Source organism: Solanum dulcamara, chromosome 1, assembly GCF_947179165.1.
Source record: "Solanum dulcamara chromosome 1, daSolDulc1.2, whole genome shotgun sequence".
Taxonomy (NCBI): domain Eukaryota; kingdom Viridiplantae; phylum Streptophyta; class Magnoliopsida; order Solanales; family Solanaceae; genus Solanum; species Solanum dulcamara.
Window position 1 is genome coordinate 55,822,550 of NC_077237.1, and position 72,089 is coordinate 55,894,638.

At 37.0% G+C, this 72,089-nt stretch overlaps 2 long non-coding RNA genes across 3 annotated transcripts; one reads left to right on the top strand and one right to left on the bottom strand.

Moving 5' to 3' along the window:
- The first annotated feature begins 14,732 nt into the window (after positions 1 to 14,732).
- Positions 14,733 to 21,411, top strand: LOC129888171 (uncharacterized). 2 transcript variants are annotated; one of them, XR_008766603.1, is made up of 2 exons: positions 14,733 to 14,946; positions 20,818 to 21,411. It is a non-coding gene; the product is annotated as an uncharacterized LOC129888171 (long non-coding RNA). The 2 variants fall into 2 exon arrangements; XR_008766597.1 differs by lacking the exon at positions 14,733 to 14,946 and adding an exon at positions 19,457 to 19,652.
- LOC129888160 (uncharacterized) lies at positions 15,713 to 18,693 on the bottom strand. Its single transcript, XR_008766588.1, has 3 exons — positions 18,604 to 18,693; positions 16,956 to 17,082; positions 15,713 to 16,860 (listed from the first exon to the last, which is right to left on the bottom strand). It is a non-coding gene; the product is annotated as an uncharacterized LOC129888160 (long non-coding RNA).
- Positions 21,412 to 72,089: the final 50,678 nt, after the last annotated feature.

A 72,089-nucleotide genomic window follows, 5' to 3' on the forward strand; every position in this document is an offset into this window, starting at 1 on the left:
TCCTTGAAAATTTCTGTGGCTAAGAATCATATCATTAAGGGTAAAAGGAAATTTTAAAGTTAAATTGTTTCTAATTATAGTAAGGAGACATTCTTTTTGGGATGTACTAGAAAGGAAAGAGTGCCACATTAAATGGGATAGAGGGAGTGTGTGTATATATATGTATATATATAGACACACTCATTTTTATTCATCCCAAAAGGAAAACACGTATTTTCTCTCTAGAAATCATTCATTCTTAAAGGATTAAGAGGTGGGATCTTCTTCAAGGTAAAATCTAGGAAATCCCGCATTAGTTCTCTAACATTTGCATCACGTAGTCTTAAAATTATTGTAAATCAGAAGTTGTGGTCTAAAGAAATGTTTAGACGGGGTTCTAAATTTGAAATATTCATGTAAGGTTCCTCTTCTTTGTTTCTTCTCGAGTTACACGAATATTTGATTTTTTTTTCTTAATTTTGACTCACTAGACAATATTAGGAAGTTGTTACTCTGCATAAAGTAATTTTATGAGTTTTCTAGTTCATTTGGGAAAGGGTTGTGTTACTCTCTAGAGGTGCTTGTGTCATTACATCGAAGAACAATATTGAAGTTCTCAATCATGTAGAGAACTTGTTGGATTATATTACCCTAGAAGGATGATGATAATATAAAGGCTATACCCTTTTAGTTTCGGCATGAATTCCTTATTACGTCAATATTTATTGAAAAAATCTTAAGGGGCTTTATTGTTTCTGATTCTCTCTCCACCAATTTCTTTCTTCCCCGATAACGGCTACCTCTCTCTCGCATCCACCGCACTTACGCCGAAGGCCACCAAGGACCATCCTAGGTATCTCTCTTATCCCCTCTCTTTCTCTGCCTCTTGTCCTCTCTCCTCCCTCTTCTTCTCTCTCTTCCCTTCTTCCTTGTTCGACGCAACCCTAGGCAACAAACAGGAAAGAGATGGTGGCATCACTGGCTATCTCGTCGATGACCACCCACACCAGAAAAAAAGCGACCAAGCATCACCAAACTTCTTCTCATCTTCAACAGCTTGCCATCTCGACCAACTCTTTGTCGTGCAATTTTCGGTAAAACAGGTTGTCCAGATTCCAGCAGCTCCAAGAAGATTCTGGTGACGTCCAAGTTCTACGTTTCCTTTCCTTCTCCAAGTTGATCCCTTGTGCCCCAACTACTATTCAGGCCTTTGATCAATTTGCTTCTATTGTTCGTGCTTTTGTTTTAGTCTTACCTTTATTGTTTTGCCTTTTCTTTCCTCTTTCATCACTTGTTGACTAGTGTTCTTGATTTCGCATACTTTCTCAATAGTTAGTGAGTGTTGTCTCTAGTCTACATTCTATATTGTCATTTATTATCTTGTTGCTTGTACTCTCTTGATTTATTTGTTATCAATTTATCACTTTGAAGTTTATATTTTTTTAGTGGCGTTAAAAACTGATGGTGGATTAGGGTCATGTCCGCGATTGAGGTGGAAGGCAAGGGGAAATAGTGGTAAGAGGGGGATGGGTTTTCTTAAGTTGAGAGTAGGATCTTGGAACATAGAGTCAATTACGGGGAAGTCCATAGAGCTAGTGAAGAGTCTTGAGAGGAGAAAGATTAATATAGCTTGTGTTCAGGAGACTAGATAGGTAGGTACCAAAGCTCGAAATGTGGATGGGTTTAAATTATGGTACTCAAGAAGCTCAAGAGATAGAAATGGAGTAGGTATTCTAGTTGACACGGATCTAAGAGAGTGTGTGGTGGAGAAAAATAGGATCAGTGATAGGATAATGACTATTAAGTTGGTTATAGGCAGGCTTATTGTGAATGTTGTGAGTGTGTATGTACCTCATGTGAGCCTAGATGAGGAAGTCAAAAGGCTCTTTTGGGAAGATTTGGATAAGGTAGTGAGAGGTATTGTCACGCCCCGGGAGGGTACCCTAGACGTAACCGGCACCCAAAGGCCATTTCTGACCTCCGACCAAACCACCTGGTCCAGTCACACATTCATTCAATCACATTCTCTTAGCGGAAACTCAATTAATGAGATACTATTCACAATATGGGGCCGAAGGCCAAACATTCATTAACTCAACAAACAAATATAATAAGACTCCTCAAAATAACCATTCAACCTCCCCACACTCCAGTCTATGAAGCCTCTATCAAAGTCTAAAAGGTGCCAATGACAAGTCCATGGCTACCAACAATCAAAATAAGGGAAATGACAACAAAACTGTACAAGAAGGCTCAACATCCTCCGGGAACTAGGAGGACTCACCAACTAGCGGAAAGTGTATGTGGATCTTCAATGGAGCGCCGGTTGATGATCTCTAGTACCTGTCTCTGCATCATGAAATGATGCAGGCCAACTGGCGTCAGTACATGGAATATATGAGTATGTAAAATGGCCGAATACAACGAATATCAAGGAAGAATCAGTCAATTCGGAATCTCAACTCATATATATATATATATAAACAGGACAACTCACTCAAATGTCCTAAGTCTAAACAAGAATATGATTTAGAGGGGACCAATCACATATCATTCAACTCAGTCTGACTCAGAGTACTATCAAGACCTATTTGGGAGTTTCTCTTATCCGAAAACCATCACTTATGAGCCAGTGACAATACAACAAGCCGACGTTGTTACTGCATCCATTCATACTTTGCCAAGGCATGAATGAGTCAACCAATCATGGATCCAATCCAACCAAGTCCTATAATGTCAGGACAAATATCTCGGGGAAACATCCGACTTTAACGGTTCAATCCCCCCTACATTTGGCGACGTAGTTATTGGGTTTGAGAATGGACTATACTCTTGCCCAATTCGGTGCTTGATACTCCTCCTAAGACTCAATGCTCATAAACTCCATCCAATCAACTCAATCAATCACATCGATAAGTCTCATCACAACCTTGTCAACTCATCAACTCTATCATGATCAAATCTCTCTCAATCATACTATCCGATCAATCTCAATCATATCTTTCAAGGAAATTTAAATGCACATTTATAGCAACATATAGACATAACCAATCATTTCCTCCATTCATTGAGAAATCCTTGAGACTCATCACAACTTCAAGACTTTAAATCGACACTTTATAATAGGCAACATTTTTAAGAAGATAGCATCTTTTATCATAATCTACATAATTAAAAAGATCAATAAAATATATTTAACAACTCATCTTCATCAACTCATACTCACATAAAGGCCCATTTTAGGAACTTTTTAGCTCAACAACATCAACACATATAGAGTCAAATAAATAGGGGACAGAGCTCATACAAACATAACCATACTAAGAAACTCCATTTTTCATGAACATCTAACCTCAAAGCAAGAGTAGGGCACATGGGTGGACTCAACCCATGTTTTGGATAGCCTTACAAACCTTAGAATAGACTCTTGAAGAAACCTTGTTGTTGGGTCTTCAATAGAAAGCTTGAAGTCTTGAAGCTCTTGGAATAATCTCTTGTTGGAAATGGAGAAGAAGAAGAAGAAAGAGAGAGAGAGAAGCTCCTAGGGCTTTTAGAGAGAGAGTGGGGCTGCAAAAATGTGTTCCCAAAAGACCAAGGGTAATACATATATAATTTGGGACAATTCCCAAATTGGCCCTTCTCAAAGTTTTAAAAAATAGGCAAAACTGCACCTGGCGCGATAGTGGCGCATCGCGCCATTGCAGCGCCAGGCTGATTACGCCTAAAACCTGCACATCTGGTAGTGGCGCGCCGCGCCAAGGACCAAACTACTGAGGCATGTTTCTGGCGCGATAGTGGCGCATCGCGCCCTTATAGCGCCAAGGCCAATATTTTCTGGGTTATGGAAATTGGCTTGAAAAAACCTGCACACCTTTAAGTGGCGCAACGCGGCAGAGCCCAAACTACTGAGGCATATTTCTAGCGCGATAGTGGCGCGTCGCGCCACTGCGGCGCCAAGCCCAGTTTTCCAGCAATTACTACCCAGGCTGGAAACTCTGCTGTAGTAGTTCATCTTAGGATCGTCAAATCTTTCGACTCCGAACTCCAAAATTTACATTCTTGGTGGCGTTGGAAAGAAGACTCAACGACCATTAATTTAATAGGTCGTGGGCCACCCAGATCGTCATATATCAAAAGGTAGGGTCGTTAGAAGTCAACCCCTCATGCGAACTCTTCTTCAAACTTAGCCACGATGAATCTTTTTGGTCTTAGCTCGGTCCTAGGGGTCCTCCGTGACCCCAAATCACCTCCAACACTCCTCAATTACTTGGGGACTCATCTTAACTCAAGCACACACTTCTAAATAATTGGGTTCGACCCTGCATGAATATAAGAAGGGTCTGAATCCTAGGGAAGAATTTTGAGGGGCGTTATATTATCTCTCCCTTGGGATCATTCATCCTCGAATGACGAGTAACCAAGAATGGACTTGAGGCGCAAATCAAAATCAAGAATTCAGTCATTCAATCAATCAAATTCTTAAACAATTATCAATCAAGACTCAAAATGCACAAATGAATTCAAGTCAAGGAAATGGACATTACCTTCAACATTCCCCTCGGTAGGCATGAATAGATGTGGATATTTAGATTTTATGGCTTCCTCCACTTCCCATGTGGCTTCCTTAACAAGTTGGTTTCTCCAAAGGACTTTGACTGAGGCGATTTCTTTGGTCCTCAATTTGCGAATTTAGCGATCAAGAATTTGGACCGGAACCTCTTCATAGGATAAGCTATCCTTAACTTCAATACTATCAATGTGGACTACCAACGAAGGATTGCCTAAGCACTTCTTCAATATCGAAATGTGGAATACCAGATGAATAGAAGCTAACTCCGAGGGTAACTCCAACTCATAAGCAACACTCCTAATCCCCCTCAAAATTTGGTAAGGACCAATATACCGAGGACTAAGCTTCCCCTTCCTTCCAAACCTCATGACACCCTTCATGGGTGATACTTTCAAATACACCCAATCATCCACCTCGAACTCTAAGTCTCTCCTCCTCACGTCGGTGTAAGATATTTGGCGGCTTTGGGCTGTCTTTATCCTATATTGAATAATTCTCACTTTCTCCATGGCTTGGTGAACAAGGTCAGGCCCAATCAACTCGGCTTCACCAACTTCAAACCACCCAATGGGCGATCAACACCTCCTTCCATACAAGGCTTCATAAGGAGCCATTTGAATGCTTGCATGATAGCTATTGTTATATGCAAACTCTATGAGAGGTAAGTGATCATCCCAATTTCCCTTGAAGTCAAGCACACATGCCCTCAACATATCTTCTAATGTCTGGATGGTGCGCTCTGCTTGGCCATCTTTCTGGGGATGAAAGGTCGTACTCAAGTTCACCTTCGAACCTAATCCCTTCTGAAAGGATTTCCAAAATTAGGAAGTGAATTGGGCTCCTCTATTTGAGATGATAGACAAAGGGAACCCATGCAACCTGACGATCTCCTGAATGTACAACTTTGCGTAATCTTCTGCGGTGTCAGTAGTCTTAACTGCCAAGAAGTGAGCTGATTTCGTCATTCTATCCACAATCACCCAAATGGAATCATGTTGCTTTCGGGACTTCGGCAAGCCTGTAATAAAGTCCATATTGATCATCTCCCACTTCCATTCTGGAATTTCTATGTTTTGGGCTAAACCACATGGCCTTTGATGCTCAACCTTCACCTGTTGGCAATTCGGGCACTTGGAAACAAATTCCGCAATATCCCTCTTCATCCCACTCCACCAATAGATTTCCCTCAAGTCATGGTACATTTTTGTGGATCCTGGATGAATAGAGTATCTGGAACTATGCGCTTCGACCATAATCCTCTCTCGAACATCATCGACATCAGGTATACACAATCTACTTTGGTACCTCAACACACTATCTCCCCCTTTGGTGAAAACCATCACCCCTTGTTTGTGAACAACTCCTTCAACCGGAGGAGGATGGGATCCTGATCTTGTTTCTCTTTTACCTCTGCTACAAGTGAGGATGTAGCCCCATCTCGAACCTTTACTCCACCTTCATTATTATCTTCGAGTCGAACTCCCAATCGGGCTAATCTATGTACCTCATTCGCCAATTCCCTCCTTCTCTTCTCCACATGGGCAGTGCTACCCATGGACAACCTGCTAAGAGCATCAGCAACAACATTAGCTTTACCTGGATGGTAGAGGATGCTCATGTCGTAGTCCTTGAGTAACTCAAGCCATCGCCTTTGCCTCAGGTTGAGTTCCTTCTGGCTGAAGACATATTGTAAGCTCTTGTGATCGGTGAATACATCAACATGCACTCCATATAAGTAGTGGCGCCAGATTTTAAGCGGAAACACCACAGCTACCAGCTCAAGCTCATGAGTTGGGTAATTTCGCTCATGAACCTTAAGCTGTCTCGAAGCATAGGCTATCATCTTCCCCCTTTGCATCAACACACATCCTAAGCCAATTCTGGATGCATCACAGTAGACCACGAAGCCCTCTATTCCATCGGGCAATGCTAGAATAGGAGCAGTGGTTAGCTTGGCCTTCAATTTCTGGAAACTCTCCTCATAAGCATCGGACCATTAGAACTTAGCCTTCTTTTGAGTCAGCTCAGTCAATGGTGATGATATGGATGAGAATCCCTCTACAAACCTTCAATAATAGCCGGCCAAACCCAAGAAGCTTTTTATCTCCATCAGGGATGTGGGTCTGGGCCATATCTTTACCGCTTTATTCTTCTGAGCGTCAACCTGAATGCCATCTCCAGATATAATATGGACTAAGAAGGCCACTGATGCAAGCCAAAATTCACATTTAGAGAACTTCATATACAATACCTGGTCTCTCAAGGTTTGTAAAACGACTCTAAGATTCTAGGCGTGCTCCTCTTCATTCTTGGAGTAGACCAGAATATCATCTATGAATATAATCACAAACATATCAAGATACGGTTTAAACACCCAGTTCATGAGATCCATGAAAGTTGCGGGGGCATTTGTCAACCTAAAGGACATGACCAAAAATTCAAAGTGGCCATAATGAGTCCGAAAAGCAGTCTTTGGAATATCATATTCCCTCACCTTCAACTGATGGTAGCCGGATCTTAAGTCTATCTTTGAGAAACATGTGGCACCCTAAAGTTGATCAAATAAATCATCTATTTTGGGGAGACGGTATTTGTTCTTTACGGTGACCTTGTTTAGCTGCCTGTAGTCAATACACATTCTAAGGGACCCATCCTTCTTTCGCACGAATAGGACCGGAGCAGCCCATAGAGAGACACTCCGCCTAATGAATCCCTTATCTAACAAGTCCTTCAACTGTTCTTTCAACTCCTTCAACTCGGCTGGAGCCATTCTATATGGAGGAATTGAGATAGGCTAGGTATCAGGAAGAATATCAATCCCAAAGTCAATCTCCCTATCAGGAGGGACTCCAGGCAAATCTTCAGGTAAGACATCCAGAAACTCACTGACAATCAGAACCGACTCAAGGGATGGAGACTCAATATTGCCATATTTCACTCGGAAAATGTGATAGATACACCCTTTTGAGATTAGCTTCCTGGCCCTAAGGTAAGAAATAAACTTACCCTTAGGCATAATGGGACTACCCCTCCACTCTATGACAGCTTCGTTCGGGAATTTGAACTTAACCACCCGAGTCCTACAATCAATAGAGGCATAACAAACATAAAGCCAGTCCATGCTAAGGATCACATCGAAATCAACCATGTCCAACTCAACCAAGTCAGCCAAGGTATCTTTGTGATGAATTGACACAGTGCAATCTCTATAGACTCTCTCAGCTAGGACAGAATCACCCACAAGAGTGGTTACACTGAAAGGCTCAAGAAGACATTCAGGAATTTTATTGAATTTACTAGCCAAGTAAGGAGTTACAAAGGATAGGGTGGCACCCGGATCCATCAATACATAACAATCAAGAGAAGAGACTCAAATCATACCCGTCAGGATGTTTGGAGAGTCCTCTTGATCTTGGCGACTACCCAGGGCATATAAACTGTTCGTACCTCCCCTCGTGCCTGAAGTAGTGCCCCTCTGCTCACCCCTAGTCGGTGGTGCGGTAGTAGAGAACTGGGCCCTGTCTCCCCATGCTGGACACTCTCTCTAAAAATGGTTCATTTGGCCGCATTTATAACAACCGGCCCTCCCCGCTCTGCACTCTCCCAAATGGAGTTTACCACACTTGACGCATGGTGGCTTCCCTTGCGAACCTTGACCCACGCTAGCTTGTGATTGAGAACCCTGGGGTCTGAAATTATGGCGATTCTGACCCTGCCGATCGTACCTGTTCTGCGGCATAGGTGCACTGGCGGTAGATGAGGCATAGTTGGAAGGCCTCTTTTGGGAGAAGGACCTGTTGCCCTTATTTTGCCTCTGTTCACTCTTATGGCCCGCTGATTTTACCTTCTTACTCAGGTACTCTTCTCTGTCTCTTCTTTTCTCATCCTCTACCTGTTGAGCATACACCATTAATCTGGAAATATCCATATCCGAGATCAACAATGCTGCTTTGCACTCCTTCTTCACATGCCTCCCTAATTCGGAGACGAACTTCCTCATCTTTGACCTCATATCTGGGATCATTTCTAGAGCATACCTGGACAGATGGATGAACTTCAGACCATACTCCTTAACTGTCATACCTTCTTATTTTAGATTTACAAACTCCTCCACTTTTGCTTCCCTCAATTCTCGGGGAAAGAAGTGGTCAAGAAAAGCTCCTTCAAATTCATCCCACAGAGCAGGTTCAGCATCCTCACCCCTGCCTTGCTCACATTGGTTATACCAGATGTTGGCCATATCCTTGAGTTGATAAGACACCAACTCAACCCCCTCAACCTCCGTAGCATGCATAGCTTTCTGAATTTTCCATATCTCATCAATAAAGTTTTGGGGGTCTTCATCAACCTTAGAACCCGTGAATGCAGGCGAATTCATCCTCAGAAAGTCTCTAATTCTGGTGGCAGCAGATGGCTCTTGAGAACTAGAGCTAAGAGTCGGTAAACTCTGGTTACCATTTCGGGCAGCCATTAGTTGAGTGAGCATTGCAATCGCCCCTCTAAATTCCGTCTCTGACGTGGGTGCAGGTGGAGTAGCAGACACTTGGGGCGCCTCCGCATACCTCGCAGGTCGGCCTCTAGCCCTTGTCGGGCGTACCTCAGACTGAGGCATCTCTATATTATCAACATTCCTTTGGCTAGCAGTACGTTTTGAAGGCATTATCTGTAACGTATAAATGCACGAATTAGAAGGGAAGTTTCATAGAGTTTAACTCCATCACACAAATTCAGAGTATGAAAGAGGGGATACAATTCTTAATGTCCTATAGCCCCTTGCTTATAAGTGTGTTGCATAACACACCCATAAACAAGACTCTATTAGATACGGCTTCATAGACTCCCTAGGACACTTGAACTCTGGGCTTTGATACCATGTTTGTCACGCCCCAGGAGGGTACCCTAGACGTAACCGGCACCCAAAGGCCATTTTTGACCTTAGAGTGAACCACCTGGTTCATTCACACATTCATTCAATCACATTCTCTTAGCGGAAACTCAATTAATGAGATACTATTCACAATATGGGGCCGAAGGCCAAACATTCATTAACTCAACAAATAAATATAATAAGACTCCTCAAAATAACCGTTCAACCTCCCCACACTCCAGTCTATGAAGCCTCTATCAAAGTCTAAAAGGTTCCAATGACAAGTCCATGGCTACCAACAATCAAAATAAGGGAAATGACAACAAAACTGTACAAGAAGGCTCAACATCCTCCGGGAACTAGGAAGACTCACCAACTAGCGGGAAGTGTATGTGGATCATCAATGGAGCGCCGGTTGATGATCTCTAGTACCTGTCTCTGCATCATGAAACGATGCAGGCCAACTGGCGTCAGTACATGGAATGTACGAGTATGTAAAATGGCCGAATACAACGAACATCAAGGAAGAATCAGTCAATTCGGAATCTCAACTCATATATATATATATATATATATATATATATATATATATATATATATATATATATATACAGGATAACTCACTCAAATGTCCTAAGTCTAAACAAGAATATGATTTAGATGGGACCAATCATATATCATTCAACTCAGTCTAACTCAGAGTACTATCAAGACCTAAAACATGATAATACAATGAACAAACTAAGACAAGATATAATTCTTTAAAACATCATTAGAAGCATAAAACATGGTCAATATATTATTCGTAAGAAAATCATAATCAAAATATGCAATGTGAGAAATACCATTAACCAACATAAACCATATGAGTTATAACATGAAGTCCGGTATCTTTCCCACACTGAAAAGAGGTTGTCCAACTTTCCAAGCAAGCATGAGCTATATGTGGATCATCTAGCTAGGGATAATTAAGGCAAATCCTACGGGTGCAAGCAGTTCTGGAACCTCGGGAATCATTACTAGTCCAACTCGATACTAGGTGATACTCTGTCACGCCCTGGGATGGTACCTTAGATGTAACCGCACCCGAAGGCCATTTCTGACCTCAGAGCGAACCACCTGGTCCATTCACACATTCATTCAATCACATTCTCTTAGCGGACTCTCAATTAATGAAATACTATTCACAATATGGAGGCCGAAGGCCAAACGTTCATCAGCTCAACAAACAAATATAATAAAACTCCTCAAAATAACTGTTCAACCTCCCCACACTCCAGTTTATGAAGCCTCTATCAAAGTCTAAAAGGTGCCAATGACAAGTCCATGGCTACCAAAAATCAAAATAAGAGAAATGACAATAAAACTATACAAGAAGGCTTAACATCCCCCGGGAACTAGGAGGACTCACCAACTAACAGGAAGTGTATGTGGATCTTCAACGGAGTGCCGGTTGATGATCTCTAGTACTTGTGTCTGCATCATGAAATGATGCAGGCCAACTGGCGTCAGTACATGGAATGTATGAGTATGTAAAATGGCCGAATACAACGAACATCAAGGAAGAATCAGTCAACTCGGAATCTCAACTCATTTATATATTCAATCAATCACATCGACAAGTCTCATCACAACCTTGTCAACTCATCAACTCTATCATGATCAAATCTCTCTCAATCATACTATCCGATCAATCTCAATCATATATTTCAAGGAAATTTAAATGCACATTTATAGCAACATATAGACATAACCAATCATTTCCTCCATTCATTGAGAAATCTTTGAGACTCATCACAACTTCAAGACTTTAAATCGACACTTTATAATAGGCAATATTTTTAAGAAGATAGCATCTTTTATCATAATCTACATAATTAAGAAGATCAATAAAATATATTTAACAACTCATCTTCATCAACTCATACTCATATAAAGGCCCATTTTAAGAACTTTTTAGCTCAACAACATCAACACATATAGAGTCAAATAAATAGGGGACAAAGCTCATACAAACATAACCATACCAAGAAACTTCCATTTTTCATGAACATCTAACCTTAAAGCAAGAGTAGGGCACATAGGTGGACTCAACCCATGTTTTGGATAGCCTTACATACCTTAGAATAGACTCTTGAAGAAACCTTGTTGTTGGGTCTTCAATGGAAAGCTTGAAGTCTTGAAGCTCTTGGAACAATCTCTTATTGGAAATGGAGAAGAAGAAGAAGAAGAAGAGAGAGAGAGAGAAGCTCCTAGGGCTTTTAGAAAGAGAGTGAGGCTGTAAAAATGTGTTTCCAAAAGACCAAGGGTAATACATATATAATTTGGGATAATTCCCAAATTACCCCTTCTCAAAGTTCTAAAAAATAGGCAAAAATGCACCTGGCACGATAGTGGCGCATCGCGCCATTGCAGCGCCAGGCTGATTACGCCTAAAACCTACACATCTCGTAGTGGCGCGCCGCACCAAGGACCAAACTACTGAGGCATGTTTCTGGCGTGATAGTGGCGCGTCGCGCCCTTATAGCGCCAAGGCTAATATTTTTTGGGTTATGGAAATTGGCTTAAAAAACCCTGTACACCTTTTAGTGGCGCGCCGCGCCAGAGCCCAAACTATTAAGGCATGTTTCTGGCGCAATAGTGGTGCATTGTGCCACTGCAGCGCCACGCCCAGTTTTCCAGCAATTGCAACCCAGGCCGGAAACTCTGTTGTACTAGTTCATCTTAGGATCGTCATATCTTTCGACTCTGAACTCCAAAATTTACATTCTTGGTGGCGTTGGAAAGAAGACTCGACGACCATTAATTTAATAGGTCATGGTCCACTCAGATCATCATATATCAAAAGGTAGGGTCGTTAGAAGTCAACCCCTTATGCGAACTCCTCTTCAAACTTAGCCACGATGAATCTTTTTGGTCTTAGCTCGGTCCTAGGGGTCCTCCGTGACCCCACATCACCTACAATACTCCTCAATTACTCAGGGAATCATCTTAACTCAAGCACACACTTCTAAATAATTGGGTTTGACCCTGCACGAATACAAGAACGGTCTAAATCCTAGGGAAGAATTTTGAGGGGCGTTACATGTATACCGATATTGAAAAGATTTTCATTGGTGGAGATTTCAATGGTCATATCAGAACAATGTCTAGTGGTTTTGATGATGTCCATAGAGACTTTGGTTTTGGGGAAATTAATGGTGGCAGGACATCTCTCCTGTAGTTTGCTAAAGCTTTTACTTTTAGCAGCATGGTAGTTAGGAAGCAGATTGATTACCTACTCTTTCGGAAGGGGGATAGAGGCCTTTATAAGGATTGTGAGGTTATTATAAGCAAAAATATTACTACTCAACATAGGCTCTTAGTGATGAATTTTGAGATTAAGAGGGATAGGAGAAGAAGATCCTGTATGATTGATCGGGGATTAGATTAGGAGGGGCTAACCCCTACCCTTTCTTAGGAGATGGGGGAGAAGCTAATTGGTATGGGGGCCTCGAGTAGTAGCGGGGATGTGAACAACATATAGGACACGACTGCTGATTGCATTATAAATGCAGTTACTGGTAATTGAGGTACTAGGGGTATCGAGAGAAATCTTTGGTGGTTGCCCAGGAGATTGGTGGTGGAATGGAGAAGTTCAAGACAAAGTGAAAGCTAATTAGAAGGTGGCCTATACAGAGTGGTTGGAGTGCATGGATAAGGCTGAGAAGTGTAGTCTTAAAGGTATTTATATGACGGCGAAGATGGAAGCAAAGTCGGTAGTCACGAGTTCTAAGATGACAACTTTTGAAGCCCTAGTTAGGAGGTACGAGCGGTTGGATTTGGGGGCTATGCGGAGGAGTAGGGGTAGATCGAAAAAGTATTAGGGAGAGGTGATTACACATGATATGACGCAACTTCGTATCACCGAGGAGATGACCTTAGATAGAAAGGAGTGGAGGTCGCGTATTAGGGTAGAAGGCTAGTAAAGGTAGAAGGCTAGCAGGGGTAGAATGTTGTATTGCCCTGTGGCGGTTTAGGGTTGGTCTTAGGTCTAGGCATGACAGTTTAGTTGTGTTGTTACTCCACTCTGACTGTCATTTTTTGATATTGGTTTCGTTTTTGTCTTGTAGAATTTGCAGCGCTTCTTGTTTTAGCCGATATAGTATGTATATATATATATTATTGTTCTCTCTTTCTCGAGACATGTACTTTTGAGCCGAGGGTCTTTCGAAAACAACTTCAATATCTCCATGAGGTAGTTCTAAGGTCTGCATACACTCTACCCTCCTCAGACCCTACTTGTGGGATTTCACTTGATATGTTGTTGTTGTACTCTATTCGTGATGGTTTCGGGTTAGTATACTCCTTGCTTGATGATGTCCTATTGATGTCAAGTTTCTATTATATATAATCCTTTCAAGTCTAATAAAAAGAGTTAATCCATAAAGAGGTGTATCGAGAGATTAATTGAGAGAAGTTACATCAAGAAAAGAATCGAGTTTCTATTTGCGTCTAATTCTTGATATCAAGTCAAAGAGTAGCATTAAGACTAATGTCGAGTTGAGTCCTTGTTTATTTTTGAGTCAGGAAAGTAATCAGAAGAGTCATCTCGAGAGAAATATTATGTTCTTACTCACATCTAAGTCTTGATGCGATCAAAAGAGTTAGACCAAGAAAAATGTCTAGTCTTTATTCGTGTCTAAGTCTGAAGGTAAAAAGTATATCGATACGTAACAAATGTCTATTTATAACCGTTCATCTATTTATAATAGTTTAGTTGAGGATTTAATATTTATAAATAAGAAGTCACCGAGTCGATGTAATATTCATAAATAAGAAGAAGTCACTGAGTCATTCCTATACATAATTTTATATGTATTATTTATGCATATGAGAAGCTAATACTCTATAACCATAAAGCCTTTGACAATGACCAATTGTTATATTATTCATCTGATCACTTGACGATGCTCGTAAGGTAAAGATACTTATATGACATTCTTGTGATCCCATGATAATTCTATGCTATTATATTACTTCTACGAACCTTGATGATGCTTAATTATTATACTCTTCATACGAGCCTTTGATGTTGCTCGTAAGGTAAGATATATTATTATGTTACTTCTATAAGCCCTGGACGATGTTAAGAAGATAAGGCGGAGGCTATTAAGTTATAAGTATGCATGTATTACGTGTGAATACGAGACCTACTAGAGTTTCTCTAGGTTGACTCTAGTTTTTATTAATTGTTGTTGTCTTTCATATGTTATTTATTCCTTACATACTAATATATTATTTCATACTAACATCTCCCTTTATTGGTGGCGCTACATTACATGACTACAAGTCCACATAAAGATCCGCCGTAGATGGTTAATCGCTAAGTTCAGCGGATTGGTTGATAGACTCCACTTCTTCCGAAACTATTGAGTCAGAGGCTTGTTATGAGTTATGTTATGCATAGTTAATGGGTATGTTTGGGTCTTGTTCCGATCTTATGTTAGATTTCACACTCCAAGAGGCTTGCAAACTTGTGTTGTATATGGTAAGTATTTCTCAAACAATGGCCTTGCCTAATTTAGTTGTACTTATATGTGTTGAGCTATTATCATCGTGTATTGTGGCCTTGTCGGCCCAATTAAAATCACAATTCTTCTTTGTTGATAGTGAATATATGACGGCCTTACCGCTCTAAGCATCAGCAGGACTCAGATTGTTAGTTTTCTGTTGGTTTGCTCGGTAAAAGTAAGGCACCGAGTGGCAGTCGCTCTACCTTAGGTTTGGTACTACTAAAAACTGCCAAAAAACGATGCAAAAAAGCGATGGACTGCGTCGCTTTTTTTGTCAAACTCGACGGAAAAGAAAAGCGATGTAGTCACTTCCGTCGCTTTTTTGCTCGATGCTTTTGAAGGAGCGATGGACAGAGTCGTAAAAAGCGATGGACTGAGTCGCTCCTAATTTTTTTAATTAAAAAATATATATAAAAAAAACGACGGACTCCGTCTTCTTTTTTTTAAAAAAAATATTTAATAAAAAGCGATGGACATTTAGTCTTCGTCCGTCGCTTTGTTTATCTGAAAATTTTGCAGAAGAGCGACGAACAGGGTCCTTTAGTCCGTCGCTTTTCTGGAAAAATATAAAAACAAAAATCAGAAAAGCGACGGACTAAAGGACTCTGTCCGTCGCTTTTCTGCAACACTTTTGACAGCAGAAATCTGCAGTTTTTGCTGCCCACCTACAATCAAAATTCAATTCAATTGTATTCAATTCAGCCCATTCAAACACAAATAACAACAAACAAAATCCGCAAAATACATAATAACAAATATAATTAAACACTTAAAATGAATAAAATCATAATTTAGAACGATTTAAAGTGTTTCAAAGTTAACAAAAAAAATTCAAAATGTTCATAAACTAACATAGGGAGCCCTAAGGCCTATTTTCCATATATTCATCACTATCATCGGAATCATCCGGAGTGGACGCTCTTGAATAACGGAGTGGAGGCTGAAGGGCGAGGTTGAACACTTGTTCTTTAATTTGCTCAACTTGTTCATTCATACTTTTTTGATCCTTGATTCTTCTTTTCTCTAATTCTGCCAATGCGCATGTAAGTTCTGCAATTTGCTGAGACATTGTAGCTATCTGAACTCCGTCAATGGCCTCAGCTTGACGCGACGATCCAATACCTTCTAAACCTGATTGGAGTCGTCGTACATTATTCCTAGAGCCCATTCCATATATTCGGCCCTTGTGGCTGCCTCCAAACACTTTTTCTGTTCAAATTTGAGTGGACTGTTTAGGCGTTAGCTGAATCGAATCTCCCATCTCACGTACGTGCCGCTCATAATCTTGCTGCATATTAGAAAATAAATGTTATAATCAAACTATATATATATATATATATATATATATTAAAAATAAAACTTAGAATCAAAATATATTATAATATATATTAAATAACTTGCATAGGCTCGTTCGGCCCTTTCCTCCACCCACTCATTCGGATCCGACTCATTAGTCTTTTTCTTCACATGGTTTTTTTTAAAGATTTCATGGCGATAGGGAGTGTGTCCCAATTCTTTTTCCTATAAATAAAAATACAATTAATGAAATAATATTTTATGAAATAATTTATTTCACAAAATGAATTTAAACTTAAAATTTAGAAATATTACCATCTCCCTCCGAATCGTACCAACACTCTTTGCACCTCCGGTGTGCAATGAGCCACCCTTTAGGCTGGCTCTTGCTTTTTTTCCTTGATCGGACAAGGCCTTAAATTCTTCGATATCCCAATACCGGCATAATTCTTCAAATATATGAGGCAGCATCCAACTCGAAGATGCTCAATCATCCCTAGCTTTCTTTAGCCAACTAGACAATCTGACGCTTGCTTTTTTTCAAAAGTGGTCGCAATGACCATATTGTACCTTGGCTCCCAGATACATAAAGTCTGAAAAAAATGAATAACGTGAAATAATTAGTTAAGTAAAGTATAGTAAAAATATTAAACGTAACTTAAAAAACTAGATTTAAACATATATATACCTTGAATTCATTAAACATTGCCTGACAAATACTGTTTGGAATCTCCCGACAAGAGTGATAGGGCTCAATATATAGCCTCCTAACACTCTCCTGAAGAGCCCTAGCAACATCCTTCGAAGGATGTCACCTACAAGACACATAATAAACATGTAATTATATCATCAATAAGTTATTAATCTAGCAAAAATAAATAAATAAATAAAATATTAAACTTATGAGGATCCATCAGGCTCAATCATGACTCTCCAAAAGTCTGTCCCTCTGCCCAGGAGCTAACCTAGACACATCATGTAATGCCTTTGTTCTAACAGCAGAATCTCTAAGTCTCATCAATAGAATCTCTAAGTCTCAAATTAGATATGTGAGGAGACTGAGATCCGGGAGATGGAGTAGAAATTAATTCAAGTAATAATTAATTTTAATTTCTAATTAATCAAGTTATAATTAATTCAAGTAAAAATTAAAGTTCAAACCTCATGACATTCAGGTTGAAGTTATAAATTAAAATATCCTAAAATTCAAGTATCTAAGTTATTCAAACTAGTTATAAAGTTTAAAGAGTTCAAAATTTATACAAACCTAAAAAATTTATAAGTTTAACTTCAAAAGTCCTAAAGTTCAACTTCATGACTTTAAATATCTAACTCTACTTAGCTTAATTAATTCTAAAGTCTAAAGATTTCAAATATTATACAAACCTAAACTTCAAAATTAGTATCAAAGTTATTCTAATTATAAGTTCTAAATTAAAGTCGTATATATAATTCAAGTATCCAATTTCCAATATTTTTCTAAGTTTCAAACTTCAAAATTTCCTATATTCATGTATCTAAGTTATTCTAAAGTTCAACATTAGCTTAATTAGTTCAAAATGAAGTTTAATCTCAACAAAATTTCTAAAGTAAACAAAAATTTCAACTTCAAAGTTCTAATTAAGTTCAACTTCTAAATTTAAGTATCCTAAAATTCAAGTATCTAAATTTTTCTAATTATAAGTTCTAAAATCCTAAAACTCAAGCCTCTAATTAAGTTCCAATATTTTTCTTTAAGTTTCAAACTTCAAAACTTCCCAAGTTACAATCCAATATACAAACAAACTACAACAAACTAAATGAAATAAACTAATTAAGTAACTACTAAATCACAAATTACTATCCAATTTACAATCTAATTCAAAAGACTCAAATCTAACTTAAAGCTTAAAATCAAAACTATAACTACATTCACTAAGTTTACAATCCAATATACAAATAAACTACAACAAACTAAATGGCATAAACCAATTAACTAACTAACATCACAAATTACTAAAAAAATTACAATCTAATTCAACAACTCAAATTTAACTTAAGCCCTACAATCAAAATTATAACTACATTCACTAATTTCACAATCCAATATACAAATGAACTACAACAAACTAAATGTAATCACCTAATTAACTAACTAACATCACAAATTACTAAAAAATTTACAATCTAATTCAACAACCCAAATCTAAATTAAGCCCTAAAATCAAAACTATAACTACATTCACTAATTTTACAATCCAATATACAAATGAACTATAACAAACTAAATGTAATCAACTAATTAACAAATGACAAATAAAAAAAATTAAAATTTAATTTTAGGTTTAGGCCCTAACCTCTTAAAAATGAATAATACTCCTAAAGCACCACAAGACGGCGATGACGGCGGTTGACTGATGGAGGACAGCGAAGGGGGTGGGGGGACGACGGTGGGAGGCGGTATGGCAACGGATTTGTAGAGAGAAGGCAGAGAGAAGAAAGAGTTTAGAGAGAGAGAGAGAACTGAAAAAAATATGTTGTGTGTTGAACATATTTAACAAAGAGCGACGGACAACGTCTCTAAAAATATTTGACCGTCCGTCGCTATTTTAAATATGTTCACCAAAAATTTTGACCAGTAGCGACGGACTTAGCGACCCAGTCCGTCGCTATGTAAAAAAAAAACTATAAAAAAATTAAAAGCGACGGACGGAGTCATAATATTTTTAATTTATAAATAATTATTTTTATATAAAATATATAAAATATTTATATAAAAGTAATATTTAATTTTAGCAGAAAAACCTGTCAAAATAAGCGACGGACTAGGCGTCACTATCCGTCGCTCCTATTAAAATTTTTTTAAAAATAAATAAAAACGACGAACAACATCGTTTTCTCCGTCGCATTTTATTTGCGACGCAGTCCATCACTTTTTGTTCTGTCGTTTTTTGGCAGTTTCTTAGTAGTGTGGAGCGTGAAAATTGGCTTAATATTGAATTCTTTCTATTGTCTTTTTAACTTGAATCCACATGAATTGGTTGTTGTTGAACATGAATCATGTGTGTTGTGAGGTGAATTAGTTGTTGTTTCATGCATTCATGCTGATGCCTAGAACTTTTCTAGTGTTTTTGCAAAGCGGAATAAAAAATAATATGTTTAGGAAGTGACGCAATCATTTCTTTCGTTAGCCTTGTTTTTACACAATCTTTTGGTGCCTACCCATATGCTATATCCTTAGACCTTAGTCCTATTGATCCTATGGACAATTCTTTTTGGTAGCCACATTTGAAGTCGTATCCCCTTTATCTTATTGACCACAAAATGTTGGTCCTCTAACTCCTGAAAGAACTAAGACTTGCATTGAGCGCTTAAAAGAGATTGGGGAGTGAAAAGGAACAAAAAGGTAGACGGTTTAAAATGGAAATTAAAGGAATAACATTGATGTTGCATGTTCTAATAAGTTTACATGTAACACTAGTATTGAAAAAAAGAGAAAAATGATAATAATAGTAATATATTGAATTATTCTTTGCTAGTGTCTAGGAAAATATTCTTAAAGAAGATGCGGAGGTTAAGAAAACATGAAGGAAAATGAGTGGAGAAGAGGAAAAAAGAAGAATTGGTTAGTTGAAGAAAGGGCACTTAACAAGTCAAAAGTGTGATGTTTTAAATTGCTTAAAGAGGATAGTCACTATTATAGCTAAATTATTCATACTTTCTCTTAGCCTACATTACAAGCGTATAAGCCCTACATAATCCTAAACATTTACTTTATTGAATTATTTGATTAAATAGGCTAAAGTCAAGCATACAATTTGTTATGTATGATTCATGTGAAAATCTTTCTGGAAATGAACGCGAATCAATTAATTTTTATGTTCATGTATGTGATTTATTTATTCTTGTGGTGAGCTAGTATTTTTAAACTCTCTTATTGTGAGGGCACATACTTGACACGAATTTGATCTTCTAAGTGAAGAGACAAACATATTTGCAAATGATTAAATGGATTGAGTCAGTTCTAAGGGTTGGGCTGTTTTGATGAAGGTCATTTGCGAGATTTGAATTTTAAAAGATTCCATGGGTAATACGGCTTGATGTTTGTGATTGTTGCATTATTGGCATGAGTAGACCTATTCAATTTGGGTTGTTCTGCGAGTATTATATTATGTAAGAAGCTAGGCCTTGAGTTTTAAAGCTTGTTTGAAGGTGATCAAGAACTTAAGTGACGTGTGTTGATGTGAGGCTAAAACTTTATATGGTTCTCCATCATTGACCATACATTTTGGGGTGCTTAGATTGACTTTTTAAGTAGTTTATCAAGCTAAAAGCTAAAAGCCATAGGTTGAGAATACCCAATTTTTTATTTTAGCTTATTTTGTACTTTTTCATCCTAAAAAAAGTGTTACAAATACTTTTTGTCTTTTCCAAATGTCTCCAAAATAAAAAAAAAAGAGTTTAAAAGTCACAAATTACTTAAATATAAGTGAATTTGAACACCCACTTAATGCTTTTATAGTCACTTTGAACATCATTTTATGAATTTTGCTTATGTTGATTGTTTATAGTATGTAGGACAAGAATGAGAAAACTAGAGCCAAAAAGATGGATTATTAGAGTTTCAGAGTCTTAGGAGTCACAAAAGAATTGTAGAGTTAGCTCGAAGGCGCAATACCAAGTATAGAGATTAAAGTGAAGAAAAATCAAGGAAGAATATTGCTAAAGTAACTGTGAAGCGCCATGCTACGCGACTTTCGTTGAGTTAGCCTTGGTGAAGCATAATGAAAACAAGAAAGAAGTCCACTGGACAAATGGCCTACCGCATGCGCTGTGCAACAGGGTAAGGTATAAATCAGGTAGTTTTTGCATTCTATTTTAATGAAGGGTATTTTATCCCTCTTTATTTGGGAACTCTATCTATACATTTGAAACATGTTTTTTAGGATTATCATGCCTAGTACGCAAAGAAAGGGGAGAAGAATAATATTTCTGTAGGTTTCTTTGTATTATTTCTTTCTTTTCCTTTCAATATATATATGTTATTCATGAATGCTTTGTTTCGTAATCAAATCATGAGTGGATAAACGTTTTAATTCTAGGGTTGTGACATTTAAATGAAGATTGTAGTTTGAAAATCGTATGCTTATGAAGATTTTTCATTATTGAGTGACTTACTTTTTTTTGAGCATGTTATTTGATTTTCTAGTCAATTATCGAATGTGGCTCATAATTGTAATCTGAAGAGGGAGTTTTTTTGTGTATAATAAAAGAAAAAGAAGTAAAGTATGACTGTGAACCTTACAGGGAAAGGGGATTGATTTGCTAAGGTGGCTATGACTATATTTGTTAGCCTTGCTTAGTTGATACAGAAAAAATATATATACACTTTATCGACGTCCATAAGAATATAAGTGTTACTAATAATCGAGTACGCTTAGAGTTATTGATATGATACGAAATAAGTGATATTAACCTGCATTTGTAACTCAGGAATATAATGAAGCATATGATTAAATAACTCAATCAAGTTATTGAACTACCATGATCCCTAGACCTTCCTCTCAACGTAACTAATTTACACAAGACAATCGTCGGCATGTAATAATTTTATTGTTACTTTTAGTTGATTTTAGCATAGTAAAATATAATTCCCCAAAATTGCTTGTCACTTACTGAATAGTTGCCATAATAATTTAAAGTAGATAATCAATTTGGCAAGTCTATATGGGTACAATATCTGAATGGGTACAAATTTGAACTCAATTTTTTTTTATCATTTGTACGATCACGTGCACTTGTGTGTGCGTTTATATGCAACATACAACCAATCAGTACATTTATAATTACATTATAATTAAATTATAATAAACAAATAAGTCATCGTAATTATTATACTGATAATTACTAGGTTATCAGAAGACGGTAAGAAGAAAAGGACTTTACTAGCAAGTAGCTAGCAAATGGATGAAAGAAAGTTAGCTAGCGAAACATTTGTACAACTACACTTTTAGATTCTTGAGGTCAAAGTCTGATCTTTCCGCCAAAAAGAATATGCAAAGCAGTTCCATTCTATCAAATTAGTATGATAAGCATTAATTTACGCCAACTTCACTTAATCATGATTGTATTACCACTAATCAGAATTGTAAACCATGTCATTGTGTGAGCCAAACTTCATGATAACAACATTTCAGACATCTCTCTTTTCTTTTTCTTTTTTTTTAATTATTTTTTTCACAGTCAAGAAATAAAGCTGAAGGCAGAAGGGTCAAGTCGCACTCATTTGTGCTTATCCATGCGTGGCACGCGAATCTTCGACAAACACAAGAGGTAGAACTGGTGAAGTTTGCTCAAACGCGTGAAAAAACAAAAAGTTTCTAATCTCTTAATTTACCAACCAATTTCTCCAATAAATATTACTCCCACCATTTTTATTTACGTGACTAATTTAAACCAGAAAAATTTAAGAAAAAAGAATAATGATTCTTGAAACTTATAATTTTAAATTAGCTTATCCGCGCATTTGTGCGGATAATATTAAACTAATATTTTTGATCATTTCATATTGAAATATCTCTTTTGAGCATGTTAAAATTATATAATCTTGAAAAATAATTCAACTATCATCGTATTTCTCAATAAAATATAAGAAAAAAAATGTCTACGCTCGCCCCTACACCCCACCCCCCACCCCTCAACTTTTTAAATTTTATTCGACACTCCCCACACCTCCACCCCATGAACCCTCAACCACTCCATGACTCTAATACTCCGACCTCTAATTCAATTTATACGAAAAAAAATATTGATGTAATCATAAAAACAAAAGACTTTTATTCTTCATATTTTTAAATTATATTATTCAAAATCTAAAGATATTAGATCGTTAATATCTCCCCCAGCCCCTCCCTCCTCCCTTCCCCTACCTCTAATCAAGATAAATATTTAAAAATAATGAAATAATAATAATAATATTTTTTTAAACAGTTATTCTTATAATTATTATATTACTACCACTCATATCAGTTAAAGTATTTAGATACTATTTTCTATTATATATTTTGTCTTTTAATATATATAATGGACTTATCTATACTTACAGAAAAATAAATTTTATTTATTAAATAAATATGAGATAAATAATTTCCAAACACACATAGCATCAGAAAAATAAAACAATTGAGCACAGTAATATTTTAGTTGAAAAAAATAAAATATTATTAACCACATTACAAACTACTCTCCTTTATTATTATTATTATTATTATATATAAATATATATTTATCTTTTATTTAATATTTAAATTAAATATACTAAATTATATTGATTGAATAAATATAAATTTACAAAAGATAATAGTAATTTAGAAATTATTTATATTAAGGCCAAAAGAAAAGAATGAAAAGGAGTCTACACAAATGTCCTTAGTGTATTAAGTTTTTCAAAGACCTCGTATTTATCTTTCAAATTTAATATTTGATTACAAGTAAATTTAATAAATAACATATTTAAGAGTGAATATTTATAGTTGTACGAGGACTTTCTAGTTGAACTATATTTTTTGAATTATACATATTCCCAAATTTAAATTTAAATATATTTAATATTCAAATTAAATATATTTATAATATCTGAAAAAATAAAATTTATGAAACAGTAAAAGTTCTAAAAGTAAGAGTTCATTTAGAATTCTTCTATTGTGTATTTTTATTTTTAAACTAAGTTTTTTCTTTCTTTTCAAAAATCTAATGTATTTTCAAATTCAAATATTATTAGTATTTCAATTCAATATTTTAATTACAATATTTATTATTAACTTTGTCTTAAAATTGCCAAGTGATTTTTCATAGCTCTCCACTTGGCTTAACCACATTGCAAACTATTCTCCTATATATATATATATATGTTTATCTTTTATTTAATATTTAAATTATATTGATTGAATAAATATAAAACTTACAAAAGATAATAATAATTTAGAAATTATTTGTTATACCCCAAAAAATTTTAAGCTAAGACCTAAGTCATTCTTCTTATGCTCATAAACCCGAATCCAATGACTTCTAATTGTATATATATATATATATATTTTAGGATCAATTCCTACGAATTTGAATTGTATTTGAGGTAAATTGGGGTCATGAGTAACATCTAGTACTAAGTCGAGTTGAAATATCCTTTACTGATTGAGTTTTCGTATAAGATCATATAAAAGTCAACTTCAAATGATTATATCTTTGAAAATATTAAGAGTTAAGTGGTCCATGACCTATAAAATTAAAGATCTACATGTCCTCTTTCCAACGCCGCCAATTTTGCCTCATTTGGAGTTCAGAGTATTAGGTTATGACTGTTTTACTAAATACGCTCCATCCTAACAGAAGTCCGCGATGGCTCCGCGACGCGGAGAGGACGCAGACTCCACTGCCTAAGCCGAACGACGCCCCCTTTATTTGTTTTAAGGGTATATTTGTCCTATAATGCTTTGAGGAGTTATTTTAGTGTCTCTAAATGTGTAGAAACTAATTTACCTCATTAAAATCCCTCTCATTCACTCCTAAACATTAACGCTCAAGAATTTTCAAGAAAGCATCAAGTTAGGGTTCTTTTTCAAGATTTTTCAACAATGTAAGTCCTTCTTCATAGATTTCAAGCTTTCCAAACCAAACTTCTTTATGTATTCATGAATCGCTAAGAGAAATCTTAAATCCTAACCATAGAGTTTCCAATAAAACATATCAAAGAATTTCAAAAAAGTGTCTCTTGATTGTTTTTCTTCAAGTTAAGATTTTTCATCAAGATTTGTGGAGCTTTTAAGGTATCTAAGGCATCCACGTGCCTTACATCTTCAATTTTATTAGTTGAGATTCGTTTTAAAGTTTCATGAATCGAGTTCTTAAATTATTGTTCTTATATTATCTATCATTCCTATTGAGTTCGTATATAAATTTTCTTGTGTTATTGTACATGTATTATGCTATTCTTTGATGAGTTTCTTGAATTGAGTCTTGTTGAGAGTGTGAGTTCATGTTTGTATCCATATGAACCCTAATTGAGATTTTATCGTACATTATCCATTGACAGTGTTTTTAAGAATGAGTTGTGAACGTCTTACTTTAAATATTTTTTATGCATTTATTTTGAGTTAAAGAATAAAAAGTGTCATATTTGATTGAGAAAGAATTTGAGCATGAGTTAAGAAATCTCCTGAGTAGCATCTTGAGCATATGCATTTTGAGTATAAACGAGTTGAGCAATATTTCATTAAACGTCTATTTTGAAATTGAGTTGATAAGTCATATTATATTTTTATTTTAAATGCGTTCTTTGAGTTGAGATAAGTTGATTTTTGAGCTAAGTCCAAAAGAGAATAAATAAATATTTTGAATATTTTACTCACTTGATTTATATGTGCATAATAAACTATTTTGGGAGTAGTATTGAACACTGATATGGGGTGAGCCCATAAACTACGCAGCCAACATAGGATAGAGGCCAAGCCTCTCTTGTCCCAAAAGAGAACTTTTATATTGGATCCATGAGTTTGAGCGTTCTTTGCCCTAGCAAGGTATTGGACGGCTGTGGCAAGGTATTGGACGGCTATGGCAATGACAGTTTTACGCGTTGTATCATCACTAGCTCATAAGTGATGGTTGTCGGTTAGAGAAACTCCCTAATAGTAAAATAATATATTTTTATATATTGAGTTGCATCTCTTACTACATATTATTTAAAGCATTTATATTCTTTTACTTCATGCTTTATTGACTTAAGTCATTTCAGAGTGAGTCCCATGAGTTGAGTTGAGTTCATTTGAATGTCATTCAGTAAGTTTTCTTTTAGTTATATTACATACTCGTACATTCCATGTACTGACTCCATTTGGTATGCATTATTTTATGACACAGATACAGATATTGTAGATCATCAATAGGCACACCGTTGAAGATCAACTTTTTACTCAGCTTTGGTGAGACCTCGTAGTATTTAGAGGAGCTCTTGAGTCTTTATCTTTTAGTCTTTATTTACAAATTTGAGGTAGCCATGGACTTGTCTCGGCACCTTCTTATGGGTTAGTTAGAGGTTTCATATACACAGAAGATTTGAGTAAAAAGATTTCTTCAGAGTCTATTTTTAAACCATAATTTCATTATTGAGTTTATAACATTGAGTTACATTATACTTTGAGTATTTTTAATCTATTATCTATTTATTAATAATTATATTTTTAAATTCCCACTTGAGTTAAATATCTATTGAGTCGAGTCTTCCGTTGAGTGATTGAATGAGTGTTCATACTAAATGGTTTGCTTGGGGCTAGCAATGGTCTCTAAGTGCCAGCCACGCCTAGGGTACCCTCTCGGGGCGTGACAAACTTGGTATCAGAGCACAGAGTTCAAGTATCCTAGGTTGTCTATGAAGCCATGTCAGTAGGATATTATTTATGATTTTGAGGGCCCCACTTCTATAAATGAGGGACTGTGGACATTTAAAAAAAGTTTTTCTTCTTTCAAATCCTTAATCGTGCAATAGAGTGGTTCTCTAAGGGACTAATTCAGATTCGTGCATTGCTCAAATCTGTTCGACTATCCCTCATACTCAAGGTGGTTGAAACAGTAAATCTCAGACCATTATTGATGAGTTATTTTCAGATAAAGTATTAAGAGGTTAAAGACACTGCACCAGGCTTGAAAAGAGTCGATTAGTGTATATATGTCTATTGATTTGAAGGAATGCACCCTCATTCATATGAATCATGTGTTGAGCCAGAGCAATATGTATTTCCATACTCTCTTCTCTAAAACCTTTCTTCAGATGTTATCCTTGAGAGGAAAGTTATTTCTTTAAATAATTATATCACCATCCGATGAAATGTAATTTGAGGCATGGTAAGCTATGATTCGTAGAATGATCTTAGAGCTACAAAAATGAAGTTAGACGAGTAGAAACAGAATAGTGAGAATGGTGGTTGATTGAGGAATATACCTAGAGTTAGGTATCTATAAGGTAAGTGATGGGTTATAAGTTAAGTCCCTTTTGTTTTGATCAAAAAGTTGTAAGCATCGTGTAGCTTTCATAATAGAGGGTAGAGGAAGAAATGTTATTTAGGATGAGTTAGAGTGCACTTGAACCTAGAGGGGAGTTTTCTGTTGAGATGCCATTATGTTAGTCACGACCAAGTATAGGTTGAACGGAAATGATGAGTAGTTATGAGTTGATAGATCTAAGCTAGACTTATGATTTTTTTGGAGAGGTCCCATGATATTTATAGAGTTATGAGCTTGACTAGGTTAGGTGGTATAATGATGGGTAAATAGTACTTAGGTTGTGAAGGTAGATGTGGTAATAGATTGAAACTAGACAGACTGTGTGATAAGGATCGATTACTTGTCATGAAGTTATAAGTGGTCAAATGATTCTCAATTTTATCTAGTAGGTGTGAGGATGTGCATGTTTAGTACTAGTCACTAAGCTTGAACTTTAAAAGAGCGTTGTGAAAAAGGATAGCACTATGAGAGTGATAGTTTTGGTTTTGAGATTTGCTCTAGTAGGCTTGGCCTAACGTACGTGAGAAATTAAGATATTGACATTTAAGAAGTGTGATGTTATGAGTGTGGTGTATGTAACTCTTAGATTAAAATTGTAAAATGTGGATAAGTCATTAGGTAAGAAGAGGCTTAAGAAGTGTATCCGAGATAGTACATAGTTGTATGAAGCTCTAAGTTTATGAATTACTATTGGTACCTAGTTAGTATTTGTTAGTTGCCAATGGGGAGAAGGTTGAGGTAAGAGTTATATCTTATATAGTATCCATAAGAATTGGGACAAAGGGGTTAGATATAGATGATGATGAGTCTTCTATTATAGTTCAAGTTTCCTCCAACTAAGTTAGGAATATGTGAACCTAGAAGATGAGTGTTAACAGTCTAAAGAGAAGATGTTAACATCATAAGAGTTAGAAATAGTGGATGTGTACGCCAATAAGAGCAACAAGTATATAAATATGCCTAAATGATAAAAGGAAGTTAAGGGAAGTATCTTAGAATGAGGCCCAGTAGCAGTTTGGTATCTTCGGGTATAGTATAACCGGAGAGTTTAAGTGTACTAGTGAATAGTAATACTCAACCACGTGGAGAAGTGTGCTTATAGATAAGTGTAGAGAATCAATCCACAGACTTAGAGTAGTAACCTTCGAGCTAAGAGGGAGATAATGAGGTAATGAACCAAAGTGGATCTTAAGTTTTAAGAAGTGATGAGTTGAGATGAATAGGAAGAGACATCAGTGTGTTTCCATCTCTTTTATACCTAATACTTCAGTCGAGGTGATACTCTATTCCTACCGTATGTATGATCACCATGTCCATGGACCATGCACCCCCATGTTGATGCATATCCATGCTGAGTTCGAGGATGAGAATTGATAATTTCATTCAGAAATCCTGATTGTCTAATGAATCTAAGAGTTTTCAACCCTATGTTACCCGAGACATGACTTGAGTTTCACAATATGTACAGTTCCATGAACTCATGATAGGCACTGACAGATTAGAGAAATCATATTAGTTATGGATGTTTCCAGATCAAATTTTTTTGAATGAATCGTGCTTATGACCTTTTTGCTCTAAATTTTTCAGTGATTCTTCCTTTTCAGTCTTGATAGCAATTTTGATGATAGAAGATGAGTTTTGTAAGAGTATATTGGTGTGCCTCTTTGGTAGGAATTAATACAAATGTGAACGTAGAGATACTAAGATAGACATGAGAGCTCTTAGGTGATGTTGACTTCAAAAAAGCTATAAAGTGATTAAAATAAGAGGCTTGAATGAGTGGTTATCTTTATATGAGTGATTGCAGTAGGCTAGTGATGTCCTCTTGTAAAGTTTTTAAGTAAGTGTATTGGGATTTTTATAGAACTAGGATTGAATGTGGTATTGATAGAATGTAGATGAATGCATGATGCATTAAGTTCTTCTTTATTTGGACCTGAGGTTAGTTAAATGTAATGGTAAGGTGTAGTAAGTTTGGGATGAAATTCCCTATAGAGGTATAGAACATGAAGCTTGTGGTCTAGATTCGCATAATTATATTATGTGTATTACCTTGGAAAAAATTAGGCTCGAACATTGTAAGAGCATGCAGTTAGACTTGGAGTCCTAGGCCTTGGTGTAGGTAGTCATATGTATCCTTGTGAGAGTTATGAGTTGCAACGCAGAAAAGTTATATGTAGAAATGAGAGTATTTGAGCTCGAATTCTATCAGTCATGTCACTTAATTCATAGTGGTCATAATCTTATATCTGGCTCATAAGCCTCTTTTCTGAAGTTGAGAAATTTTGATGAAAGCGTTAGAGATTATAGCCCTCCTCTCATTTTTGTTCACTGTCAATGTTAAAGGTAATATTCCTATTCCTATCTCTGAGATAGTACCTTCTTGATTTTGAGTAATTGAGTGAGTTATTCACGAGCTTGAGTCTTTGAGTTCTTGCATTGCATTCGTGCCTTCCAATGATGACATTGATGGTAATATTCCTTTTTCCTATCTTAGAGTTGTTGTTCATTTTCAGTTTAAGTGTATGATGAGTATTCTTGAGTCTGAGTAATGATGGATTGATTGTTTGAGTATCTGAGTTCTTGATTTGCGCTTGTGCCTTGTGCAATTTCCTAGCTTGCTCATCATTCGAGGACGGATGATCCCAAGGGGGATATATTGTTATACCCCAAAAATTTTTAAGCTAAGAACCGAGTCATTCTTCTTATGCATATAGACCTGAATACGATGTGTTATAATTGTATATATATTTTAGGATCAATTCCTAAGAATTTGAATTGTATTTCAGGTGAGTTAGGGTCATAAAGAACCTCTAGTACTAAGTTGAGTTGAAAGATCTTTTACCGATTGTGTTTTCGTATAACATCATATAAGAGTCTACTTCAAGTGACTATATATCTGAATATATTAAGAGTTAAGTATCCCATGACCTATCAAATGAAATATCTATGTGTCCTCTTTCCAAAGCCACCATGTTTTCCTCATTTGGAGTTCGAATTAAAATGTTATGACCGTAAGGATGCTCCATCCTGAAAGAAGTCTGCAATGGCTCCGCAACGTGGAGAGGACTCGGACTCCACTGCCTAAGCATAACGATGCCCCTTTATTGTTTTAAGGGTATTTTTGTCTAATAACCCTTTGGATAGTTATTTTAATATCTCTAAACATGTAGAAATCAGTTTTCCTCATTAAAAACCTTCTCATTCATTCCTAAACATTAACGCTCAAGAATTTTCAAGAAAGCATCAAGTTAGGGTTCTTTTTCAAGATTTTTCAACAAGGTAAGTCATTCTTCATAGATTTCAATCTTTCCAAACCAAACTTCTTCATCTATCCATGAATCGCAAAGAGAAATCTTAAATCCTAACCAAAGGGTTTCCAAGAAAACAAATCCAAATCCAAGAATTTCAAGAAAGGGTCTCTTGATTGTTCTTCTTCAAGTTAAGATTTTTTATCAACATTTTCATAGCTTTTAAGGTATGTAAGTCTACTCATAATGTGGATTGAATTCATCCACGTTACTTACATATTTAATTTTCTTAGTTGAGATTCATTTCAAAGTTCCATGAATCGAGTTCTTAAATTATCTATCATTCCTATTGAGTTCGTATATAAATTTCCTTGTGTTATTTTACATGTATTATGACATTATTTGATGAGTTACTTGAATTGAGTCTTATTGAGAGTGTGGGTTCGTGTTTATATCCATATGAATCATAATTGAGATTTTATTGTACATTATGCATTGACAGTGTTTTTAAGAACGAGTAGGATAGAGGTCAAGCCTCTCCTTTCCCTAAAGAGGACTTTTATATTGGATCCATGAGTTTTAGCGTCCTTTGACCTGGCAAGGTATTGGAAGGTTGTGGCAATGACCATTTTACGCGTTGTATCATCACTAGCTCATAAGTGATGGTTGTCGGTTGGAAAAACTCCCTAAGAGTATAATATTATATTTTTATATATTGAGTTCCATCTCTTACTGTATATTATTTAAAGCATTTGTATTATTTTACTTTATGCTTTCTTGAGTTGAGTCATTTTAGAGTGAGTCCCATGAGTTGAGTTGAGTTCATTTGAGTGTCGTTAAGTAAGTTTCCTTTCATCTATATTACATACTCGTACATTTCATGTACTGACACCATTGGAATGCACCGTTTTATGATGCAGACACAGGTATTAGAGATCATCAACAGGCGCACCGTTGAAGATCAACTTTATACTCAGCTTTAGTGAGACCTCTTAGAATTCAGAGGAGCTCTTGAGTCTTTATTTTTTATTATTTATTTACAAGTTTAAGGTAGTCGTGAACTTTTCTCAGCACCTTCTTGTGTGTCAGTTAGAGGCTTCATAGACAGAGTAAAGTTGAGTAGAAAGATTTCTCCAGGATCTGTTTTAAACCATAATTTCATTATTGAGTTTATAACATTGAGTTACATTATACTATTAGTATTTTCAATCTATTATCTATTAATTAATGATGATGTTTTTAAATATCCACTTAAGTTAATTATCTATTTAGTCGAGTCTTCCGCTAAGTGATTGAATGAGTAATCAGACCAACTGATTCGCTTGGGGCCAACAGTGGTCTCCTAGTGCCGGTCACGCCTAGGGTACCCTTTCGTAGAGTGATATTATTTATGTTAAGTCCAAAAGAAAAGAATGAAAAGGAGTCTACATAAATATCCTTAGTGTATTTATTTTTTCAAAGATCTCGTATTTATCTTTCAAATGTGCTATTTGGTTAAGAGTAAATTTAATAAATAACATATTTAAGAGTGAATATTTATAGTCATAGCATGGCTTTCTAGTTTTCAATAAGAGTCTCCATATAAATTAATGATTCTTATCAAATAAAAAATTATCTCTATTCATATTCAATTATCTGTACGAGGCAAACCTATAACAAAGTCCATATTCACGGCTTCCCACTTTCAAGTAGGAATCTCAATATCTTACGCCAAACTTCCTTATTTTTAATGCTCAACTTTCATGTTGATAATTTGGACACTTATTCACAAACTCCGTAATAATCCTCTTGATGTCATTCCACCAATACACTTTCCTTAAATCTCGATACATCTTTGTGGAACCGGGATGAATAGGATTATGAGCTTTGGACAATATCATATCATTCAAGCCTTCAACATTTGGAACACACAATAAACCTTTATATCTCAAAATACCATCTCCCCCTTGGGAGAAAGCCTCACTGGCTTTTTCAGCAACCGCCTTCTTCAATTCTACCAAAGTGGGATCACTATCTTTCTTTTCCTTTACATCAGCCAAAAGAGATGATTCAGAACCATTTTGCACAATAGCACCACCCTTTTTAGAATCATCCAATTGAACACCCAAACAGGCTAATCTATGTACATCCCAAACTAGCTCTTTCTTTTCATCCTCAATGCGAGCAACACTGCTTATGGACAACCTATTAAAAACATCGGCAACCACATTTTTGTTATCCGGATGGTATAACACACTCCTGTCAAAGTCCTTCAACAACTCAAGCTTTGTTGAAGGTTCAGGTCTTTTTGAGTGAACACATATTCCAAACTCTTGTGATCAGTAAAAATATCAACATGGACTCCGTTAAGATAGTGTCTACAAAATTTCAAAGCAAATAACACCGCCACTAACTCGAAGTCATGAGTTGGGTAATTCTTCTCATGTGCCTTTAGTTGCCTTGATGCATAAGCTATAACCTTACCATTTTGCATTAGCACACAACCAAGACCAACTCGTGAAATATCACAATGGTCACGACCCAAGCCTATGGCCTAGACGCGACACGAAGAATAAGACACCCGAAAGTACCTCACCCAAGCCTCTTAACATTCATTTAGCTTTTCATAGGTAATGATATTCAATAACAAGAGGAAACAAAAGAGGGGTCGAGGGGCTAAGGGAAACATCATAGAATATAAGTCAATAACAACCTCAAATCATCATCCATTTGTCCAACAATACCTCTACATCTTTAGACTTGGCAGGGGCTACGATATGTCCTAGCTCACCCTCAATGAAGAAGAAATAAGTACCATTAAATGTATCCAAAAGTATTTACATATCAGAAGCTAGAAAAGGAAAGGAATGTTGTTCCCAAAATATGTGAACTCACTAAAAAAGTAGCCTTCAACGTATTCAACTAGCCATGTAGAGGTGAATGTGGAGCAATGCGGGTCCCTACATGGTGATATCATATAGGCAAAAGAGTATGCATTAGTACTTTGAATGTACTAAGTATGTAGGCATGCAATAACATTAAAGAAATATTAGAACATTTATATAGCATGGAACATAGTGCAATGCATGCATAATCAATCAAGTAAATAACATTTGAAGCATTTATTTGTGGGAAAATGACTACAATCGATAATTAAGACCATGCGAGCTATTACATGAAATCCAACATAACCCCCTACGTTAGCACGAGGACACTACTTGCCGAGTAGAGCTCTGTCAACTTCATTTATTTCTTTGACATATAGAGCAATTTGTGGATCCAAGCCTAAGCCTACAAGGGCTCCTATGTTGGCACATAATTAATGAGACAAAGGGTTTCTACTAGGTTCCCTTATCAAATCCCACCTCTATGCCCCATTCGTGCTAAGTTAATCCCATGTAATAGTTTAATATAACCTAAGAACATAATCATTTACTTAAATTTAGATCATCAAAGCATCATTAGGTAAAATAGTTCATTAAAACTCTTCTTTGATTCACACAAGTGAGAATTGGCCTTTCACAAGTGGAATACATCATTTCAGAATCATTTCTTCATTCTCTCATTTCATAAGGCTTCTTTTGATCATAGACATTTTCTTTCATAAACATTCAGTTTGGAGTCAAATATTTCATTTCAAACTTCATTGAAACATAATAAAAGTAGGCGGGTTATAATGAATCAACTTTCAAATTATTTAAATCAATGCTAGTTTGCATAAGAGTAATGGAATGCATCAATTAAAAACATCTTTAAAACAACCCACCAATACACTTTAAAATACTTTTTCATGCCTTCATATAAGGACCTTTGATATATCAACCATTTCATAAATTTAAGAGTCTATATAGGTTAAGAGAGATAAATAAACTTCAAATATTCAATAATCTATATATTTGAAATCATAATATGAAAACCCATAAAATCCATAATTTTAAATGAACTATTAGGTTTAAAAAATACTTGGGCTCCATGGGTGGAAAAATCCATGAATGAGACTCACATACCTTGGGAAATAAAGCCCTAATGCAATCTTTGAAAGTGGGGACTTGAAGACTTGTGATGAAACCCTAGCTTTACTTGGTAAAGAAGAAGACCTTGAGATGAGGAAGGGTTTTGGTACCTTAGGACTTGAGTGAGAATAAATGAGTTAGGAAAGGCTTAGGGTCATTTAGATAGGCTCGATTCAGTCCCCAAATCCCCAAAACAACCTCACTTTGCTGATAAAACCCTGGAAATAAACAAACTACCCTTCTTAAAGTAGGTCAGACTCAGCTTCATGGAGGACCCATCATGTTTCATGATCATCACCACGGCCCATGGTGGTATTCCGTGATAACTGACTTAGAGGAGAAATCTTGGGGTTTGCAGGGAAAGTTTCAGTACTTCCTCCATGGAGACCTTCATGGTCTATGGAGTGCATCACAGTCCATGAACCATGGATGTGGTGCAAGACCTACAGGAGGTCCTACAGGTGTGACCACCACGGAGCACACCATGGTCCATGAAGGGAAACATGGCCCGTGGTGGAGAGGCATGGTTCCTTCCTTGGGAAAACTTTTGAGGGTCTTAGGGGAGGGGTCACCACGGAGGGCACTACAATACATGGTGCTAACCACGGTTCGTGGTCCCTCATCATGGTCCATTCCCTACAGGAATGGGTTTAATAACCTCCACCATGGTGGATCACCACGAGCTGTGGTGCTGACTACAACTCATGATGGCCTTCGTGGTCATCACCTAGTGCCAAAATCTATATTTTTCTGAGATTTCATCCTTTGGTCCTCGTTTTAGGACTTTCCAACTTTCGGGGTCTTACAATATCCTCCCCTTGGGAACATTCACCCATAAATGAGATCTCAAATAAGATTTAACTAGCATGGAAAGGACATATAACAAGGACTAACAACCCAACATGAATACAATGATCTTAAATAGAAATTCACTACATGAACATGCATGCATATGAAGACTTAGGAATAACTGAAACATAGGAGTCTTAAACAATTCATGAATAACTTAGTACCTTAAACTTGTGTAGAGTGAAAGAGATGAGGGTATTTCTTCATCATATCTGCTTTTGCTTCCCATGTAGAACTTTTAACTTGTTGATTCCTCCAAAAGACTTTAGCAGATTCAACCTCTCTATTCCTTAATCTCTTGACTTGCTTGTCCAAAATTTCAACTGAAACTTCTTTATAGGTCAAGTTTTATTCAACATTTACTCCTCCAAAGGCACAATGGAACTTGGATCACCCACACATTTCCTCAACATAGACACATAGAACACCAGATGAACCATGGCCATTTCCAAAGGAAACTCCAACTCATAAGGAACCTTGCCAACATGTCTCAAGATTCTATTTGGTCGTACATACCTAGGGTTCAATTTCCCCTCTTACCAAACCGAACTACACCCTTCCAGGGTGAAACCTTCAATATACCCAATCATCCATATTAAACTCAAGATCCCTTCTCTTAGTATCAGAATAGGACTTTTGGCAACTTTGAGCCATCTTCAACGTTTAATGACTCCCACCTTCTCCAAAGCATCAAGCACCAAATAGGGACCCAATAAGGTCATGTCACCTACTTCAAATCAACTAACCAGAGACCTACAACGCCTCCCATACAAAGTCTCAAACGGCGCCCCTCTTAATAATCGAGTGGTAGCTATTGTTGTATGCAACTCAATGAGCGGTAGATGGTCATCCCAACTCCGTTTGAACTCCAACACATAAGCTTTTAACATATTTTCTAGTGTTTGAATTGTCCACATGGCTTTCCCATCAGTTTGCGGATAGAATGTGGTACTTAACTTCACCTTAGTACTAAGACCCCTTTGAAACGATCTCCAAAAGTGAGAAGTGAATTTTGTACCATTATCCGAAATAATTAACCACGATACACCATGAAACCTTACCAATTACAGAATATACAACTTAGTATAATCCTCAGCACTACAACAAGCCTTGACCGATAGGAAGTGAGCCGACTTAGTTATTTTATCAACAATCACCCAAATTGAGTCAAGATATTTTTCAGTACGAGGCAAACCCACTATGAAGTCCATGTTCACATCTTTACACTTCCAAGTGGGGATTTCAATATCTTGTTCTAGGCCACCTGGCCTTTGATATTTAGCCTTAACTTATTGGCAATTTGGGTATTCGACCATGATCCTTGATACGTCTCTTTTCATGCCACCTCACCAATAGAGCGCTATTAAGCCTTGGTACAGTTTAGTTGAACCAGGATGAATAGAGTATGAAGAATTATGAGCCTCCTTCAAGATCAAGCCCCTTAGGCTATCCACATTCAGAACACATAACCGACCTTGGTAGAGAAGTACCCCATCTCCCCCTTGTGAAAATACTTCTACTTTCTTTTTTTCACAAACTTCTTTAGCTTCACAAATTTAGGGTCAAGGTCTTGTTTTGACTTAACATACACCATCAAAGATGATGTGGACCGTTTACAAACAAACATACCGCCATCATTGGAACCACTCAACTTTACCCCTAATCTACCCAATTGATGAACATCCTTCACCAACTCCCTTTTCTCTTCATTAGCATGAGCCACACTCTCCATAGACATCCTACTAAGTGCATCGGCAACAACATTGAATTTACCAGGATGATAATGCATATGCATTTTGTAGTCCTTGAGGAGTTAAAGCCACCTCCTTTACCTTAAATTGAGGTCCTTTTGAGTGAACATGTATTGGAGACTTTTGTGATTGCTAAACACATCTACATGTACCCCATAGAGGTAGTACTACAAAATATTTAAAGTAAATACAATGGCCGCTAACTCAAGATCATGGGTTGGGTAGTTATGTTAGTGCACCTTCAATTGCCTAAATACATATGCTATAATCTTACCATTTTGCATTTATCATTTTGCATCAATACACTACCCAAAACAAAATTTGAAGCATCACAATAAAGCACAAATCCTTCTAATCCTCCCATTAGAGTCAAGCCAGGAGCGGAGGTTAGTCGATCTTTCAAAGTTTGGAAACTCTTCTCACACTCATCAGCCCATAGAAACTTTGCCTTTTTTGAGTCAATTTTCTCATAGGAGATGAGATGGAAGAGAACCCTTTAACGAATCTTCTATAAATACCCTACTAGACCCACAAGAGTCCTAATGTTAGAAGGAGATAATGTTCTAGGCCAATTCCTCACCACCTCTGTTTTCGTAGAATCAATCTTGATCCTATCAACGGATACTATCTCACAAAGAAACACCACATCTTTCAACCAAAATTCACACTTACTAAATTTTGCAAACAATTGCCCATCCCTCAAGGTTTGGAGTACAACTCTCAAATGATATTTATGGTCTTACTCACCTCAAAAGTAAATCAAGATATCATCAATAAAAACCACCACACATGTATCAAGGTAGTATTTGAACACCTTATTAATTAGATCCATAAATACTGTGCATTTGTTAACCCAAATGACATCACTAAAAAACTCGAAGTGACCATGTGTTCAAAATGCCATCTTGGAAATGTCACACTCCCTTACCTTTAGTTGATGATAGCCGAAATGGAGATCAATCTTGGAGAAACGAATTTCCCCTTGCAATTGATCAAACAAATCATTTATCCTAGGAATCGAATACTTGTTCTTAATAGTTACCTTGTTCAATTGCTGGTAGTCTATGCATATTTGAACTGATTCATCCTCTTCCTCACAAATAATACGGGAGCACCCTATGGTGAAATACTTATCCTTATGAACCACTTCTCGAACAAGTCCTTTAATTGTTTCCTTAACACTTTTAATTGTGCCGGGGCTAGAGATAGGTTGGGTATCGGGGAAAAGATCGATACCAAAATCAATTTCCCTTTCGGTAGGGACACCTGGGAGGTCATCGGGAAACTTATTAATCAAGGGGACCATATCAAGAGAAGGACTTTCGGAGTCAATTTCTCTAACCCTCACAATCTGTTAGATGCAACCCTTAACAATCAACTTTTAGGGCTTAAGATAAGAAATAACCTACCCTTAACTACCAAATCATGACTCTTCCATTAGAATAGACTTATTTGGGAATTGAAACTATACTTTACGGGTTCTACAATCTATGGAAGCATAAGATGTATGCAACCAATCCATCCCAAGTATAACATCAAAATCTACCATGACAAGCTATATGAAATCACAAGGGACAATTCTATGCAAGTCAGACAAAGGATAACCCTTATGGACCTTTCTAGCAACAACCGACTCACCAATGGGGGTAGAAACCAAATAGGGCTCTATTAACATTTTAAGCAACATAGGAAAACTATTAGCAAGGAATGAAGTAACGAACGACAAATTTGAACTCAGATCTAATAATGCATACACATAAAAAGTAAAGACCTCTAACATACTAGTAGCAACATTGGGTGCTTTCTCAACCTCTTGTCTCCCATGTAAAGCATAAAAGCTATTGGTGCGTTGGCCACTTCCTTGGGCTTGTTGACCATGAGAAATTTTGTGTTGAAGCCTACCACCACCGCTTCTGCAATCTCTAGCTTGGAGACCCATTTTACCATATTAAAGCATGGATTGGAGCCAGCTAGTAATTTTTGTTTGTAAGTCCTTCAATACTTTTTGCAAGTGTGGAAAGATTGAACACCATCATTCCCTCTTATAACTACCGGGTTAGCACCCTTGTCTATGTTGAACCTTGGAGAAAGAGTATTGGTGGAACCTTTCCCCACAAATCGTTGCCCACCTTAGCCCTTTCCACTACCACCATAAGCGTACCTTTGAGGATTGAACCCTCCAACATCAGCTCTAGCCGTCTTGAACCCTTTTGAGCTATCCCTCACTTCTCATCCTCAATTTTTCCTGCATATTTCAATAGTCGGGATATGTCCATTTCTTTGACCAACATGACCATCTTGCACTATTTAGATACCAAAATAGAAACACCAGAAATAAAATTGCTCATCCTTGACCTCAGGTTGGAGACCATGAAAGGAGAATACTTAGAATATTTAGTAAACTTGAGAGTATATTCCCTCACACTCATGCCCCCTTGGTGAATACTAATGAACTCTTGAATCTTTGCCTTTCTTAGCTCCAAACGAAAGAAGAGATCTAGGAAGGAACCTTTGAATTCTTCTCATTCTATGGACCCCATGTCTTCACCCTTGTTAACAACCCATTGATCATACCAAACCCTTGCTACGCCCTTAAGTTGATAAGCCACTAGCTCGGCCTTCTCATTTAGAGGTACTCCCATGATAGCCACAATATGATAGACATACTCATTGAACTCCATAGGGTCCTCATCTACTTTAGAATCATCAAACTCGGATGGATTAATCCTCATAAAGTCCTAAATCCTAGAAACCGAAGTGGAATTTGAGGAGGAGGAGGAGGAACAATGCCTTGGGTTAGTCTAGGGTGTTATGTCTCTAGCCAACAAAGTGATGATGTTTCGAAATTTGACATATGTAACTCCTTTTTGGTGATGTGAAGCTTCGGGAACTGGAGGAGCTTGATCCTCATCTTCAACCCTTGCTCTAGGTGGAGGTACCCTTATTGGAGGCATGATCTAGATAACATAAGATGATTTTTTATTTAGAGGAAGTCTTAGGATGACTCTAGGGAACGACATGAAATTTGAAAGAAGTGAAAACTTTCCTAAATGTCCCATAGTTTTCTATTCATATTTGTGGCACACTTCACAACCATAAAGAAGACCCTATTTGATATGGTATGTTGGACTCTTAGAAATATTCAAAACCTCGATCTCTAATACAAAGTTTATCATAACCCAAGCCTAGGGCCTAGACATGACACAAAGAATGAGGCACCCGTAGGTACCTCACTCAAGCCTCTTAGCATTCATTTAGCTTTTCATAGGTAATGACATTCAATAATAAGAGGAAATAAAAGAGGGGTAGAGGGGCTGAGGGAAAAATCATAGAATATAAGTCAATAACAACCTCAAATCATCATTCATTTGTTCAACAATACCTCTACATCTTTAGACTTGGCGGGGGCTAAGACATATCCCTAACTCACCCTTAACGAAGAAGAAATAAGTACAATGAAATGTATCCAAAAGTCTTTACATATCAAAAGCTAGAAAAAAAGGAATTGTGTTCCCAAAACATGGGAACTCACCAAAAATAGCCTTCATTGTATTCAACTAGCCACATGGAGGTGAATATGGATAAATGCCAGTCCCTACATGATGATTATGTAGGCATGTATTAAAATTGAAGAAACATTAGAACATTAATATAGTATGTAACATAGTGCAACACATGCATAATCAATCAAGAAAAATAATATTTAGAGCATTCATTTGTGGAAAAAAGACTACAATCGACATTTAAGACAATGCGAACTATTACATGGAATCCAACATAACCCTCTACGTTAGCATGGAGACTACTTGTCGGGTAGAGCTGTGTCAACTTTATTTATTTCTTTAAAATTTAGGGTTATTTGTGAATCCAATAGTCTAAGCTTATAAGAGATCCTATGTTGGCACATAGTTAATAAGACAAAGGATTGCTACTAGGATTACCTTATCAAATCCATCTCAATACCCCATTTGGTGCTAATCAATCCCACAAAATAGTTTAATATAACGTAAGAAAATAATCAGTGTAAGAACATAATCATTTACTTAGCTTAGATCATAAAAGCATCATTGGGTAGAATAGCTCATTAAAACTCTTCTTTGATTCACACAAGTGAGAATTGGCCTTTCACAAGTGTAATACATCATTTCATAATCATTTCTTCATTCTTTCATTTCATAAGACTCCATTTGATCATAGACATTTGTTTTCATAAACATTCATTCTGGAGATAAAGCTTTCAATTCAAACTTCATTGAAACATTTATTTTGGATATAAAACATTCAATTCAAACTTCATTGAAACATAGTATAACTAGGTAGGTTCTAATCAATCATCTTTCAAATCATTGAAATCATGTATGAGAGTAATGGAATGCATCAATTAAAAACATCTTTAAAACAACCCACAAATACACTTTGAAACCCTTTTCATGCCTTCATATAAGGACCTTTGATAAATGAACCATTCAATGAATTTAAGAGTAAATATAGGTTAAGATAGATAAATAAACATAAAATATTCAATAATCCATATATTTGAAATCATAATATGAAAACCCATAAAATCCACAATTTAAAATGAACTATTAGGTTTAGAAAATACTTGGGCTCCATGAGTGGAAGAAACCATGAATGAGACCCACATACCTTGGAAAACAAGGCCCTAATGGAAGCTTTGAAAGTGGGGACTTAAAGACTTATGATGAAACCCTAGATTTCCTTGGTAAAGAAGAAGACCTTGAAAAGAGGAAAAGTTTGGTCTCTTAGTACTTAAATGAGAATAAATTAGTTGGGAAAGGTTTAGGGTCATTTAGATATGTTAGATTTAGTCCCCAAAATGACCTCACTTTGCTGATAAAACCTAGGGAAAGACCACACTACCATTCTTAAAACTGGTCACACTTAGCTGTAGGGAGGACCCATCACGGTTCATGATTATCACCACGGCCCATGGTGGTGTTCCGTGATAAGTGACTTAGAGGAGAAATATTGAGGTATGAAGGGAAAGTTTTAGTACTTTCTCCACGGAGACCTTCACGGTTCGTGAAGGGCATCAAGGTCCGTGAACCATATAGGAATGACCACCACGGAACACACAATGGTTTGTGAAGGGTAACAGGGACTGTGGTGGTGAGGCGTGGTTCCTTCCTTTGGAAAACCTATGAGTATCTTAGGAAAGGTCTGTGGTCCCTCATCTGGTCCTTTCCCTATAGGACTGGGTTTCAGAACCTCTACAACGGTGGTTCATCACGAGCCATGGTGCTGACTACGGCCCGTGATGGGTTTCTTGGTCATCACCTAGTGCCAAAATATGCATTTTTCTGAGATTTCAACCTTTGGTCCTTGTTTTAGGACTTTCCAACTTCTAGGATTGTACAATATCTCCTTCTTGGGAAAGTTTATCCTCGAATGAGATTTAACTAGCATATAAAGGACATGGAACAAGGACTAGCAAACCAACATGAATACAATGACCTTAAAAAAAATTCACTTTATCAAAATGCATGCATATGAAGACTTAGGAAAAATTGAACATAGGGGTCTTAAACAATTCATGAATAACTTAGTACATTAGGCTTGAGTAGAGTAAAAGAGATGAGGGTATCGCTTCATCATATCCGATTTCTCTTCCTATGTAGTACTTTCAACTTGTTAATTTCCCCAAAGGACTTTAACGGATGCAACTTCCTTGTTCCTCAATCTCTTGACTTGCTGGTCCAAAATTTCAACCGGAACTTCATCATAGGTTAAGTATTCTTCAACATTTACTACCTCCAAAGGCATAATGGAACTTGGATCACCCATACATTTCCTCAACATAGACACATGTAACACCGGATGAACCATGGCCATTTCCAAAGGGAACTCCAATTCATAAGGAACCTTGCCAACACGTTTCAAGATTATATAAAGCCCTACATACCTAGGTCTCAATGTCCCCTTCTTACCAAACTAAACTACACCTTTCATAGGTGAAACTTTCAAGTATACCCATTTATCCATATTAAACTTAAAATCCCTTCTCCTAGTATCAAAATTGTCATGACCTAATTTCTCAGGTCATGAGTGCGCCTACTATGACCCACCGGTAGGCAAGCCATTCCATATCTAGGAACTGCGAGTAATGGAATCTCAGGGTAGAAGACCAATAATTCTATCTAAAACAATAATGAAATAATATGAACATATATGAATGGGCGGAAGGAAAGCCAGATATATAGAAATAAAAACATCCCTCCTAGAATTTGGAAGTCACATGTATAGAGCTTCTAGAAAAATAGTACAAGTCCCAAAAGTAGACCACGAAAATAAAGCTGTCTCAAAAAGAAAAAGACATGCAAAATATATGTATAGAGGGAGACAGGTAAATCCAAAATGCAATGTTCTCACCCTCGCCTCCAATCATGACCCCAGTTGGCTCAAATCAACACCGGTATCTATACTCAGAGCTGCATCAAGAAAACAGATGCAGAGTGTAGTATGAGTACCAAAACAACAGGTACTCAGTAGGCATCATAGGACAACTGAGCAAGATTAGCAAAAGTAAATTGAAGTGCAAGTAAATGTTCACAACCAAAGACAGGGTAAAAACTAAATATAGGTATGTACACGGGCGTACTTGACAAACAAAGATAAAGAATCTAACTAAATCTGTCGGGCTCTCATAAACCCGATGGGTACGCTTGTGCACAAGTATAAGGTAACCACCTGAATGGACTCCCATAAGCCCGACAGGTGCAAGGACAGTTAAAGTAAAAAGGAACTAAGTCAAAGGATTCCCATAATAATACCCACTTTACAACAACAACAACCCCAGTGAAATCCCACATCATGGGGTCTGGGGAGGGTAGAATGTACGCAGACCTTACTCCTACCAAGGTAGGACGACTGTTTCCTGGAGACCCTCAGCTCAGTAAAAGCATAAATGCATAAAAAAATATTAGATAAGAATAGGAAATTAAAAGCTTTATGAGAAAAGCAACAAACAAATAATGAATAGATAACAAATAAATACAAATAAATAAGTACAAATAACAAATAACAATTAAATAAATAATGATAGCGTCACAGGTTCAATAGAGTAATCAAAGCATAGAAAGTAATAAATAATAACATAAATAACAGAAATCAGAATTCACAGCGCAAGAGATCGTAATGCACTACTACGCCTATGAATAGAGAAGAATAACGAGACTATGAACTAGCATTCTACCCTAATATGGGTCCTCCACACCCTCCTATCTAAGGTCATGTCCTCCGTAAGCTGTAACTGTGCCATGTCCTGTCTAATCACCTCTCCCCAATACTTTTTCGGCCTACCCCTACCTCTTCTGTAACCATCCATGGCCAGCCTCTCACACCTCCGCACTGGGGCATCTGTGTCTCTCCTCTTCACATGTCCATACCATCTCAATCACATTTCCCGCATCTTGTCTTCCACCGAGGCCACTCCTACCTTGTCCCGAATAGCCTCATTTCTAATCTTGTCGCTCATGGTGTGCCCACACATCCATCTCAGCATTCTCATGTCAGCAACTTTCATCTTTTGAATGTGAGAAGTCTTAACTGGCCAACACTCCGCCCCATACAGCATAGCCGGTCTAACCACCACTTTGTAGAACTTGCCCTTAAGTTTTGGTGGCACATTCTTGTCATACAGCACTCCGGAAGCGAGCCTCCATTTCATCCACCCTACCCCAATACGATGTGTGACATCATCGTCAATCTCTCCGCTGCCTTGCATGATAGACCCAAGATACTTGCAACTACTTTTCTTTTGGATGGCCTGAGCACCAAGCCTAACTTCAACGCCAACCTCCTGAGGTGTCTAACTGAACTTACACTCTAAGTACTCTGTCTTTGTCCTACTCAACTTAAACCCTTTAGACTCCAAGGTATGTCTCCAATCCTCCAGCTTAGCGTTAACTCCGCGGCGAGTTTTATCGATCAGGACTATGTCATCCGCAAAAAGCATACACCATGGCACCGCATCTTGAATTTGTCGCATCAATCCATCTATCACTAAGGCAAATAAAAAAGTACTAAGAGCTGATCCTTGATGCAACCCCATCACCACTGAAAAGTGCTCTGAGTCCCCTCCTACTGTCCTTACCCTGGTTTTGGCTCCCTCGTACATGTCCTTGATCACCCTAATGTATGCCATAGGTACACCTTTAGCCTCCAAACATGTCCATAGTATTTCTCTTGGGACTTTATCATAAGCCTTTTCTAGGTCGATGAATACCATATGCAAGTCCCTCTTTCTCTCCTTATGATGCTCCACCAGTCTCCTCATAAGATGGATGGCTTCTATAGTTGAGCGTCCCGGCATAAATCCAAACTGGTTCTCTGAAATAGACACGTCTCTCCTCACCCTCATCTCTACCACTCTTTCCCACAGTTTCATAGTATGGCTTAGTAGCTTAATACCTCTATAGTTATTGCAACTCTGGATATCCCCTTTGTTTTTGTATAGAGGGATCATTATGCTCGACCTTCATTCTTCGGGCATCATTGCCGTTTTAAAGATGACATTAAATAACCTAGTCAACCATTCCAAACCTACCGAGCTCATGCTCTTCCAAAATTCCCTAGGAATCTCGTCAGGTCCGGTTGCTCTTCCCCAGCGCATCCTACGAATGACACTCTTAACCTCCTCGACCTTAATACTCCTACAATACCTAAAATCGCGACGCCTCCCTGTATGTTCTAAATCTCCCAACACAAAGTCTCTGTCCCCTTCCTCATTCAAGAGTTTATGGAAATAGGACTGCCATCTCTGTTTAATGAGGGTCTCGTCTGCCAATACTTTTCCATGCTCGTCCTTAATGCACTTCACTTGGTCCACATCACGTTCCCTTCTCTCCCGCGCCCTGTCTAACCTAAACAATTTTCTATCCCCACCTTTCTCTTCTAGTTCAGCATAAAGGCGTTCAAAAGCTGTTGTTTTTGCCATCGAAACCGCCGACTTCGCCTCCTTTTTCGCTATTTTATAAAGTTCCATATTCGTCCACTTCTCCACCTCATCTGTGCTTTCTATCAACTTTGCGTACGCCATCTTCTTTGCTTCTACCTTTTCTTGCACTTTTTCGTTCCACCACCAGTCTCCTCGATGCCGACTATGACTACCAGTCGAGACTCCCAACACTTCCCTTGACACAGTCCTAATACAACTAGTCATCCTATCCCACATACTGGTCTCATCCCCATTACTATCCCAAGCCCCCATGACCTTCAACTTCTCTCCCATCTCCAGGGCATTTGCAGTGGTCAAACTCCTCCATCGAATCCTAGATCGATCATCCCCAACCCTCTTATTACTCATCATCTTGATCCCTAAATCCATCACCAAAAGCTTATGTCGGGTTGTAAGGTTGTCTATCGGAATGACCTTACAGTCTTTGCATAGACCTCTATCGACCTTTCTCAGGAGTAAAAAGTCTATCTGAGTCTTAGCCACCGAACTATGGAATGTTACCAAGTGGTCTTCCTTCTTTGGGAAACTCGAATTGTCTATGACCAACCCAAAAGCTCTTGCGAATTCCAAAAGTGAAATGCCTCCTCCATTTCTGTCCCCGTAGCCAAAGCCTCCATGCACACCATCGTACCCTCCTGAAATAGACCCGATGTGCCCATTGAAATCTCCTCCCACGAAAAGCTTCTCAGTAGGTGGTATACCTCCCACTAACTCGTCCAAATCCTCCCAAAAGCGCCTCTTATCCTCCTCTCTTAAGCCCGACCTTAAACCCAATCATCCTGAAGGCCTGAAGTTTAACACAATGCTGAGGGTAAATGAAGACTTGCATAGAAGATTACTTAGGGAATCAGGAATAGAACCACGTGTAAGATAGACCACAGACTTCACTTGGGTAGCTATCGCTAATGAGTCGACACGAATAAGCTCAACCATAAACTTCAACCAGGTAATTATAGCTAATGGGTCGAACACGGGTAAGCTAGACTACGGACTTCAATCGGGTAACTATAGCTAAGGAGCCTAAAGATGAGTAAGCTAGACCATAGACTTCAACCGGGTATCTATAGCTAAGGAACCGAACACAAGTAAGCTAGACCACGGACTTGAACCGAGTAACTGTAGCTAAGAATCAAACCAAATTAGAATCAGTGACCAACCGAGCATCACGGGGAGTACCTCCAAACCGAGTGCCATCAACACATCACTCTAGGACAAACCATATACAACCCAAATTGTTGAGGAGACTTCCAAAATCAAGAACCAAGCGATACTGGAAAGTTAGGAGAATAAGGCATTATGGAGGTAAGGTCAAAATCTGTATTACTTCCTAGGTAAAGCTCAAACTATCAAATTCAAGTCTTCTATGTCAATCTACATAGAGCTTACCATTCGGAACGACGTCGGAGAAGTTCTAAGGCCCAATGGCACTAAAATTGCACAAGTCTAAGGCAACATTATCTAAGTCTAGACTAAGGGCCAAACATGCTTCCAACATATATAAATCAAAGGAACAACACACACCAAAGGGTAGGGATAACCAACAATAATAGGAGTCATGCTTAAACAGTCCAATAATTTCCTGAAATAGTACCTAGGACATGAATTCTAGGAATTTAGCATGCTCGACACCCCAACCCTTCCAACTCATACAATTTAATATAAAATTGCCTAAACATGCTCAGTCTCATGAGGGGAAAATCGTAGCCTACTTGTAGGATGAACATGCTCGCTTTAATTTACTATGCCAAAGTTTTTCTCTTTCGAACAGCCTCAGAACGCTTTTACGCTGTAAAAAATAGAATCACAACATCGTCATGATCGTTTAGACACTAATTTTATAATTTTTGGAGTTGGACCAATTTTGGGTTCTAAAATGTGAAATGTGAGATCTGCATCCAAAATTTCAGAATTGACCCCCAAAACTAGTCTAAAATAGCATCCAAGCTCAACAATCAAATTGGAATACAAACCGTGGTTGGAAAATGAGACGTATCAATCATGCAATAAATTCCCAAATGTTAAGCTAAAAAGATGAATATGGTATCCTCTTTGATTAGTGATTTCTCACAAGAGAAACCCCCACAACCCAAACCAAACATACAATGATGTTTCTTGCGGTAAAACTCATAAGTTAGCCTCAAGAATTACTAAAAACGAAGCTCAACTGATCAAGTTACAATCATCTAAAGTTTCATAAAATTCTAACTCGAAAAATGACAATAATAATAGAAAAATCATAAAGCTCCTAAAAAGGTTTCCAAGCTCACCAATGGATTCCTCATGAAGTTCCCTTAAGTTTAGACCTATAAATGACCAATTTTGGTTGAGAAATGAAGGAGAAATTGAGGCTTGAAGTTAGAATATGAATCTGAGTTCGTCCTTGGTCTTTTATTAAAAGATCAAGGTTTTGGCCTTCGTGAACGTGACCTAAGTGGGACACGAACACGGAGGTTAGCAAGTTTAGCTTTCGCGAATGCAACCAATGGCCCACGAATGCAGAGGAAAAAGACTCACATCTCCGCAAGGCAAGGCCAAGGTCCCGCGATCGTGGAGACAAGTTTCTTCTGCACTAGATATCAGCTGAAAATTTGATTTTCATCAAGTTTAAACACTTTGATGGGGTGCTCGAAATTTGTTCGAAATCCCGTATATGGAAATGAGTTATGATACCCCACCAAATTGGACTTTTCGGACTCAATGGCACAGTCGAAATTACCATATGAGGTTGTTATGATTGAAAGTGGGTCCCATACTGATGGGCCATTTTGATCTAAATTCCCCAACATGCCTTGGAATTAGATTGGAAGCCTCGAAAAGCAAATGAAGGGTCATTCTAGACCAAAATCGACATTCATCCAAGAATGTTGACCAAATTCAACTATATGCCAAATTTCAAAGGCAAAAGTGCCAAATGGCCCCAAACTCATACCGATTGCCTCGGTGCTCGTGCTAATTATGCTACTAGCCTAATTTGGCTATTCCGAAGCTGATAGAATAGTTAGAATTCTGTTCTAAGGTGGTTTTCTTCAAGTTATGACCGAAGTTCACTTTTCAAGTTATAAAAGCTACAAAACATGGAAATAGGCCTAAATCCCAAACGAATGACCAGGCGACCAAACCGTCAGTGCCAACAAGTCATAAATGATTTGAGGTCATTACAGGATTGCCCTAAATGATGGAATGAATGCTTAAATTCAAAAATGACCTGGAGGGTCATTACAGGAATAGGTCTTTTGGTGACTTTGAGCCATCAACCTTTCTCTATTGACTCTCACAAATTCCAAAGCATCAAGCATAAAATTGGGACCCAATAAGATTATCTCACCTACTTCAAAAAAACTAACCGGTGACCTATATCACCTCCCATACAAACCCTCAAATAGCACCATCCCAACTCCCTTTGAACTCTAACACATAAGCTGTTAACATATCCTATAGTATTTGAATTATCAGCTTGACTTTTCCATTGGTTTGAGGATGGAATGCGGTACTTAGCTTCCCTTGGTGCCAAGACCCTTTTGAAACAATCTCCAAAAGTGAGAACTGAATTGGGCACCACGATCCAAAATAATTGAAAATGGTACACCATGCAACCTTACCAATTCCCGAATATACAATTAGCATAATCCTCGGCACTATAAGAAGCCTTGACCAGTAGGAAGTGAGATGACTTAGATATTCTATCAACAATCACCCGAATCGAGTCATGATGCTTTCGTGTATGAGGCAAACCAACTATGAAGTCCATGTTCACATCTTCCTGCTTCCAAGTGGGGATTTTAATATCTTATGCTAGGGAACCCGTCCTTTGATGTTCGGCCTTAACTTGTTGGCAGTTTGAGCATTCGCCCACGAACCTTGCTATGTCCCTTTTTATGCCACCCCAGCAATAGAGATTTTTTAAGTCTTGATTCCTCCATACTACTTTAACTGAAGCTATTTCTTTATATCTCAACTTTCTAACTGGTCGGTCCAAGATCTCAATTGGAACCTCTTCATATGAAAGACTCTCTTTTACCTCAATGCTATTGAAAGGCACAATGGAGCTAGGATCACCAACAAACTTCCTAAATAATGACACATGGAACACAGGATGCACCAAGGCCAACTCTGAAGGCAAATCCAATTCATAAGCTACCTTACTAATTCACATCAAAATCAGATATGAGCCAACATAGAGTATACTTAATTTCCCTTTCTTACCAAAATGCATCACACCCTTCATTGGTGAAATTTTCAAGTAAACCTAATAATTAATCTCAAATTCAAGTTTCCTTTTTCACACTTCCGAATAGAACTTTTGTCATCTTTAGGCCGTTTTCAATTTTTCTCTAATAAGTGTAACCTTCCCTATGGCCTCAAATACCAATTCGGTTTCTATCAAAGCAATTTCACTTGCCTCAAACCAACTGATAGGTGATCTTCACCGCCTACCATACAAAGCTTCAAATTGAGCCATCTTAATGCTAGAGTGATAACTATTATTATAAGCAAACTCTATTAACGACAACTGGTCATCCGAATTTCCTTTAAAATCAAGCAGGCATGCTATCGACATATCCTCTAATGTCTAAATGGTGCACTCAGTCTAACTATCCATTTGTGGGTGAAAGGCTATACTAATTTTCACTTTAGTACCAAGACCATTTGGATGGATCTCCAAAATTGAGATGTAAACTAAGTACCTTGACCTGAAATGATTGACAATGGAACAATATGAAGCTTAAACAACTCTTGGATATACAATCTTGCATAGTTCTCGACTGTATCTGAAGTCTTAATTGGAAGAAAATAAGCCGACTTAGTCCATATTCAAGGCTTCCCACTTCCAAGTAGGCATCTCAATGTCTTGAGCCAAACCTCCTAGTTTTTTGATGCTCAACTTTCACTTGTTGGCAATTTAGAGACCTAGCCACAAACTTAGCAATATCTTTCTTCATTCCATTCCACCAAACACTTTTCTCAAGTATGGATACATCTTTGTAGAACCGAGATGACTAGAGTACCGCAAACTACAAGCTTTGAACAATCTCATATTTTTTAAGCTGTAAACATTCAAAATACATATTCGGCATTGATATCTCAAAACACCATCTCCCCCTTGGGAGAAAGCCTCAATGCTCTCTTCGGCAACTACATTCTTCAATTCTACCAAAGTGGGATCACTATCTTTCTTTGACTTTACATCTACCATAAGAGATGATTCAGAACTATTTTGCACAATAACACCACCCTGTTTTGAATCAAAATATCAAAAACCCAAACTGGATAATCAATATACATCCCGAACTAGCTCTTTCTTTTCATCCTCAATGTGTGCAACACTGTTCATGGACAACCTACTAGGAGCGTCGGCAACCACATTTTCCTTACCCGAATAGTATAGAACACTCAACAACTTAAGCCATGTCCTTTGTCAAAGGCTCAAATCTTTTTGAGTGAACAAATATTGCAAAGTCTTTTGATCGATAAAAACATCCTCATAGAAACCATAAAGATAGGGTCTCCACAATTTCAAAGAAAATACCATTACCACCAACTCCAAGCCATGAGTTGGGTTGTTCTTCTTATGTTCCTTGATTTTCCTTGAATCATAAGCTATCATCTTATCATTTTGAATTAGCACACAACCAAGAATAATTTGTGAAGCATCACAATACACAAACCCATCAAAACATTCTAATAAAGTCAACAGTGGAGTGGAGGTAAGTCTATACTTCAACATTTGGAAGCTTTTCTCACATGCCTCAAACCATTGGAACTTCACCTTCTTTTGTTTCAAAGTCGTCAAGGCTAATGCAATGGAGGAGAAACCTTCTACAAACCATTTATAATAACCATATAAACCCAAGAAACTTTGAATAGAAGGACTCAATGGTCTAGGCCAATTCTTGACCACCCCGGTGTTCTTTGGATTAACCACAATTCCTTCTCCTGAAACAATATGACCAAGGAAAGCGACTGACCTTAACCAAAATTCACATTTGCTAAACTTTGCATACAATTGACAGTCTTTGAGAATTTGCAACATAATCCTCAAATGATCGATATGCTCTTCCTCTCTTTAAGAATAGATCAAAATATCATCAATGAAGACGATCACAAACATATCCAAATATTGCTTGAACACACTGTTCATAAAATCCATAAAAGCTATAGGGGCATTCGTTAGTCCAAAAGACATAACCAAAAATTCAAAGTGACCATACTGAGTTCTGAAATCCATTTTTAGAATATCACATTCCCTCACTCGGAGTTGATGATAATTCGATTGGAGGTCAATCTTTGAAAAGTAGCTTGCTCCTTAAAGCTGACCGAACAAGTTATTAATCATTGGAATAGGATACTTATTCTTAATTGTGACCTTATTCAACTGTCGATAATCTATACACATTCGAAGAGAACCATTATTCTTTCTGAAAAAGAGGACCAGAGCACCCCATGGAGAGATACTCAGTCTAATGAAACCCTTATCTAGCAAATTATTCAACTGATCTTTTAACTCTTTTAGTTCTACTAGAGCTATTTAGTAAGGAGAAATAAAAATAGGCTATGTATTGGGTAGGAGATTAATACCAAAGTCTATTTTCCTCTCGGGAGGAATACCCAGGAGATCTTTGGGGAAAACTTTCAGAAATTCATTTACAACTGAAACTGACTCAAGAGTAGGAGTCTTGAAGTTAGTATCTCTAACCCGAACTAGATGGTAGATGTAACTTTATGAAATCATTTTCTGAGATTTAAGGCTTGAGATGAATTGACCCTTAAACACGGAATTACTACTTTTCCATTCTAAGACTGGCTCATTTGGAAACTGAAACTTAACTACTCGAGTTCTATAACATATAGAGGCATAACATGCATGGAGCCAATCCATGCCGAGAATAATATCAAAATCGGTCAAATCAATCTCTACTAGATCAATAGAAGTGACTTTATAGAAAACTAAAACTGTACAATTTGTATAGGCCCTTTAAGCCATAATCGACTCACCTACGAAACAATAAATGAAAAAAGGTTGTAGCAGCACTTCAGGGAACACATCAAACCTCATAGCCACATAAAGAGTAACAAAAGAAAAATTTGCATCTAGATCAAACAAGGCATAAACGTCATAGTGAAATAACCATAACATATCGCTAATAACATCAGAGAGTCTTCTCCACCTCTTGCCTACCATAAAGAGCATAAAACCGATTGTTGCATTGACCACCCTTTGGTTGAGCTTGGGAACCTTGTGGAACTTGGCCTCCTTGTGCAACTTGCCTTGAGGAAGACCTTCTCTACCCTTGTTGGCAACATGAGAGCACTCGGATTACCTATGGCCTATTTTTCCACATCCATAGAAAGCACCCGTTCCTATCAAACATCTCCATCCATGATTCTTCCTATATTTAGCACACTTGGGAAATGAAGAGCTACTAGAATTCACACCTCCTCTTTGAACCTTAGGGTATGACACCATATCTTTAAAAAACTTCTTTCTAGAACCTTTTCCTTGTTGACAACAACTACTACCACTATTGGACCTAGCTTTTGAGAACCCACCTTCATACCAGACTCTGTTAGAGTCTCTTATTCTCATCTCTTTGAGTTTCTCTCCCTCAATTTGTTCTGCAAAAGCCACAGGCTGAGATATGTCCATTTCTTTAGCAAGAATAGCGGTATGACATTCCTTAGCAACCAATTTAGATACCCTCGATATGAATTGACTCATCCAAAAATATGGGTCGCCAACCAATGAAGGAGCATACTTAGATAGCTTGGTGAAGTTGAGGGCATAGTCCCTCTTACCCATGTTTCCTTGTCAAAGATTGATGAATTCCAACACCTTAGCTTCCCTTAGCTCAAGAGGGAAAAAAATATCAAGAAACGAAACTTTGAAGACTTCCCAATCAATAGGTCCTTCATCCACCCTGTCAAACTTTCATCAAGTATACCAAACTTGAGCAACACTCTTGAGTTGATATGCCACCAACTCCGCTTTCTCTTCTAACGTCACCCCCATAATGTTGACCATTTTATAGACCTCATTAATGAACTCTTGAGGATCCTCATCAACTTTCAAACTATGGAACTCGGGAGAGTTCATCTTTGCAATGTCCCTCACTCTAGAAGCCGGAGTGGGAATATTAAGAGGAGCCGCAACCCCGTGGTTGGCCATAACTTAGGATAGCATAGTGATAGATGTCCGGAATTCCGCATTAGTGACTTGACTAGGTAGGGGACTATAGTTTTGAGGGACCGGAGGACTTGGTCCTCATTAGTGTTGACCTTCTTTGCATAGGTGCTCTTCTTAGAGGAATTTATGAAAATCACAAAGGACTATCGTTAGGGAAATGAAGTCTTAGAGTATACTCTATAGCACGACATAGACTATGAAAGAAGTGATAATTTTCTAAAATATCCTATAGCCTCTTATTCATAGATGTGGTGCACTTCACAACTATGAATAAGAATCTACTTGATGCAGCATGTTGGACTCCCTAAGACATCTTAACCCTTGTGCTCTGATACCAAGTTTGTCATGATCCGACCTAGGGGCTAGTTGTAACACGGTGATCAAAACAGCGAAGGGCTCCAATCAAGCTTCTTGACATATCATAAGCATGTATAAGGTAAAATAAGTGTGGAAATAACATAAGAATATTCTAAAACATGATCATAGAAAGAAAAGTAAACTTCACTACATAGACTGCCCAACATAGGTCCAACAATGCCTTTACTATATAAGACGGGCGGGGGCTAAGATATGTCTCTAGCTTACCCTGTGATGCCTTAGAAGTCAAAACATACATCACATATCATCATGCATAGCTTATTAGCTGTAGTAGCCTCATAGGAAACATAAAGCTTATAGTACAACTTAGCTTAGTAGCAACACTCTTTCTACTGGATGATGTGGTGGTGTATCGACCATATTCACTTGCATAAAAGTCTTTGAAAGAAAACAAATCATTACTAGTCCTTGATAGATGAGGACTCACCAAACTCCACCAATATGGAAGATCAACTAGCCACGTGTGAGAATATGATCCTTAACCCCTACATTATGAGATATTGTAGGCAACAATATATGTTAGTACTTGTGAATGTACTAGGTATGAGGGCATGACATGCAATATAAATCATAAGATGAAATGATCAATTAATGTACATGATAAAGGAGAGTAGGTAAATTCATGAGAAAACCATAATGATCAAAGAATTTGAAAGACATGGTTAAAAAATAACAATCATACAGAGCATATACATACGTGGGATAGAACCATAACCGATAATAAGACCATAACTATAACATGGAATCTTGATATCTCCCTACACAATAGAAGAAAAGAGAATCTACTTGTCAAGGTAGACTCTACCCCACTAGGCTGGTCATGTACATACACTTCATAATATGTACATGACCTGCCTAGTGGGGTAGAGTCTACCTTGGCAAGTAGATTCCCCTTTTCTTTGTGGTATGAGGAGACAATGGGATTCTCTTTTATTGCTCACATGGTTTTATTATCGGTTATGGTTCCTATACCATATATGTACATACTTATTATGTCATCCTATGATTTTTAACTAAGTCTTTTAAATACATTGATCATTATGGTTTTTCTTATATCTTTACCTATCCTCCCTACTATGCATATTCTCGATCATTGCATCATATGATTTATATTGTATGTCATGCCCACATACTTAGTACATTCAACTGTACTAACGCATATTGTTTTCTACATTATCTCATAATATAGGAGTTGAGGTTGAGGTTGAGGATCATATCCATCCACGTGGTAAGTTGAGCTTTTTTATCAGCGAAGTTGTGGTGAGTCCTCATCTATCTAGGACTAGTTATGAGATATTTCTTTATTACTTCCAAAGATATTTATTTTCTTTTATAATTGAGGGTGAGCTAGGAATATGTCTTAGCCCCCGCTTATGTTCATGATTAGAGGCATTAGTTGGAAAATTATTTTGAGTCTATGTTGTCAAGTCATATCCTTCTATATGAATCATGGTTTGGACTCTCTTATGATATTTTTGCATTTACTTAACCTTATGTATGCTTTATGATATGTCATGGGGCTTGGTTGGAGCCCTTCGAGGTTTCGATCATCGTGTTACTACTAGGACCTAGGTCGGGTTATGATACTACATTCATAAAGAAAATATCGATTGACAGTATAATTTAATCAATAATCATGGAATACATCATAAATAAAAGAACCCACTATATAATCATTGAATTAGGTCTTTTGAATTAAAATCATAAGGATAGCTTGAGATAAACCTTTAGACTCCATGGGTGAAAGGGCCCATGGATGAATTTCCACATACCTTAATGAAATTTGACCTTGAGGTTGAAAAAGGAGACTTGATCTAGAAGAAATCATAGAAAATTTCTTAGTGAGGAAGAAGACCTTTTGAGAAACCTTTGAGAGAAGAGTTATGAATGCTTGGGAGTTAACAAGAGAATGAAATTTTTTAGGAGTATTTAGTATAGTTAATAATAGGATTCTAGTCTTAAAAACATTCACATACATGAAGGAACTTAAAGGGAAAGACACAAAATACCCCTCATTAATTCCATTGGAAGACCCTATGAGTCGTACAAACTCCTATGACTTATCAACTCGAGCCATCCTGCAGGTCTAAGAAAACCCTGAGATTTAGGTCTCTAAATCAATTTTATGAGTCATGGGTACGAATCGTGAAAAGTGATACAGTTCGTTGACCCAATTTGTCTATAGGGCTAAGAAACCTACAATTTGAGTCTTTGAAGTTTTACTACGACTCAATATCATGAATCGTCATCATGCCTATGACTTTTCCTGTTGAGTCGTAGGATCCCTTCTAAGAGTTTTCATGAACAGGCTCAGAGACTAACTCTAGGACTCATCTTTACGAGTCATAGGAATGTATATGAGTCATTTAGGGAGTTATAGACTTACAAACAATCCCATTTTGTGAAATTTTCTTTTGTTCCATCTTTCCAACTTCCAAGGTCCTATAGAGCCAGTCCTAGAATGGAAGGGTAGTAATTTCGTGTTTAAGGGATAATTCATCTTATGTCTTAAAGCTCGAAAAAGAATTTCCAAAGGTTGCATATATCATCTAGTCTGGGTTAGAGATACTAATTTCAAAACTCCCACTCTTGAGTCATTTTTAGTTGTGAATGAGTTTCCGTAAGTTTTTTTCGATGATCTCCAAGGCATTTATCTCAAAAGGGAAATAGAATTTGGTATCGATCTCCTCCCCAATACCCAGCCTATCTCTATTTTCTCTTATAGAATGGGTCCGATAGAATTGAAAGAATTAAAGGATTAATTGAAGGATTTGGTAGATAAGGGTTTCATTAGACTGGGTAACTGTCCGTGGGGTGCTCCAATTCTCTTTGTCAGAAAGAAAGATGGTTTCCTCCGTATGTGTATTGAATATCGGGAATTGAACAAGGTAATAATTAACAATAAGTATCCTATTTCATGTAACGATCCATTAGGCCATTTTGAGTACTCGAACTTTTTATTTCATAAAAGACTCATTCAGTAAACTTTTAATGGGTATCTTGGACTATTCATAACTACAATTATTTAGTTGATGAGTACTTTTAGATGATAATTTAATTGGTCGACTAAATTGATAACTTAGTTAATATATTTATTAAAATAAGTTAGCAGGATTTATCATTTTTAATACATAAAAGTGTAAAAAAAAGAAGAATCTTACCTTCGCCGCACACGAGAATGACGACCACATCGTCAAGAACGAAGATGCCAATTGCTTCAAGTAGATCATCCCAGGCCTACATCTTTTGTAATGAATATAGGTAGTTATATCTTTATTATTATCATTAAATTATAATGGTGACTTATTAAAGCAGAAGGAGAACATTTAATTTTTCAAAGTTAAATGTGCAAATATTTATATGTTGTGGCATTTTGGATTTGAAAAATTAAAGGGGATTTGATGGACCATGACTGTGCAATTATTGCCTAATGACTAAAGGTGGTAATTAACAAATCCTAGGATAGTGTTTAGAGTAGAGGATGGCTGTTAATTTATTTTCTCGAGTTCAAGTTACTGTTTGTAACTTGATGATAATTTTAGGGTTCTTCTTTTTCTTTTCTTTTTATGGTGGCTTTATAAGATCAAGTTTTGATACTATTATTATATATAATTAAATATTAGGTGTATTATATTATATGAATATCATGAAATTTATGATATTTGTAGGAAATTAAGACTTTGCCCTAGGTTTGACTTTTAGGAAATTGGTTATAGTGATATAGGTGTCTACAGACTCAGTTGCTTACGAATATTGTACATTTGATAGATTAGAAATGTTTCGATGCATTGAAGAAAGAAAATACATTGGTGAATTAGCTTGCTTGACTTTGATTCTTCAGTTGAGGTCGGTTATGGTTTATGCTATATAATGGAGAGACTTATAATAGTGATTGATAGTGATTAAGTAATGTTATAAATTTTTTTATGTATTTAATTATTATGGTTTTGTTGATTGATATATTGTTGTAAATGGTCTAAAATTCCAAGATCACAAAATCCATAATCTTGAATTTGCCCTATCAAAAGTGATATCTTGACTAAAGAAGGCTAGATGAAATATTATTAACTAAGCGGAATGTGAAAGTAAAGAATGATGAATTATTTATATTATGGGATCGGGTGTCACGAGCCGACATATTATATTTGGATTGAGTGTTACGAACCGACACGGTATATTTAGATCGGGTGTCATGAGCCGTCATGATGTATTTAGATTGGATGTCATGAGTTGACACAATTTATTTGAATCGGATGTCACGAGCCGATAAGATATTATTGGATCGGGTGTTACATTCCGTCATGGTATTATTAAAGGAAAATAAATTAAATGACTTAATACTACCCAATCTCAAATAACTCATTTCCCAAAAGATCATGGTGTGGAGGCCTGAGTCCTCGTGTATATTTTTGATGTTGTTTTTTGATTATGTAATTATTTCATTTTGTTGTTACTCATCTTGATCTGTTGTTTGCCACGTGTGCAATAGTTAATTTCCTTGTATTACTTTATGCATATTGGTTTCTATTTTGAGTCGGCCAATGATACCTACTCAGTACATGTTCCCCTGTACTGACCCTACTTGTATTTTTATTTATTTTATTTTATGGAGTGTAGCAAGTGTACCATAGACTTCGGCTCACCCTTATCTCTAGCCAGTCTTTGGCATATCATATTCCAGGGTTAGCTATTCTCCTAGCTTGTGTTCTCTTAGTCTTGGCATGATGTCCTTAGTTTTCAAACAAAAACTATTTTATCTATCTGTTTGGGTGTGGCTACTCTTAGACTTGATATTTTAAGATTAGATGTCTTTGATGTGATGACTTTCAAAATTTGGGGATCGTATGTAATAGCCTTTAGTGATTTTGTTATTTCTTACTTTCATAATGTTGAGCTTCTACATTATTGTCATATTTTATAAGTTGAATCGCTAATATAATTTGGGATTTTATCGTTGGTTCTCTAACCTAGGACGTTAAGTGTGGGTGCCATTCATGACCAATTTTAGATCATGACAAACTTATATCAAAGCTTTAGGTTCGGTGATCTCATCACACAAGGACAAGTGTAGTAGAGTCTTGTAGAATGGTATGGGGATGCCTTTACTTTTCTTCGAGAGGCTACATAACTTTAGGAAAACTCCTTTATTTATTTATTTCATGATATTACTTGAATTAGATTAGTATGTAGGAGATACAAATTGGTATTTGACCATTTTTACTCTATTTTCGCAAATAATCAGAACTATAGCAACAATAATGTCTAAGCCATTTATTAGACCTGGTACTAAATTAGAGTGCAGTAAGGAGTATGTGGTATTTGATAAATTGAGTATATGTATGATTGTAATGGGGACCATAATGGTTGATTATGGTTAACTAAAAATGAAAGAGATGGAGTCAGATGAGTGAAAGTGTTTTATTTGGGCACTATAAAGTGAGTATCTTGTGTTATTCGACCTTCGTTCCGTACATTCTTATATGACCACCTACTTCATTTCGAATATGGATTGGAGTATGATTCGCTACATATGCCCACACGTGTTTCCATATCTATAGTTTATTCCTTAGTAGTGGACCGGGTGTACCGATCTTGTGATTGTCATTTTTGTAGGGTGACATCTTTGGGCAGAATTAGTCATTTGAGTTATGGAAGATTTGGTGTTATTTCGAATAGTTGAAGTATACCAATGGTTTTACATGCACCACTTTGCTTATGAGAATATATAAAAGAGCTACTATGAATAGTTACAGTTGTTCGACAGTCTTAAAATTCATCTAGTCATCGGGGTTACTTTTCGGCTATGTGTAATTGAATGTGTTTTGTCACTCTTAAGGGTTGCTTACAATCATAGATATTGATCTAACATTTTTTAGAGTGTTGTTAGAGGTTCTGTCTGACTTAACCAACTCCTTTTGACTACTTCATAGAGAAGTATATCCTCCAAACCTTGAAGGAGAAAAAGGGAGATGAGTTCCTTCGTATAGACCAAGGGAAAATGTCTGTTGCAGCCTATGAGTCTAGGTTTCGTGTCTTATCCAAATATTCTACACAACTTTGCTTCAATCCAGAAGAGCGAATTTTGCCGCTTTGTGAAAGGATTGTGGCCAGAATCTCTACTGTAGTTTCATAGATTGAGTGTATATCAAAGAGGATCATGGTACGATTACTACAATGATATCGATGCATACTTGGTTAGAGTTATGGATTTATTACTTCTGCTAGTGACTTGATCTACAAAAGAATGCATATTGCTTGGGTTAAAGGTGGAACGAATCAGATTTGGTAATGTTTTGCAGCTATTCAATGGGTAGAAACATGCAGGCCATTTGTTTACAATCTTCTCGATAGGTATAATGTGTTCTAGTAGTGGATCTAATAGACTTTCATGGTGTGCTACTAGTGGTATATGGAAATGGATATGTCTATTCTCAAGTGCAAATATTAACTACTCAAGGAGCTATCAGTTGTATCAAATGCTCATATAATAAGATTCGATATTTCATTCGTAGTTGAGAAACCAACTAGTTTGTTACTATGGATGCTTGGGTTAAGCAATGTTTATAAGAAAGATTTTAGTCGTGGATCTTTGATACGATTAATGTGTTTAGGTTGTCGATTCTATTCTAAAGATTCTAAATATGGATTGACGATTTCATCCTAAGCTCCAATGGAGTGGATCGATATAGGAATGACAAGATTATAGGTAAATAAAGACCTGATGAGTAAATTTAGGTAAAGGCAATCGAAGACTTTAGTAAGAAAGTGCATATAAAATTAGGTTAGTCCTTTGGATTTGGTTACTATAACTAGGTTTGAGGTGTCATGTCAATGACAAGGTTGACTTGTGGTGATGGAAAAGGTTACTAAGTATGATGGTAAGAAGAGTTTGTGATAGATTGTGATTGTGATGCAACTATATGATAAGAATTTTTGGCTAAATAGATCCTGTATGGTAATACCAACTTGTGATTATCTAATTTTGTGGTCTTCTACTAGTTGGTGAGTAGTGCAATCGTATGGAAAGTTATAGGATGTGTTGAGACATTACTCGAGTAGAATTGAAAGGAGCTAGAGTCATAAATGGAAATAATTAGCGGGATATAGTTTAACCTTCAAAAGGAGCAGAGAACAAAAATAGTTACTCTACCTGCAAAGCCAAAGATGTATCTTCAGAGAGAGTGGATAATTGGATTCAGAGATATATGGTGCCATCTATTTTTCTCTGGTTATGGTGATAGTGTTATGTTTCATTTATATGAATTAAAAACTGTTGGATACGATTTGAGAAAAAAGTCTACAAGCATTTAGCTTGAGTGTGGTGATAAGTTCTTTTTTGATTTTGAATTTGGTAACTGGTACAGTTGGGTTTTTAACAAAGGATATAGTAAGGTCGATGGAGAAGTGATCAATGATAAGCTAAGATACGTGAATTCATACAGATTTCCAAGGTATGAGCTAATGTTGATAGATAATGGAATTAGGTGATACAGTTTGAATCAGAATTAAAGTTTTTCATTGTGAGTCTACATTCATAGTAGTATGTTTTTTCAAGGTATGAATTGATAAGGTAAGAAATGATCGGTTCCATCGGGTATTGAGCATTTAGAAGGACTTATGCATGTCTTGGATCATAAATTTGGTTATTTTTTATTGTTAAAGGACCTAAAGGAGGGTTTCACTTAAAGTTTTAGTTTAGAGAATGAGGTAAAATATCATGGGTTGCTGGTCAAAGGATAAGATTGGTAAAAGAGTTAGCTAAAGGAACAAGAGTCTATATATTAAAGAGTTTAAGGAATTTGGAATTGCGTCATGGGAAGAATCTAAGAAAGTGAACTAATAAGACATATTGTATAGATCCTTGGTTCGGAGTTTAAGGTTGTATGGATTTTTGCCTTCAAGTTTAGATATGACCATGCAATGTGAACAGTTTCGGCACAGACTTACTAGGGTTTTATCAATGACTTTTACGATGTTTAGATTTTGATTTAAGTGACAAGCAGTGATGTGTGGAAGATTCTGTGTTTTATGTCGGTTTGGATTGTTTGAATTATGGTACATGACTTATGGAGGCGTTACTGTATGGACCTACAGTTCTACATGGTTATTGAGAATTTTGAGGTGATTTAAACTATTTTATCGATGGGACTACATAGATTGTTATGATATGTTACATAGATACTTGATGATAAATTGAAGTTTTATGATTATAGTATACATAATTATTGGGATGACCAGGAATCTCTCTAAGTTTTGGAATGAGGTATATGATGATTTGATTTAGATTATTCTTATAGAGGCTCCCAATTAAAGGTACTCTATACATCCTGGTGCAACCAAGATATAACGTGACCTGAAACACCATTATTAATATAATAGAATGATGCATGACATTGTTGCTTTTGTTTCCCATTTTTCAAATTATCAGCAGGTAAAATATGAGCACCAGAGGCCTGGAGGGACCTTTCAGGAATGCCCATTCCTTAATGGAAATAGAAAAGGATTGCAATTGATTTTGTGGTTAGTCTTCCAAGGAATTGGGTAAGTTTGATTTGATATCTGTGATTGTTGATAGATTAACTAAGTGTGCACACTTCTTTCTTGTCAAGGTGACTTACAATGTAGAAAATTTAAACAAACTTTATATTCGCGAGGTTGTTCGATTGAATGGAGTTCCAATTTCCATTATATCAGATATAGGCACATAATTTGCTTTTAACTTTTGGAGGACCTTGTAGGCTGAGTTACGTACTAGATTGGATCATAGTACCACATTTTACCCTCAAATCAATGGGCAATCTGAGAGACAATTCAAGTGCTAGAGGATATGCTTCGTGCATGCATGATAGATTTTGGTGGTCATTGGGATAAGTTTTTACCATTGGCATAGTTTTTGTACAATAATAGCTATCACTCGAGTATTGATATGGCTTTGTTTGAGGCATTATATGGAAGAAAATATAGGTCTCCTATTGGTTGGTTTGATTCATTTAGGTGAGATCTTGGGGAATTGATATTTTGAAGAAAATGTTAGAGAAGGTGAAATTCATTTAGGAGAAGCTTCTAGTAGCTCAGCGCAGGTAAAAGGAGTATGTAGACCGAAAGGACATGAACATGGAGTTTATGGAGGGAGAGTAAGTATTGTTGAAGGTTTTACTCATGGTGAGGTAAGCTTAATCCGAGGTATATTTGGCCTTTTGAAATTCTTCAGCGTGTGGAAAAGGTGGCCTATGAATTGGGTTTATCTTTAGGTTTGTCCGCATTGCACCCGATCTTTCATATGTCTATTATGAAGAAATATTATAGAAATGAAAACTATATTATTCGCTGGCATTTGGTCTTACTTGATGAGAATTTGTCCTATGAGAGGGAGCTTTTAGCTATTCTAGACAGGGAGGTTCATAAATTGAGGTCAAGGGAGATTGCATCTGTGAAGGTTCAATGGTAAAATCGTCTTGTTGAGGAGTCCACTTAGGAGATTGAGGCGGATATGAGTGAAAGCTATCCACAACTGTTTGCTGAGTCAGGTACCCTTTTCTGGGCTCGCTCTTCGTTTGATAATTCGGGGATGAATGGTGGGTAAATTAGTATTTGTTATAATGACCCATTAGGTCATTTTGAGTACTATACCTTTTTATTTCATAAAAGACTCATCCAATAAATTTTTAATCGGTATTTTAGAGTATTCAGAAACTATAATTATTTAGTTGACAGGTAGTTTTAGATAATAGTTTAATTGGTGAATTTAATTAGTGGACTGAATTGATAATATAGTTAATATATTTATTAAAATAAGTTAGCAGGATTTGTCACTTTTAATACATAAAAGTGTTAAAAAAAGAAAAACAAAGAAGAAAAATTTACCTACGCCGCACATGAGAACAACAACCACATCATCAAGAATAAAGAAGCCAATTGCTTCAGGTAGATCATCCCATGCCTACATATTTTGTAATGAAACTAGGAAGTTATATCTTTATTATTATTATTATTATATTATAATGGTGAATTGTTAAAGAAGAATGAGAGAATTTAATTTTTTAAAGTTAAATGTGCAAATTTTTACATGTTGTGGCGTTTTGGATTTGAAAAAGAAAAGGGGCTTTGATGGCCCATGATGTGCAATGATTTCCTAATGATTAAAGGTGGTGGTAAAAAATCATAGGATAGTGTTTAGAGTAGAGGATGGATGGTTAATTTGTTTCCTCGAGTTCAAGTTACTGTTTTGTAACTTGATGATAATTTTGGGGTTCTTCTTTTTCTTTTGATGTTATGGTTACTTTGTAAGATTAATTTTTGATACTATTATTATATATAATTAAATATTAGGTATATTATATTATATGAATATCATCAAATTTATGATATTTGGAGGAAATTAAGATTTTGCCCTAGGTTTGAGATTTAGAAATAGTAATATGGGTGTCTACAGACTTGGTTGCTTACGAATATTGTACATTTGATAGATTAGAAACGTTTTGATGCATTGAAGAAAGAAAAGACATTGGTGAATTAGCTTGTTTGACTTCGCTTTTTCGGTTGAGGTAGGTTATGGTTTATGCTATATAATAGAGAGACTCTTAATAGTGATTAATAGTCATTAAGTAATGTTGTGAAGTTTTTTTATGCATTTAATTATTGTGGTTTGGTTGATTGATATGTTGTTGTGAATGGTATGAAATTTCAAGACTGCAAAATCCATAATCCTGAACATGCACTATCAAAAGTAATGCCTTGACTAAACAAGGCTAGATGAAATATTATTAATGAAGCGGAATGTGATAATAAAGAATGATGAATTAATTATACAATGGGATCAGGTTTCACGAGCCAATACGATACATTTGAATCGAGTGTCATAATCCGATATGGTATATTTTGCTCGGGTGTCATAAGAGGACATATTATGTTTGGATGGTGTCACGAGCCAAAAACTTATATTTGGATCGGGTGTCATGAGCCAACATGGTATATTTGGATCAAGTGTCACGAGATGGCCTGATATATTTGGATTGGGTGTCATGAGCCAACACGATATATTTAGATCGGGTGTTACGAGAAGACACGATATTATTTGATCGGGTTTCATATTCTAGCACGGTAATATTAAAGAAAAACAAATTAAATGACTTAATACTATCCAATTTTAAATAACTCATTTCCCAAAAGACTGTGGTGTGGATGCTTGAGTTCTTATGTATATTTTTGATATTGTTGTCTGATTACGTGATTATTTTATTATGTCCTCATCTTGTTGTTTTCCACATGTTAAGTTTCATAATATATTTTCTACTATAACTTTATGCATATTGATTTCTATTTCGAGTCAGTCGATGATACCTATTCAGTACATGTTGCCATTTACTGACCCCTACTTATATTTTTCTTTGTTTTAGTTTGTGGAGTGCAGCGAGTGAACCATATACTTCGACTCATCGTCAACTCTATCTAGTCTTCAGCATATCAGATTTCAAAGTGAGCTATCCTCCTAGCCCGTGTTGGATTCTCTTAGTCATGGCATGATGTCCTTTATTTTCGGACACAAACAATTTTATTTATCTATTCAGGTGTTGATACTCTTAGGCTTGATATTTGAGATTAAATGTCCTTGATATGATGACTTTTAGATTTTGGAGAACGTATGTAATAGACTTTAGTGATTTTGTTATTTTTTACTTTCATAAGTTGAGCTTCTGCATTATTATCATATTTTATAAGTCGAATCACTAATATAAGTTGGGGTTGTATTATTGGTTCTCCCACGTAGGAGTTTATGTTTGGGTGCCACTCATGCCCTATTTTGGATTGTGATATTCCAAGAATTAATGACTTTTTTATCAACTTCAAGGAGAAATCTAGTTTTCAAAGATCGATCTTCGATCGGGTTATCATCAACTCCATGTAAGGGAATGTGACATTCTGAAGATGCCTTTTAGAACTCAGTATGGTCAATTTGAATTCTTGGTTGTCTTTTGGACTAACGAATGCCTCTAGAAATTTTATGGATTTGATGAACAGGGTGTTTAAGCAATACTTGGATATGTTTATGATTTTCTTCATTGATGATATTTTGATCTACTCTCGAAGTGAGGAAGAGTATACCAATCTTTTGAGGATTGTATTGTAAATTTTCAAGGACCATCAGTTGTATGCAAAATTTAGTAAGTGTGAATTTTGGTTAAGGTCGGTTGCTTTCCTTGGCCACATCGTCTCTAGTGAAAGAATTATGATTGATCCAAAAAAGATCGAAATGGTTAAGAATTGGCCTTGACCGTTGACTACTTTTGATATTCAGAGTTTCTTAGGTTTAGCTGGTTATTATACATGGTTTGTGGAAGGTTTTTGTTACATTGCATTTCTCTTGACCACTTTGACTGAAAAGAAGGTAAAATTCCAATGGTCCAAGGCATGCGAGAGAATAGCTTTCAAAAGTTGAAGGATAGACTTACCCCTGCTCCGGTGTTTAATTTACTAGAAGGTTCTGAGGGGTTTGTTATGTATTATTACGCTTCACGAGTTAGTATTGGTTTGTATTCTGATGTAAAATAGTAAAGTGATAGCTTATGTTCAAGAAAACTCAAAGTTTATGAAAAAAATTACCCGACCCATGACTTGGAATTAGCAGCGGTAGTATTTTGTTTGAAGTTATGGAGATACAATTTGTATGGTGTCCATGTGGATGTTTTTATCGATCACACGAGTTTGCAATATGTGCTCACTTAAAAGGACTTGAACCTTTGACAAATAAGATGGCTTGAATTATTGAAGGATTATGATATGAGTGTGAAATACCATCCCAGCAAGGCAAATATGGTTGTCAACGCTCCTAGTAGATTGTCCATGACCCTCGTTGCCTATATTGAGGATGACAAGAAAGAGCTAGTCTATGATGTGCACAGATTAGCCCGTTGGGGGGTTCGCTTGGTTGATTCCGAGGATGGTAGTGTGACTGTTCAAAATGTGATCCTTTTCTAGTCAAATTGTAGAATACCATGGACTATTGAGACTATCTGCCAAGAGAGAGATGGTGTTTTGAGATATCAATGTTGATTATGTGATCCCGATATTGATGGCTTGAAGGAAATGATATTGTCCAAGACTCATAGTCCATGGTATTCTATTCATTCAAGTTCCATCAATATGTATTGAAATTTGAGGGAAGTGTATTGGTGGACTGACTTGGAAAGAGATATTATGGAATTCGTGGCCAAGTGTCCCAACTGTCAACAAGTGAAGGTTGAGCATAAAATATTGGGAGGTTTGGCTTAAGACATTGGGATTCCTATTTGGAAATGGGAATATTTGAATATTAACTTTTTACTGATTTGCCTCGTACTGGTAGATAACACGACTCTATTTGGGTGATTGTTGACCAAAAGACTAAATTAGCTCATTTTCTTCCTGTTAAGACCTCATATTTATTCGAGGACTATGCTAGATTGTATATTTTAGATTTGTTCAAGCTACATGGTGTTCTATTATCTATCATCTCAGATTGAGGTACTCAATTTACATCTTAATTTTGGAGGTCTTTCAAAAAGGGTCTTGGTACTCAAGTGAAACTTAGTACAACTTTACACCATAGATGAATGGTCAGGCCGAGCGTACCATTCAGACATTAGAGGATATGTTGAGTGCATGTTTCATGGATTTTTAGGGCAGTTGGGATGATCATTTTCCATTGATAGAGTTCTCTTATAATAACAATTATCACTCTAGCATTGAGATAGCTCCATTTGAGGCTTTTTATGATAGGAGATGTAGATCCCCTATTGGTTAGTTTGAGGTGGGTAAAGTTACTTTAATAAGACCCGAGTTGGTAATTTAGGCTATGGAGAAGGTTAGGTTCATTAGAGAGAGACTCAAGATAGCCCAAAGTCAATAAAAGTCCTATTCTGATGTGAGTAAAACAGAACTTGAATTTTAGGTGATTGGGTTTACTTGAAAACTTCACCCATGAAGGGTGTGATGTGTTTTTCTAAGAAATAGAAGCTAAGTCCTCACTATGTTGGCCCATATAGATTTTGAGACGGATTAGTAATATGGCTTATGAGTTGGATTTGCCTTCTAATTTGGCATCAGTGCATCCGGTGTTTCATATGTCTTTGTTGAGAAAGTTTGTTGGTGATCCTAGCTCTATTGTTCCATTGGACAACATTGAGTTAAAACAGGGGCTTTCTTTTGAGGAGTTTCCGGTTGAGAACTTGGAACACTAAGGAAGTTGAGAAACAAAGAAATAGTTTAAGTTAAAGTGTTATGGAGGATCTAAGAGGTTGAGGGTGATACATGGGAAGTCAAAGCTGATATGATGTCACGATATCCTCATCTTTTTTCTTCTATGTCTAGTTGAGGTAATTAGTTCCTTCATGATCCATTCAGCCCAAATCATGTGTGTTAGTTATTCTTATATTTTCATATGTATTCATGTTCATAAAAAGAGTTTTAAACTCATGTTTTAGCTTGAGATTAATGATTTCATGTTTTGTGCATTTCCGACATGGTTTGCACTCATGTTGGGCTGCTATATTCCATTAGAATTCCATTAATGCTAGCCTGAGTCCTATTCGAGGAAGAATGTTACCAAGGAAGAGAGATTGTAAGACTCTTAAAGTTGAAAATTCATAAAATGAGGATCAAAATATAATTTCTCAGAAAAACTTAGCTTTTGGCACCAGGTAATGACCATGAAGGCCATTACGGGACGCGTTCCTCACCACAATTTATGGTGTGCTGTTGTATTAGATATTCAGAAACTCAAACTCTATAGGGAAGGGTTCATGATAGGGACCATAGGCCACGGTATGCATCACGAGCCGTGGTGCCCTTCTTAGTGGAAACCTCTCCTGGACCGTCAGACTTTAGCCCAAGTGTAGAACCACGAATGACCACCATGGACCATTGTGCTCTTCATGGACCGTGGTGTGTCTCTTAGTGGAAGCCCCCTTTTCATGACCTTTTTCCAAAATTGAAAGTCCAACTTCACGATTACCACCACATAGCGTGGTGAGTTTCACGGACTGTGGTGGGTCCTCTGAGCAGCCCCAATTTTCAATTTTAATGAAGGGTATTTTTGTAATTCTATATATTTCATAAATGAATGTGGATGGTTTTTGAGACTATATTCTTACCTATTAACTACCCAAATATTCCTACCCCCCCATTCTCTCTTTAGCTCCCAAATTCACAAAATCTTCTCTCCCATATTTCCTCTCAAGAGTCTTCTTCTCCAAGCAATTTCAAGGGATTTCTTGAAGGTCAAGCTTCAATTTACTTCAGTCTAGGGCTCATAAAGGTCGAGGAATATGGGATTTCATCCATGGATTCCTTTCACCCATGGAACCCCAAAGATTTCTTCTCAAATTCTCTTTGATTTCTTCAATAAAAGGCCTAATTTCCTGATCTTCATTGGGTTTTTATGATTATGTTATGTATCAATTCTATTAATTATGCATGATTTCAAGTTGAATTTCAATTACCCAAGCTATATGTTAGTTCCAAGTATGATTTATGAGATATAATCATGATTTTTAATGAGAAGACACATACGAGTAAGTAGACCCCAAATTAAATAAAGCATAGGTAGGCTAATGCGAGACGACGATTGTACCTGTGATGACGACATCTGATGAATCTGCCTTCGACCTACCCAAAAAGGAATACATATGACTGTGTCCACCTCTACCACCTATCCGGCCTGCTTAAGGACCACCCATAGTACCCTGAGAATCACCTTTGCGACCTTGTACACCCTCCCATGGAGGCTGGAATAGGGCCCTAGGGGCCTGAACCTGCTGACCCTATAGACCCTACTGACTCTAGAATCTGTGATGGCTAATAGTAGGACACTCCCTGGCAAAGTGACTTATCACACCATACTCATAGCATGGCCACCTGAATGAACCTCCCTGTGATGTCTCAGTTAAACCTGAATGGCCACCATGGCCTGAATTCCCAAAAGTTTGACACCGAGAAGAGTGACCCAAATTCTAGCCGCTCTGACTACTGACACCCGCTAATCAACCATCGGTAATCTATAAGGCTGCCTGAACTGGTCTACTAGGTGGATACTGCTATGGATGACCTCTGCCATAAGAACCTCTACTATGTGACTGGCGTCTATTGAACTGCCCTGGCGGTGAGGCCTGTTGTTGTTGCCTCCGTAGGCTTCGCGGCGTATAGCCCCAATAGTATGAGCATGGTCTACTATCTGCAAGAACGAATATTCTGACGCAACCATCTGCTCCATAGCAAACCTCAAAGGATAATACAACCCTCTGATAAACCAGGGCTCCCTCTCCTCCTCTATCGGCATAATCATTGTGGCATGCCTGGATAACTCATGAAATATAGACTCATACTTTGTAACTATCATCGGTCCCTACACTAATGCTATGAACTCATCCCTCAGCCTTTCCCTAAAATTGTGAAGTATATACTTCTCCAAGAAGGCCTCAGAGAACTGAGTCCATGACATCGACGGTGATCTCGTGGGTATACAGCTAAGATAAGATCTTCACAACTGCTTCTATCTTCTATTCAACTGGAAAGCAGTATAATCTACCTTGTAGGATTCCACCAACCCAAGGTTATACAACTTCTCCTGGAAATAAACCAAAAACTCATGGGCATCCTCGCCCGCGACACTTGAGAACTTGGGAGGCACCAATCGAATAAAACTTCCCAACATCTTCTACTCTTCCGCAGTCATAACCAGCCTAGATTCCATGTGCTAAACAACCATAGGAATAGGTTGAATCTACGAATGGAGAGCTGTAGTAGTAGACTGAGGAACTAGGATCAGATCATACTATAACCCTACCTGTCCTAAAGTCTGAGCCTCCTCTCAGACCTGAGGTTTGGCTAAAGTTCTAGGTAGTGTCCCTACTTGGGACATACCCTCTATAAAGCTGAGGATATGGGCCAAGGTATCCTATAACACTAGTGTGGACATGAATCTGCGTGGAAGTTAGACTGGATCCTCTTCTGTCGGCCGATGCTCGAACTACTCAACATCTATATTAGGCTCCAACACTGGTGTTGTGGCCTGATCACTGCCCCATCCTTTGTGTCGACCTCAATCCCTACCCCAAGTTCAGTCTCTATCTGTAGGCATAAGGGATCCTCATCCACCCCTGGTGGATCTCATCCTCACCATCTGATAAAGAGTGAAACAAATAGGATTTAGAGTTGTTCATCACTATAAGCTCACGATCATAAATAAGAATAGTAACTTAAATCCTAACAATGTCTTATAGCCTCCCGAATATTGAATATAGACATTATCATATGGATCTGTGGGATTCTACTCGACACTTGCTCCTGTAATGGTGAGACCGATGAACCTAAGCTCTAATACCACTCTGTCACGACTCGAATTCGGGCCATGATGACGCCTACTATAACTCCTAAGT